We start from the raw sequence: 72,089 nt of genomic DNA on the forward strand, positions 1-72,089 counted from the left end.
ATTTCCTTTTCCTTATGTCTCAACTGTGTCCCTTCGAGCCACCTGTCCTCCACCCTCCAATCCCATCCAAGTTCATCCTTAGCATTCGATTGTCATCTAGGTAGACTGTCTTTTTTTTTTTCTTTCTTTTTTCAGTTGTGGAAACATATATACAGCCAAAATCTTCCCATTCCACCCACTCCCTAGTCTTCCATTAGTGGGATTAATCACATTTAGAATGATGTAATGCTCTTTCCCACCATCCATTACTAGAAATTTCCCTTCACCTCAAACAGCAACCCTACACTCATTTCTTGACTCCCCATTGCCCCTTCCCCCATTTCTCTTAACCCAAACTCTACTTTTCATCTCTATGGTTATATTCTCTGATAATTTCTTTGTGTTTACTATGGGGCTTAAAATTAACCTCTTAAATCCCTATCAATCTTGTTTTTCTTTGATACCACCTTCACTTCAATAGGGCATATAAACTATGTTCCTATACTCCTTCATTCCCCGACCTTTATATAGTTGTCTAAAATTACATATTTTACATTGAGTTCAAGACCACTGATTTGTCCTTAGAGTTTGTGTATTTTTTATCATGTAGGAAGTAAATAGTGGAGTTATAGTTCAAAAATTATTGACTTCTTTTTGTATTCCATTGTGGTTGGAGAATGTTCTTTGAGTATATTCAATTTTTTTTTTTTTAATTTCTTGAGGCTTGTTTTATGTCTCAGCTTATGGTCCCTTCTCAAGAAAGATCTGTGATCACTAGAGAAAAATGAGTGTCCTGGTGATTTGGGATGTAAGGTACTATATATGTCTGTTAAAATTCTCTATATCTCTTTCTCCTTTCTTTGTCTCTCTGTTGGTAGGGCTTCCTTTAGAATCTGAAGTAGGGCAGGTCTTTTATTGGCAAAGTCTCTCAGCATTTGTTTGTCTGTGAAAAATTAAAGTTCTCCCTCAAATTTGAAGGAGAGTTTTGCTGGATAAAGTATTCTTGGCTGGAAATTTTTCTCTCTCAGAATTTTAAATACATCATGCCACTGCCTTCTCATCTCCATGGTGGCTGCTGAGTAGTCACTACTTAGTCTTATGTTGTTTCCTTTGTATGTGGTGAATTGCTTTTCTCTTGCTGCTTTCAGAACTTGCTCCTTCTCTTCAGTATTTGATAGTCTGATCAGAATATGTCTTGGAGTGGGTTTATTTGGATTTATTCTATTTGGAGTTCGCTGGGCATTTATGCTTTGTGTATTTATATTGTATAGAAGGTTTGGGAAGTTTTCCCCAACAATTTCTTTGAATACTCTTTCTAGACCTTTACCCTTCTCTTCCCCTTCTGGGATGCCAATGAGTCTTAAGTTTGGATGTTTTATTTTATCTATCGCATCCCTGAGATCCATTTTGATTTTTTTCTCCATTCTTTCTTTGGTTCTTTCATTTTCTGTTCTGTGGACTTCTAGGACACTGAGATGTTGTTCAGCTTCCTCTAGTCTTGTATTGTGAATATCCAGAGTCTTTTTAATTTGGCCAACAGTTTCTTTTATTTCCATGAGATCTTCTATTTTTTTATTTACTCTTGCAATGTCTTGTTTATGCTCTTCTATTGTCTTCTTTATGTCACTTATATCCTGGGCCATGGTCCTCTTGATGTCCTTTAAATCCTTTTCTATGTTTTCATTCTTCAATTGTGGTCCTTTGATTAATTGTGCGAGGTACAGTGTTTCTTCCGAAATCTTGATTTGTGTGTTTGGAGCTGGATTCTCCATATTGTCTGGTTTTATCATATGCATTAAGATTTTCTGTTGTTTTTGGCCTCTTGGCATTTGTTTTGCTTGATAGGGTTCTTTCAAGTTGTAACAAAAAAAAAAAGGATATCGATTTAATTTTTCAGAGACACAGTTTGGTGATGTACACTTTCTCTAACTAACCAGCAGATGGAGTCTGTGAGTCACCTATATCCCTCAAGTCAGTTCTCAACCTTTTTTGCGTGGTGTGTGGGGAAATGATTTTTGTGGGCTCAGTTGGAGAACTCAGTTTGGATGTGTTGCTGGAGCCGTCCGCCCTGAATGTGGGGTGTGTGTACGGGTGGCCAGGGAGGAAGGACAGTTCTACTGTTCAAATCTCCCAGGTTCCAGGAGATTCAAGGCCGCCACAAGAGTCTAAGCCTTCATTTCAGTTCAGCCCGAGACCCTCTCTCTTGCTGTCCCACAAACCACCGGACTTGGCGTAGCCTTCCTAGGTTCTCCAAGCAGGTCCCCCCTCCCAGCTGCAATCCTCCAGGAGCTCAGCTGAGGGAATGCTGTGCTACGTCACCAGTGTGCGCCATCCCTCAAGGGAAGCCCTGGGCCGCCAGGCTGTGCCGCAGGGCTCTCAGCTTGTTTCAGAATGCAGAATGTCTGAGGCTGTCTTTACTGCAATGCCTTGTGGGCTGAGAGCAGCTGAGGTTTTCTCCACAGACAGAGAGCGAGGGACAGAAAAACTCCCAGGTTCACCTGTCAGCCAGAGATAGCACCCGATTCTCTGGGCTCCCTATCCTGAGACAGATATGTCCCCCAATTCTCCCAAGGTCAGTTGTCACCAAAAGCCTCTGTCTGCTTGTTGAGGATTCGCTGTCTGTATTGAGCAGTTAATATTAAAACCTCACTTGGAGCTGGGCTGAGAGAGTTCATGGCACAGCTTCCGTGAGGGAGGGGCTCTCAGCTCTAGGTTCTTGGCTCTCAGAGCGGGTCTGCAGTTTTACTTACAGATTTTATGCTGTGATCTCGGGCATTCCTTCCAATTCAGGTTGGTGGATGTTGAGTGTACAGTCATGTTCGTCTCCCCGCTGTTATTCCAGGTTATTTACTGTTTTTTTGTTCATTTATGAATTGTTCTGGGGGAGACTAAGTCTTCCACTTCTTTCTATGCCGCCATCTTCCCAGAATCCCCTGATATGGTTTTTAATGCCCAAAGCACAGAGAAAGCTCACATCCTCCTGGTGAGCTCAATAGTCTGAGAGTTGTGAGGCATCATATAGGATGACCTGGTCAATCCTGTCAGGACCAAGGTCACAGCTATCCCAAAGCAGATAGGCATCAGGAAGACAATTTAGTACATTTGGTAATATCATCACTATGAATCCTACAGATGATCAAATCCTGTGAATAACACACTAGGGTCACTGCCAAATAAGAAAACAAATACCATGTTGTTTTCAACCTGGTGTCCAACACCCTTGTTGAAATGCTCCTGCACACCAGGGTTAGACATCAGCACTCAGTATACACATCCCACCATGATGAATGTCCCATTGTTGACTGTTGATGGACAAGATGGACAACAAATAACTCAATGAATTCACATGGGTGTAGAAGAAGAAGACTGAAGCAGCCACCTCCCTTTGCCAGTGGCCTCCACTCCCAGGGAGCCCCTTTCCCTGCGTGGCTGTGACTCTTTGGCTCCCCCTGGGGACTCGACCTCTGGGCCCACCCCAGCACCCACCTTTGCTTGACAGTGCGTGGTCACCTCTGCTGGGTCTCCAGCTCTGGTGTGAGACGGGAGGGTGGCCGGTCAGCTGAGGGGGGCGGCCGGGCCCACGGCCACCCTCCCGCCACCCGCCCCTTCCCTGCCGGGCTGAGCCCTGGCTCTGAGTCCCTAGCCCATATTTAGCTTTTTGAGGAACAACCAATCTGTCTTCCACAGCAGCTGCACCATTTTACATTGCCACTAGCAATGAATGAGTGTTTCAATTTCTATGCATACTCTCCAACACTTGCTATTTTCCATTTTTTAAATAGTACTCATTCTAATGGGTGAGAAATGATATTTCATTGTGGTTTTGATTTGCATTTCCCTGACAGCTAATGATGTTGGCCATCTTTTCATGTGCTTTCTGGCCATTTTTATATCTTCTTTGAAGAGATACCTATTATAGTCTTTCCCCCATTTTCTAATTGTGGTGTTAGTCTTTGTTGTTAAGTTGAAAGATTTACTTACATATTCTGGATATTAAAACTTTATCAGATATGTGGGTTCCAAATATTTTCTCCCATTGTGTAGGTTGTCATTTTACTTTCATGATAAAGTCCTTTGAGGCATAGAATTTTTAAATTTTGATGTGGTCCCATTTATCTATTTTTTTTCTTTTGTTGCTTATGCTTTGGGTGTAAAGTCTAAGAAACTAACACCTAACACTAAGTCCTGAAGATGCTTCCATACATTTTCTTTTCAGAGTTTGATATTTCTAGCTCTTACATTTAGATCTTTAGGTCTTTGATCCACTTTGAGTTGAAATTTGTATATGGTGTGAGGTAGGGTGTGCTGGTTTGAATCTGTTATGCACCACATAAAAGACTATGGTCTTTTAATCCACTCCCATGGGGGCAGGCCTATTGTGGGTGGGATCTTTTGATTAGGCTGTTTCCATGGAAAGGTGACCCTGCCCATTCAAGGTGGGTCTTAATTAGTTCACTGGAGCTCTTAAGAGAGCTCAGGGAGAGAGAGAGAGGTCAGAGCCAACACAGACCAAGACACTTAAAGAGAAAGCCACTGGAATCAGGAGCTGAAAGCAGCGCAACCTGGGAGCAAAGGACCGGCAGATGCCAGCCATGTGCCTTCTCAGCTGACAGTGGTGTTCTGGACACCATCAGCCTTTCTTTTGTGATCTTATTGATGCCTTTGTTTGACACTTTTATGTCCTTAAAACTGTAAAATTGTAACCTAATAAATCCCATGTATAAAAGCCAGCCCATTTCTGGTATATTTCATTCTGGCAACTTTAGCAAACCAAAACATGCAAATGGAGATCCAGTTTTCCCAACACCATTTGTTGAAGGGATTGTTATTTCCCAATTGAGTGTTCTTTGCCATCTTTTCAAAAACCAGTTGGCCATAAATGTGAACACTGATTTCTGAGCTCTCAATATGATACCATTGAGACAAGGACATTGTCCTGGTGCCGGTACCATGCTGTTTTGACTACTGTGCCTTTGTAATAAGTTTTAATTGGGAAAAGTGTGAGTCCTCCAACTTCATTCTTCTTTTTCAAGATGACTGTGGCTATTTGGAGCTCCTTACCATTCCATGTAAATTTGATGACTAGCTTTTCCATTTCTGCAAAGAAGGTTGCTGGAATTTTGTTTGGGATGGGAATGAATCTTTAAATCACTTTGGGTAGAACTGACATCTTAATAATATTTAGTCTTTCAATTCATGAATATGGGATGTCCTTCCATTAATTTAGTTTGCCTTTGATTTCTTTTAGCAATGTTTTGTAGTTTTCTGTGTAGAAGTCATTTACATCCTTGGTTAGATTTACCCCTAGATATTTGATTATTTTAGTTGCTGCTGGGAATGGAATTCTTTTCTTGATTTCTTCTTCTGATTGTTTATTGCTTGTGTATACAAACCTTACTGTTTTTTTGATCTTGTATCCCACCACTTTGGTGAATTCATTTATTATCTCCAGAAGCTTTGTTGTGGATTTTTCAGGATTTTCTTTATATAGGACATTACCTGCAAAAAGAGACAGCTTTACTTCTTCCTTTCCAACTTTAATGTCTTTTATTTCTTTTTCTTGCCTATTTGCTCTGGCAAGAACTTCCAGTACAATGTTGAATAACAATGGTGACAGTGGGCATCTTTGTCTTAGGTAGTGTTCACTTCTCATCAATTTTTTTGGAAGAGTTTGAGCAGAATTGGAGTTAAGTGTTTTCTTAGAACATTTGGTAGAATTCCCCCATGAAGCCATTTGGTCCTGGAATTTTCTTTGTTGGTAAATTTTGGATTAGTGATTCAATCTCTCTACTAATATTGGTTTGCTGAGCTCTTCTATTTTTTCTTGACTAGGTGGTTTGTGTGTTTCTAAAAATTTTTCCATTTCATCTAGTTTATCTAATTGATAGGCATATGGTTGTTCATAGTATCCTCTTATAGTCCTTTTTACTTCAGCATAGTTGGTAGTAATTCTCTTTTTATTTCTGATTTTACTTACTTGTATCCTTTCTCTTTTTTTCTTTGTCTGTCTAGCTAAAAGTTTGTCAATTTTATTGATCTTTTCAAAGAGCCAATCTAGGTGTTGTTGATTGTATGTTTTTCTTTTTGATTTCATTTATCTCCACTCTAATCTTTTTGATTTCCTTCCTTTTGCTTGCTTTGCATTCCTTTTTTCCTTCTTTTTCTAGTTCTTCCAGTTTTGAAGTTAGGTCTATGATTTGAATTCTTTCTTCTTTTTTAATGTAAGCATTTGAAGCTATAAATTTCCTTCTCAGCACTGCCTTCACTTCATCCCATAAATTTCAGTATGTTGTATTTTCATTTTCATTCACTTGAAGACATTTCCTAATTTTGCTTCTGATATCCTTTCTCACCCATTTGTTGTTTAAATGAATGTTTAAGTTTTACATATTTGTGAATTTTCCCTTTCTCCCTCTGTTATTTTTTCTACCTTCATTCCATTGACTATCCATTGTATGATTTTAATATTTTTGAATTTATTGATACTTGTTTTGTGACTCAACATATGGTCTATCCTGGAGAATGATCCATGTACCCTTGAGAAGAATGTGTATTTTGTTTTGAGTGAAGTGTTCTGTTAGGTCTAGTCGGTTTAGAGTATCATTCAAGTCTTGAACTTCCTCATTGATCTTCTTGCTAGATATTCTATCCCTTTTTGATAGTGGTGTATTAAAGTCTCCTACTAGTAATGGAGAACTATCAATTTATCCCTTCAAATCTGTCCGTATTTGCTTTCTATATTTTGGGGCTTTACTGTTAGTTGCATATATGTATATATATCATTACAGTTTATGTATTTTAGCTCCTGTAGGAAGTAAATAGTGGTGTTACAAATCAAAAATACAGTAGTATTGGTATTTATATTTACCATGTGATCTCTACTGGAAATCTTTATTTCTTCATGTGGTTTCAGTCAATTGTTTAGTGTCCCTTCCTTTCAGCCTGCACAATTCCCTTTAGCATTTCTTATAGGACTGATCTACTGGTGATGAAGTCCCTCAGCTTTTGATTATCCAGGAATGTTTTCATCTCCCCCTCATTTTTAACCTCCAGGTGTTTGTGAATTTCCTAAGTCTCTGATGGTTATTGACTTCTATTTGTATTCCATTGTGGTCAGAGAACATGCTTTGAATATTCAATTTTTTTTAAAAAAATTATTGAGGCTTGTTTTATGTCCCAGCATATGGTCTATTCTGGAGAAAGATCTGTGATCACTAGAGAAGAATGTGTGTCCTGGTGATTTGGGATGTAATGTTCTATATATGTCTGTTAAATTTCTCTATATCTCTCTCTCCTTTCTTTGTTTCTCTGTCAGTAGGCCTCCCTTTAGTATCTGAAATAGGTCAGGTCTTCTATCAGCAAAATCTCTCAGCATTTGCTTGTCTGTGAAAAATTTAAGCTTTCCCTCAAATTTGAAGGAGAGTTTTGCTGGATAAAGTATTCTTGGTTGGAAATTTTTCTCTCTCAGAATTTTAAACATGTCATGCCACTGCCTTCTTGCCTCCATGGTGGCCACTGAGTAGTCACTACTTAGTCTTATATTGTTTCCTTTGTATGTGGTGAATTGCTTTTCTCTTGCTGCTTTCAGAACTTGCTCCTTCTCTTCAGTATTTGACAGTCTGATCAGAATATGTCTTGGAGTGGGTTTATTTGGATTTATTCTATTTGGAGTTCACTGGGCATTTATGCTTTGTGATTTTATTTTGTGTAGAAGGTTTGGGAAGTTTTCCCCAACAATTTCTTTGAATACTCTTTCTAGACCTTTACCTTCTCTTCCCCTTCTGGGACACAATGAGTCTTAAATTTGGATGTTTTATTTTATCTATCATATCCCTGAGATCCATTTCAATTTTTTTGATTTTTTTTCCCATTCTTTCTTTTATTCTTTCATTTTCTGTTCTGTGGTCCTTGAGGACACTGAGTCGTTGTTCAGCTTACTCCAGTGTCTTTTCAATTTGGCCAAGTTTCTTTTATTTCCATAAGATCTTCTGTTTTTTTTTTGTTTTTTTGTTTTTATTTTCCCTTGCAGTTTCTTCTTTATGCTCTCCTAGGGTCTTCTTCATGTCCTTTATATCCTGTGCCATGCTCTCATTGTTTGATTTTAGTTCTTTGATTAATTGTGCCAAGTACTGTGTCTCTTTTGATCTTTTGATTTGCATGTTTGGGTTTGAGTTCTCCACAACTAGTTTTATCATATGCTTTAAGGTTTTCTGTTGTTTTTGGCCTCTTGGCATTTGCTTTACTTGATAGGCTTCTTTCATGGTCTATAAAATACCAATCTCTAATTTGTCAAATCTACAGCTTGGTGGTGTACACTTTCTCTAACTAACCAGAAGATGGTGTCCACGAGTCACCTATTCCCCTCAAGTCAGTTCTCCCCAACTTTGTCGTTGTGGTGTGTGGGGATCTGATTCTTGTGGGGTCCAATTGGTGCACCAAGTTTGGGTGTGTTGTTGATACTGTCTGCCCTGAATGTGGGGCATGTGTCTGAGTGGTTAGGGAGGCAGGGCAGCTTTAAAAATCAAACCTCCTAGGTGTTCCTGGAGATTTAAGGCTGTTGCAAGAGTCCAAGCCTTCACCTCAGTCCCACCACAGATTGTCTCTGATGCTGACCCACAAGTCCCTGGCACTGGCATAGGGTCCCTGGGATTTCCAAGCGAGTCCCCCTTCTCAGCTGTGCTCTTCCAGGACCACTGCCAAGGGAAGCCTGCACCACATCACAAGTGCGTGCCGGTCCTCAAGGGAAACCCTGGGCTGCCGGGCTGTGTAGGGACATTCCCAGCCATTGTATCCACAGTCAGTCCCAGGTTTGTTTTTTTTTTTTAAAGAACTAGTCCATCTCCAATCGCCAAACCATGGTTTCCTCACACTGCAGTGCAGCCACCAGACTTTCAGCTGGCTCACTCACTCTTCAGAATGCAGACTCCTGGTTTCACCAAATGCATGGTCCCTGTGGATTTAGCAGACCTTGTCCAGCTGGTGCATCACTGGAACTGGTGTTCTGGGTCACCTTTTGGCTTTTATCAAAAGATGTAACCATGCACATCCAAGAAGCCCAAAGAAAACAAAACAGGATAAACATGAAGAAAAATACACCCCAACATATATTGATCATACTATCAAATGTAAAGGACAAGGACAGAATTCTGAAAGCTGCAAGACCAAAGCAATGTATCATGTACAAGGAAGTCTCAATTAGTTGAGTACTGATATCTCACCAGAAACCAGGGAGGCAAAAAGGCAGTGGGTTGAAACACTTAGAGTGTTCAGGGCAGACAGCATCAACAACACACCCAAACTTGGTGCACCAATTGGACCCCACAAGAATCAGATCCCCACATAATTTTAACAATTATATTTGGTTTTATACTAACTTAACTTCAATAGCAGGCACATATAGTAGTTTTCATGGAGGTGTTTTTTTGCCCTGTCTTACCTAGCCGCCATCTTGGGTTCTTTGCATATATAATTATAATTGTTACATCTTCCTGTTGAATCGTTCCCTTTATTAGTGTATAATGACCATCTTTGTCCCTCATAACTGTTTTTGACTTAAAGTCTATTTTATCTGATATTAGTATAGCCACTATACTTTGTTCCTACTTTTGTGGTATATTCTTTTCCATCCTTTCACCTTTGACCTACTTGTATCTTTGAATTTAAGGTGAGTCTCTTGCAAGTGGCATATAGTGGGCTCATGCTTTTTTATTCATTCTGCCAATCTCTGCCTTTTGACTACAGATTTCAATCCTTTTACATTTAAAATAATGACTGATAATACAGGTTTTCTTCTGCCATTTTGCTATTTAGCCTTTATAAATTTTATACCTTTTTTGTCTCTCACTTCCATTAATGCCTACTTTTATATTTATCTGATTTTTTTTTCTGTTGCACCGTATTGAGTGCCTTTTCATTTCCATCTGGACATATTTTCCATCTATTTTCTTTGTGATTACCATGGGATTAAAATTTAACATCCTAAACATATAACAATTATATTTGGTTTTATACTAACTTAACTTCAGTAGCAGGCACATATACTTTTCCTAACCCCTTGACTCCCCCACCATTATTTTTACTTGTTCCTGCTTATATTTTTGTACACTCTATGTCCAAAAACAAAGATGTAGCATTACTTTTCATGCACTTGCATTTAGCACCTGTGGGAAGTAAGAACTGGATTACATACCAAACAATACACTATAATAATACATTACAAACAATACAATAATAATTACCCAAATGGTACCCTTATCATCATTCTTTATTTCTTTTCACTGCTTTGAACCACTGTCTAGTGTCTTTTCCTTTCAGTCTGAAGAACCCCCTTTAGCATTGCTTGTAGGGCAGGTCTAGTGGTGATGAACTTCCTTGGCTATTGTTAATCTCAGAATGTCTTAATCTCTCCCTCATTTTTGTAGGTAAGTCTCACCAGATATAAAATTCTTGGTTGGCAGTTGTTTTCTTCAACACTCAAGTGTTTCAACCCACTGCCTTTTTGCCTCCCTGGTTTCTGATGAGATATCAGTACTCAACTAATTGAGACTTCCTTGTACATGATACATTGCTTTGGTCTTGCAGCTTTCAGAATTCTGTCCTTGTCCTTTACATTTGATAGTATGATCGATACATGTTGGGGTGTATTTTTCTTCATGTTTATCCTGTTTTGTTTTCTTTGGGCTTCTTGGATGTGCATGGTTACATCTTTTGCTAGGTTTGGGAAGTTCTGTCATTATTTCTTTGAATATTCCTTCTGCCTCTTTCTTTCTTTCTTCTTCTGTTATTTGCAACTCTGTTTTTAAATGGTAACTCTGGGATTTATTTCCTGAGATGTCTGTTTCTTGATTTTGTAACCAGCTGGTGATAAGACAGAGCTTTAGCCTTCCAATCAGGAAGCTCTGCTAAAAGCGAATGTAGCATGCAGGATATTCCCTGTCTTTCTGGGCCTCTGTCTTGTCCTGGGCTTTTGCTTGTTAGTAGTTGTTTTGTAGTTCCCCTGTTTGCATGTGTTTGGTTGCCCCTCTGTTTCCCAGGAGACAGACCTCCCTCTCCCAGGTGTTTGAAGCTGGCAGGCCTTTGTCCCAGACTGTCCGCCTCTATAGTTTCTTATACGCCTTTTGTTACTTCAAGTTGCTTTTGTCTGGAGAGCAAAATTCTGGGAAGAGGGCACACCAGAGAGGACATTCCCAAGTCAGTTTTTCCCAGCCAAAACAGGGCCAGTGGCACCAGGAGTCGTGCCGATCAGCTCTAAAGTGTCCTGGGTTGGGGGGTGGATCAGGAAGGGTGCCAAGTGCTTTTCTGATGGTTCTCAATATGTGGTCTTTCTTGGCCTGCCCAGCAAATGCAGCCCTTCAGAACTGTCCCCCATAGCCCTGAGGAAGCACAGCATCTATATGTCTTCATTGACTGTCCCTGTCTGGGATGGGTTGATACAGTGGCCTCTGTGGTTTTTGTCCAGGTGGGTTAAAACAATGGTTGCCAGGTAGGTAGAAACAATGGCTGCCACCACCTTTGTTCAGGGCTGGCTGAAAATATTGCTGCCCTCAGAGCTGGAGCCCCAGCTATCTGAATTTGTTAATTGAAAGTTGTGACTGGTGACCAGCCTTGCCTATCCCTGTTATTGGGGAAGGGGATTTTTATGTCCCTTTCTGTCACCAGTGAGCTAGCTAGGGCCTGGCTCTCATGGTGTCCTGCCACAGAAGTGGAGGATTGGTGTCAGTAGACACTATGGGGAGGAAGCAATTTATAGTTCTTTACCATAATTTATCAGCCTTTTCCTCCCACTCTTCCCTGGATGCTGTACAGTGTTCTTGCCTCTGGAGTTTCAAAGTAGTTGTTTCAGACAGCTCCTGCCTGTTGATTAGTTTTTTTTGGTTGAAGGACTGAGTCCTGGAGCTTCCTACTCTGCCATCTTCCCATAATCCCTACCTGATCCAGGAGGTTACTTTTCTTTTTCTTTGATTCAGCATTTGTGGAGTCCTTCTCCAGTTTCTATCATCCTCCAGAGTTACAAGCAAGTGGAATTTGTCCTTTTATTAGTTGATTCTTAGGGAAGACTTTTCCAGAGGATGTCTTACATTGATATGTTGATGACACCACTCCTCAGAATGCCATTACTTTTTACCTTTCCTTCCCATCATGTCCAATCTACATCAAGTTCTGTCTACTCTACTTATGCAGTGTCATTTTTATCCATGCTTCTTTCTCTACTTCCTCTGTTATTTCTCTCCAGACCAACAGGATCTGTCTCAAGGGCTATTTCATAGCTTCCTATCCTATCTCCTCACCTCTGGTCTCTATTCTAAACCTTTAGACTGTCACCTTTGCTATCACTTTGGCATTCCCCTGCTGCAGAGTAAAGTCCAACTCCTTAATATAGCACTTAAAGTCCTTAATTGTCTGTCTCTAAACTTTCCAGTCTTACTTTCTATAATACCTGTGCTCCCATCACATTACAGTAAAATAAACTACACCTCTTTCCAAGCATGACCTATTTTCTTTCAATCAGGTCTTTTTTTCATGCCATTCCTTCTACCTGGAAATCTTCCTTCCCTCAATCTTTCATCTATTAAACATTCCTGATTCCACTAAGCTAAATTGCGGAGGGCATCACAACAATTTTTTCTATTTAACATATATATAAAATATAAAAATATGACAAATAAAATGTAATTGATTTGAAAATATTATGTATATGACTACATGCAAAGTATTTAAAAAGTATATAGCAACACACATGTATAATGCTTTCAAGCCAATTACATATTATTTATATTTTATAAAAGAAATACAGGCACGCTGAAGAAAATTTGGTAGTTACAGATAGGAAACATGGAACAATCAACATAATACAGTTGCAGTTAGGATATTAGTAAATTTCCTTTTGTAGATGTTTCTAGTTGAAGTCATCATGTCCAGCATTTTGCCAGACTCTTAGCACAGTGTAGAATACATAAAAAATTACTCCACCAGTCAGGTGCTGGATGCTTTAGAAGACTAATAGAAAGTCTTCTGGTGCTGACACCAACATACTCAACTTTTCCAGAAACTGGGAGTTTTGAATATGCTCCTGAATACCTCCCCTGAGACTGCCAGTTGACATGAATTCATAATACTTTCACATGCATTACTGCAATATATCAACTATTAATTATAACAAGACATTTGGAAACAAAGGAAAAGGAATGTGTTTCAATCAAGGCAAAACAAGATGAGACATTAAATTGAGATGAGAGGATAAAAATGATATTCTATAAACAGGTGTTTTCAATATTGAGGGTAGCCTGTGCCTATCTGGATTTCTCATCTGTTACTGATCTGGAAGGTGATTATAATAGCTCCTGAAAGCAGCTGGCCTCTTTAGGAACTCCATCCGTTCTTTCAGTCTATTAGGTTCTTGATAAGTTCTGTCATTCTGGAGGGATCTGTCTACTCAGGTGCTATGAAAGCTCTTAGAGTTCTTTGATGTAATTAAAAAAACTCCCCCCTGGAGAAAAGGCATAACCATATAGCTGTTTACCACAGTATTTGTGAAAGACAGAATTCATTTCACTAAATTTAGGGGTCTAGCTGTTTATTTACACCTACCTGGCTTAATGGGCCCTTTTGGAATTGAGTAAATAGTCAGTGGAAAAGTTACAGGGAAATGAAGCAAAGAGGGGAAGGCTGAGTATAATGAAGGCATGAGGATCAATTGCAGAATAAATAGAACAAATGTAGGGACATGTAAAATGCTCTGGCTAAAAAAGAGGAAGTAGTAGAGAAACAACAGAACCAAATTCATAAAAATGTTGCTTATTTCCAGATTTGTTGCTTCGTTTTAGTAAAAGAATAATTTAAGTAGAGAAGGGGGGAACAATTCCATTTTCTTTCATATTTTTTTTAAAAGATTATTTCCTAAATACAATATATTTTGCTACTGTGGATGGTTAGCCCCTGGATGTATCAAAATAAATTTGCATAGTATCTCCCATTAGAATGTAGACTTTATAAGGCAGGGTCTTTGCTCTGTCGTGTTCATTGCTCTCTTCCTAGTGCTTGAGGCAATGCCTCACACATAGAAAGCACCCAATAAATATTTAATGAATTGATAAGCAAATATGATTCATTTTTACTGATTATCTCTAATCCATCCTCCACAGTACTGTCAAACTAATATGTCTAGAACCCAAATCAGGTCATATTAGTATCTAATTAAACCTTTCAATGGCTTTTCACCTTGGGTGAAAATCTGAACTCTTTAGATTGGCACATAAAGCCTTTCATGATCTGACTCTTGCTTGACTCTTCAGCCTTCTCACTTTTAATTAATTAATTTAACAAATAAATAAAGTTATAGTGCTTGCTATGCTCCAGTCACTAAACTAGATCCTGAGGACACAAAAGCAAGCATAAGCAGACAGCCTCCTCACTCCTTATGATGCCATTGTTAAAGAAACCAGATTGTGTTTAAAAATGACTCTGACTCATGGGTCAAGAAGAGAGCACAAGGGAAGTTAGTAAATATTTTGCACTAATTGATAATGAAGATACCAATTGTAGGATGCAGTTCCAGTGAGGAGTGGTCTATTTCTGATGCATCATTACTCCCAAGGAGTTGCCTTTCAGGATCATAACCCAAACAGACCTTGAACTCCAATTACTTACCTCCTACGTGTGTGAGTCAGTTAGAAGTTCTGCTCAGCTTCTGGACTTCTCAGAATCCTCTTCCAGAACCAGCAGATACTACCCAGGGAAAAGATGCCCCAAGCAGAGCTCAGTTCTATGGCTTTCTTTCTTTTTCAAGGTTTTAATTCTGTAATTGTTCACTATCTTGTAAGCTCTCCAAAGCCTTCAAGCAGATTTAAAAAAAAAATTTTTTTCTGGTTGTTTATTTGGGAGAGTTTATCTGAATTTCTCAGTTTGCATTTACTGAGTGTTGGAGTTGGACTCATGGCCCCCACAAAAGGCATGTTCAGTTTCCAACCCCTAGTTTGGTGGGTATGAACCCATTTGTAAGTAGCACCTTTGAAGATGTTATCAGTTAAGGTGTGCCCTAATTGAATGAGGGTAGCCTTAATCCAATATGGCTGAAGTCCTTATAAGCAAAGGAAACTGGATACAGAAAGAGATTCCACAAGGCATAGCCAGAAGCTGGAAGCCAAGACAATCTGGAGGAGAAAGGAGAAGACATCACAATGTGTATTGCATGTGACAGAAAAGCCAAGAAACCCCAAAGATTGCTAGCCAGCCAGAAGATACCAACTCCATGAGGAAGCAAGCCTTCTAGAAATTCCTGTTGTTAGGCCAACCCATTGTATGGTATTTGCATTAGCAGCTAGGAAACTAAAACACTAGAGGTGCAGCTTTATCTCATTTAATAGTGTAATAAGTATTATCATTATGTCCTTTTACTGATAAGGAAATTGGTCTCAGTGAGGTCAAGAAATTTTCTCAAAGTTATATTCAGAAACCATCTCTTTCTGTCTCTAAAACTCATGCTATTTAGGTTAGCTAAAGTAATTTTGGCTAATAGCTCCCATATGGGGCATACTATTAGAAGATTTATTAATGACAATCATGCTTATACTTCACATCAATTAAAAACGTTTTAAAGGCCCTTCTATTTTATAGCAGTCTTTAATTAGTTTCACCAAAACATAGTGAATTGAAGTTTCATAAGTATTTTGATGTACAGTTCTTTAATTCCTTACTTGTATTGACTAGCAATCAGTATTTTATAAAATAATGGCACTTTATCATAAAAACCTAATTTAATCCAATAAATATTTATTTTTAAAAATATAAGTAAAAATTGAATCTTGATTTATGGATTTCCTAACTGTTGTTTCCTCATTCCTTATCCAGCATTCAATTTAAAGAAACTCAGTCTTGCTTCAAATCTCATTTATTACCCATTAAAATTCCATGATAAAGCATGAATTCCTTTCTATCAAGCCATATAACTATTAAATTCCACCATATGTTATTTTTCAGGACAGACATGTTTTTGAAATCTATATAGATTTTTCATTAACAAAAATGTTATATGACGTACATTGTTATCCATATGATTAAGCTTTAAAATATTACTTAACACTGAAGAAAAATTCTCCCTTTTCTCACTCACAAGACACATCTGTAATTAGAAAAATAACTTCTCTGCTTATTTTCACTGATTAGAAACTCCAATCTTTTTTAAAAGGTTAAATACCAAAGGCAAAAATGAACACATTTCTTCAACAAACTTCGGCTATGGCCATGTGGCCTGAGAACCAGCATTTCCGAGGTTATTGAAGGGGTTTTGCATCAAGAGTGCCCTAGGGAAATTCTGGCCTCTAAATGGCTTGATGTTTTTGCTCATGCACTGATGCCTCCCAGGAGAAAAGGAAGTAAGAAAGGGTAAGTCTCTTAGGCCAACTTGAATAAGCTTTAAGAGAACAGAGTAAATGGAATCTGATTTAGGATTTCGAGCTTAGACAGTGTATCTTACCAGGTTAAGGAAACAGATGGAGATTTGGGGTAGGATCACAGAGATGACTAAAGAGTGCATTTTTTTTGCTCCTCTGTTATAGCTATTAGAACCAAAACTCTGTGGTTGGTAGTTGGAGAAGAAGGATACGACCTTTGAGGTGACAGAAAAACCTTCACAGTGAAGAAGAGAGTAGAGGAGTACCTGGGGTTTCTTGAACTCTATCTAATCTGCTTTGGATCCATTGAGTGGAGACTGAAGGTCAGTCCAAGTTTTGGAAAGCCAAAATTGCATGATGCAATTTTTATGGTTTTGAATACCAACTGCTCAGGAAGAAGAAAAAGAGGGAGAAGAGTTTCATGGAAAGGACCTTCAATTATACCTAGGGGATTCCTTTGTAGTGGAGCTTTTGTCCCAAAGTTGCAAATTTCTTGCATTCTAGAAGCTTGAGGTGACAGAGAAGAGAAAATGAAAGCTGCACTTGAGTAAACTGCCTTTTTGGGGACTGAACAGTCAGGTTACATGGGAGTTTATCTTGGAGCTGATGGCTCTTTGGGACAGAGTTGGCCTAGAGCCAGCTTAAAAGAGACTTTGCCCTGTAGAGCTGCTAGGTGAGGCACTGGGCCCTATCAAAGTATGCCCCTGTCTGAGGAATGTTGGACTCCCAGGGCCTGAGGGTTGAATCCTTAGCAGCCAGAGAATAAAGCATTGCCAATGTCTTAAGAATTGCCATTTGAAGTTTCTAGTGGGAGAATCTTGAAGTAATCCAGAAAGTTGTCCATGAGAAAAAGAATCAGTACTGGGAATCTGCCATATCTAGAGGGCACCAGTATCAGATTAGATTTCTTCTAGTCATGTAAGAACTTTCCCTTAGCAATTATCACTCCCACCCCAAGCTCTGACTCTGGAAAGTTTGCAGCGGGTGGAGGAAGGGGGAAAGTACAAGGCTGGGAAATAGAGGTAGACCATGCCCAATTTTCCCCACTGTAGGTTTTCAGCTGAAGTAGCATTGAAGCAGAGGAAGGGAGAAGCTTTAGCTTTAAATAAAGTTTGAAATTTTGATTATGATGCTGGACTGGGCATTTAATTTCTTGATTGAGATTGATCAGAGGAACTTTTAATATTCAAAATGGATCAGACACACTATGGACCCCACCTTAGAACTCTTTCCCAGAGTGGGAAAAGACTACTAGCTACTGGCCCACTGAACTAGTATGAAGGGACAGCATTAAGAAAAATAAAGTTGCTTGATGATTGCACTTTTTGGTCTTTGCTTTATCAAGTATTGGTTAAAGCTCATTCAAATGTCACAGCTTTCATTAGCCTGTAAGAAAACTACATATGGAATGACATGAAGATCAACTTCCAAATTGCCCCGGTTCTTAAGCTCACACCTGTTCCTGTAGGCTATTTGCCCACCCACCCCCACTAAGGTTTCCCTTGGTCACAGGTTGAGGTGATTCCCAGGGCCTCTGGACTAGCTGCTCCTCTTCTTTTTATGCCTCCTCTGGAAAGTCCATGGCCTGTGGGCCATAAGGGAGTCTCCCATCATTGCTTCAAAGGATAGGAATCCTGGGAGTGGTTGGCTGACCAAAGACCCCACAAAAGATATCTACATCCTAATCCCTGGAACCTGCTAATGTCACCTCATATGGAAACAGGGTCTTTGCAGGTGCTATTAAGTTTCTTGAGGTGAGGAAATTATCCTGTGTTACTAGGAGAACCCCTGAACATGATCACATGTATCCTTATAAGGGGTAGACAGAGGAGGATTGAAACACACACAGAGAAGAAGTGATGTGACTGTAGAACAAAGAGAGATTTGACGATACGGGTGTTCAAGATTGGAGCAAGGAAGCAGTGAGCTGGCAGCCACTAGCAACTGGAAAAGTCAAGGAATAGATCGTCCCCTAGAGCCTCCAGAAGGAGTGTGGCCCTACTGACGTATTTGATTTCAGACCAGTGATACTGATTTTGGACTTCCGGCTTCCAGAACTGTGAAAGAATAAATTTCTTTTGTTTTAGACTACTAAATTTGTAGTAATTTGTTAAAGCAGCCATGGGAAACAAATACACTGTGAAAGCACAGCTCCGTCCTCCTTTGCAGAGCATAGGTAGACACTATAGGGCATTGTCCCAGTTTTCCGGGGCTGCTACAAGAAATACCACAGATTGGCTGATTTAAACAGCAGGGATTTATTTTCTCACAGTTTTGTAGGCTACAAGTCCAAAAGCAAGGTGTTGACAGAATTGTCTGAATTTTATAATGTTCTGATGGTGGATTGCTGACAAAAGTCAATCTTTACCTCTGTCTTCTTCTGTCTCCTACAGACTCATTCTGTCTCCCACTGCCATGGGCAAATTCCCTTTGCTGTAAGGATTCTAGTCACTGGATTATGACCCACTGTGATTCAGCTTGGCCTCACCTTAACAGGATCTTTGAAAATCCTATTTACAAATGAGTACACACCCACAGGACTGGGGTTTAGACTTGAACATGTATTTGTGGGGAATATGATTCAATCCATTCTGGATTGAATTTGGACATCTGGGAGTCAAATAAGCACTGCTTATGGCCCGAGTGGCATGTGGACTTTCATTATAAAAAAGGTTTTTAAACTACTCATTCTAACTCTTCTTACATAGGAGCTGAAAACAGACCAATCAGCCTCCAGGAGAGGATGGGGATTGATGAATGGTGACAAGAGGTCGTTTCCTCCATTGTTCTAGTTGGCTCTGCTCCCTTAGGCACCTGCCTTCGAGTTCTTCACCTTCCAGCCAAACACAAACAAATTGAAACAAAGATAAACAAAGCAAAACAAAACACAAATCAACACAACCCTCACAACTCTTCTGTCTATATCAACTAAAAGAAATCGATATGTGGGGTGAGGCTGTTGCCATTCACTTCACAGAGAAGCATTAGAGTTTGCTCAGATCCAGCCGAGGCATCTGTACATATTAACAGAAACAGGTGCCTACTCCAGAACATAGCGCATAGTAGGTATTCAGAAAATGGGGGCTCCTGTGGGAGGAACAGCCTCCATGTTGGAGTTGGCAGGACTGGTTTGAACCATCATTTTGCTCCTTGCTGGCACTGGAACTTGTCCTCATCTGTAAGATGGGGATAAAATACCTATCTCAAGAGTGATTTTAAGAATTGAGTAAGCATAGTTTACTATACATACAGTGTAGATGCTCAATAAATGTTAATCCCCACTCACCAATTTCTTCACATCTAGATAATTACCTTACTTCTCCATGGCAATTTACATGTAAAGTTTTTACTATATTATTGCACAACAATAGGATGTTATATAGCAATTTGGATGTTATTATTAATAATAAAGATAGTGATAATCTTCAAATAGTGATTATATAACCATTTCTCTCATTAGACTGTGAGTTCATTAAGGACAGGGACTGTCTTTTTCATCTTCTGTCTTCATGTCTAGCACATAGTAGGCTTCATAAATGCCTGTTGACTAATTAAATAACTAAAAGGATTTCCTTTAATTAATAGTTCTAAGCAGGAACACAAATTCAAGCTAGATTCAGATAAAGGGAACACATTCATCTTCCTATCTGAACAGAAGAGAACTATGTGAACAGTAGCTTGGAACAGACTCAGGAAAAAAAAAACACAAAAACAGATCTTTTGAGCCAATGTGCATATATATATCTAGATAGGGTGGGACACTGTGTTAAAAAAACTGAGATTCCTCAGTGACCCACCTCAGATCTGTTCTCATTTTATGAAGTGACCTTCAAGCAAATCTTTGACTGCTTATTAAATCCTCTACAGGACCATCCTACTTTTGAAATAAAATTCAATTCATTGAAATCAAAACCTACCAATAAATAAGGAAGCAATTTTTCCTATTTCAAAAAGAATTTTCCCTTTATGAGACTATTGGATTCATATAGGCAACTTCCTTTGAGCATTTAAAATATGATTCCATTTCCAGAAATTTTGCAACTTTTGGGGAACACACCCAATGTGTAAAATTAAGTTCACCTTCAATTTATATTCAATATTTTGCTGTTTGGTGGCTTTTTTTCAGTTTATACATTTATTCACTCCCCTAATTATTAAAAAATTAGTAACAGATTTGATGTTTATCTAGCACTGATCATGAGGAAGTCCCAGCAAGGAATACATGATTAGGGCTGTCTAAATAGGCCCAAATAACTAATGTGCCTAATCTCCTCTCAGCCCAAGTGGAGTTATATGCCATACAGGGAAGTTCCTACTTGAGTTTTGAATGAAATATTTCTGAGTTTCAGCCCTAGCATTACTGTTGCAATACTAGTTATGTGACCTTGGATAAATTACCTACCCTGAGTCTCAGTTTTTCCATCTATAAAAAGGGATAATTTATTAGGTTGCCATGAGGATTCTTGAGATAACAAAGCACACAGCACTTGATCTACAGCTGCCATTAAAAAAAAGTTAGTTTCTTCTCTTCATCCAGATATCCTTCCCATTTCTTTTTTTTAAAATTCATTTTATTGAGATACATTCACATACCATGCAGTCATACAAAACAAAGCATACATTCGATTGTTCACAGTACCATTACATAGTTGTGCATTCATCACCAAAATCAATCCCTGACACCTTCATTACCACACACACAAAAATAACAAGAATAATAATTAAAGTGAAAAAGAGCAATTAAAGTAAAAAAGAACACTGGGTGCCTTTGTTTGTTTGTTTTTTTCCTTCCCCCATTTTTCTACTCATCCAGCCATAAACTAGACAAAGGGGAGTATGGTCCATATGGCTTTTCCAGTCACATTGTCACCCCTCATAAGCTACATTTTTATACAATCGTCTTCAAGATTCATGGGTTCTGGGTTGTAGTTTGATAGTTTCAGGTATTTACTTCTAGTACTCCAATTCACTAGGACCTAAAAAGGGTTGTCTATATTGTGCATAAGAGTGTCCACCAGAGTGACCTGTTGGCTCATTTTGGAATCTCTCACCACTGTAGCTTATTTCATTTCCTTTCACATCCCCTTTTTGGTCAAGAAGATGTTCTCCATCCCACGATGCTGGGTCTACATTTCTCCCCGGGAGTCATATTCCAGGTTGCCAGGGAGATTCACTCCCCTGAGCCCTTCCCATTTCTATTCCCTCACCTCCTATAATCCACAGTTCACTCTTCATCTTAGACCACATATTCTGAACTCTTCATTTTATCTGCATTTCATCAGAAAGTTCAAAATGGAGCTTGATGTCCATCTTCATTTAGATTGTAATGGCAGGAAATAACAGCATTGGCAGTAGAAACAATAACTGCCAATATTTCACTGAGATGTCAGTAAGTACCTGCACTATCTCATTTAGTGAAGACACAGCACTTTGATCTAGGTATAATTTTTATCCTATTATCATCCTGCAATTGTTTTAGAGAGAGGTTAAAATAACTTGCTCAAGTTCACATGGGTAGGTGAGAGGTGAACCAAGGTAAATACATGTGATTCATACAAGCTAGTGCTATTTTACCACTCCAATCACAAAGATAGAATTCTCATTCATTTTAGGTTTCAAAAAACTCTAATTCTCTAACTTCTTGTTTCTCTACTTAGAAACACTGACCTGGTCACAAATTGGAGAAGCAGAGGATGGTCCTACTATGGAGACCAGTTATTGTGATAGCTCATAAGTGGAACACGAAGGTAACATTTGTCTTAGTGGCCTTCTCTCTCCTTCTCTGAACCCTATTTTCCCATTCAGCTCACCCAAGTCCTTCAGAACCTGGAATTTTCATGCTGCCCAGAGACACTTGAGGTAGAAGAATATCAGTGTAATCCATCCATTCACATACACATGTTACTTAATTACTACCTAGAGGAATTTTACATTATAGTAAGGATTACTGGAAAAAAAATGCCTCTGATTTATGTAGGAAAATGAATTTTTAGTAGTAGGATGTCAATGACCAGTGAAGGATGTTTTTGTGGGGGTAAGGTTTGCTCTCAAATCACACTTCACAGAGCTCCTGTTACATATAAGAATGGTCATGCATGGTAAAAGAAAATCTCTCTTCTCTCAGATAAGTAGCAAAGGCCTCCTGATCCTCCTCATGGATTCTCCTCTCCAGTAAAGCAGATCCACTAGTCCACACAGGGAGTTGTCTCATTAATTCAACTCAAAAGCCTGTACTGAATCCCTCCTAACACTGTACTGCTTGAGAAATGCAAAGGTAATTAGAACAAAATCCTAGTACTCTGAGAACTTACAGTGGAGTGAGTGAGTTTTGGGGGTAGGGGCAGGGCTCATCAAGTAGGATAAGACAGTCAATATATATCTAAAATGCGAGGAAGAGTATTTTTTTCTATGGAACACTACTTACAAAGTGCCTTCTTTTTTTTTTTATTAAATTCAGTTTTATTGAAATACATTCACACACCATACAATCATCCATGATATACAATCCACTGTCCACAGTATGATAACATAGTTACGTGTTCATCACCACAGTCTATCTCTGAACATTTTCCTTACATCAGAAAGAACCAGAACAAGAATAAAAAATAAAAGTGAAAAAAAACACCCAAATCATCCCCCCATCCCACCCCATTTGTCCTTTAGTTTTTATCCCCATTCCTCCACTCATCCATACACTAGGTAAAGGGTGTGTGATCCACAAGGTCTTCACAATCACACTGTCACCCCTTGTAATCTACATTATTATATAATTGTCTTCAGGAGTCCAGACTGCTGGGTTGAAGTTTGGTAGTTTCAGATATTTACTTCTAGCTATTCCAATACATTAAAGCCTAAGAGGTGTTATCTATATAGTGCATAAGAATATCCACCAGAGTGACCTCTCGACTCCATTTGGAATCTCTCAGAAAAGTGCCTTCTTTTTAAAACTTTCTTCTTGGTTACTCTTTAAAGCAACCTAAGGGGTAACTGATATTTTTATTTCCAATCAGACCGGGGTACTGCCATAAATTTGCTGAGCAAATTCTCATGAATCCAGTCCCTTTAGAAAGGTTTAAGGATATATTGAACATATTCCTTGCTATGAGGTCTGTGTGAAATGAATTGGTCCTACCAGAGAGGTAGAAGACATTTAGGTCTAGGGAAGAGGGAGAGAATGGGGTCTTGGAGGCCAGGGAGAAAAAGTAATCTGAAGAACCCAACTTTTAAAATTGAAAAAAAAAAAAAAAAAAAAAAAGACCCAGTGAGGCTAAGGAAGCATTCATATTCTTATAATCACTTGTTCTCTAAATCACTTTTAAAATTAATTAACCAGAGTCCTAGAGGTCAGTGCTGACTAAGGAAGATTATTACTTTTAGAAAATCCTTTTGTTTTGTTTTGTTGAGCAAAGAACTGAGAGACCCTCACATCCTGGAAAATGTCAGGGGGGAATAACTTCCAGTGAGGAAAAAATGCAAAAAGAAAATATTGGAATAGAGTCCTTCCACAAATTGAACATGTTTGCCTTTGTTGAATTTCATGAGATTTTGCAGAGTGACAGAAAATTTAGAACTATTTGTCCTCAAGAGGAAAGGAGGCAGCAAGATGTCCTCAAAATAATTCCATATGTTATCATGTGAGTCCTTGGAAAATTCAGAGTACGTTCTTTCCTCAAAAGGAAACCCACAGGGCAATGGTTTACCAGAGGAAAAAAGGCAGAGGTGAAATTTTTATTTTTAAAGATGGAGGCCATAAAGATTAATAAAAAACAAACCAGGCATTTGAATATTTTCTTCTTAACAAGGACAAGAAGTATATAGGTTGGGGATGGGCATATATGTAAAATCAATCTACACTCCTTAGGAGAAAAATATATCCAAACCATATTGTAAAGGAAAGATAACTAGAAGTGGAGGTGAGAGCCAAGAGAACTAGATCTAGTCCTGATTCTGTCAAGTATAGTCTATATAGTATATACCTTTTCCCCCTTGACTTAATTTCTAAATCTATGGAAGAGGTGTGGTAGGAATGGCTCTTCCCACTCCCCTTCCTCCCTGCCAACCCCTACATACCCCAGCATCTTCCTGGGGACTGATATATGCTCATCTCCCTACAGGGTACAATATGATGTTTGCTTACTAATGAACCACAGATAAATCATAGATAGCAGAAGCTGGAGAGAATAGCAGAGGCATTTAGGAGAAAAGAAGGTATAAAGAAGGATTTTTCTTTCTTTTTTCTTAAAAATCTCCTAATGATTATGAAAGGGGCAGAAACATGGAAAAGGTAGTTAGTCTTTGAGAATAGAGACTAAATGAGCAAAACCTGTTGAGCAGTTGTTGGTGCTGCTTTCTGTGTTTCTCTGGACCTTTCATGGGTTGAAATTGTGAAGCAAAGGTCTGTTTTTGTATATACAAGTTTTTGGACTCCACATCAGCATAAGTCTTGCTAATGATAAGGATATTAATACTGTTTTAACTGTACTAGTTCTTCCTTCCACTAATGAGGAAGGAAACAATAGTATGGAGATAATGAACAACAAAGTGTCATCCAAATGCAAGATATTAATACCAATGAATAAGTTAGTCTAATGTATTAGGTTGCAAATATATGCACAGGGAGTCAATCTAGATTGCAGTATTGTCCTCATGTCTATATTCACTCAGATTGTGTCAATTTTATCTCCTATCTCCTAAAAGTGAGTCAAATTCAGTGGAGCAGAACTTTGTTTTCCCTCAAAGTTCAACTAATGGGAACTAGTCTTACCCTCTCTGATGAGACAAATGAAAAATGGACAAATATATGAAACAACAGTTTCCAGACATTGTATAATCAGGTGCCAGTTTGGATGTATTATGTCCCCCAAAATGCCACGATCTTTGATGCAATTTTGTGGGGACAGATGTATTACCGTTGATTAGGTTGGAATCTTTGATTGAGAGTTTCCATGGAGATGTGACTCAATCAGCTGTGAGTGAAATCTTTGATTGGATAATTTCCATGGAGGTGTTACCCCCCCATTCAGGGTGGGTGTTAATTGGATCACTTGAGTCATATAAAGGAGTTCACAGAGCGACTCAGAGCAACTGAGAGTGACATTTTGAAGAGGAGCTGCAGCTGAGACAGACATTTTGAAGACAGCTGTTGAAAGCTGACACAGACATTTTGGAGAACGCCACTTTGAAACACAACCTGAGAGCAAGCAGATGCCAGCCACCTGCCTTCCCAGCTAACAGAGGTTTTCTGGATGCCAATAGCCTTCCTCCAGTGAAGGTACCCTATGATTGATGCCTTATCTTGGACACTTTATGGCCTTCAGACTGTAACTTTGTAACCAAATAAACCCCCTTTATCAAAGCCAATCCATTTCTGGTGTTTTGCAAAACAGCAGCATTAGCAAACTGGAACAAATTTTGGTACCAGAAGTGGGGTGTTGCTGAGTTTGCAAATACCAAACATGCTGGAATGGCTTCCAAAATGGATAAGGGGAAAATTGTAGAGGAATTGTGAGGCACTTGATAGAAAAGGCCTATACTGCTTTGATGAGACTGTTGGTAGAAATATGGACTCTAAAGATACTTCTGATGAGGACCTGAGCAGAAATGTTGAATGTGTCATTGCAAACTGGAAGGAAGGTAATCCTTGTTTTAAAGTGGCAGAGAGTTTGGCAAAATTGAGTCCTGTTGTTGGATGGAAGGCAGAATTTGAAAATGATGAACTGGGATACTTAGCTGAAGAGATTTCTACACTAAATATCGAAAGTGTGGCCTGGCTTCTCCTTGCAGCTTATAGTGAAATGTGAGAGGAGAGAGATAAACTTAGAACTGAACTCTTGGGTTCAAAGAAACCAGAAAACTTATGGTTTGGAAAATTCTGGGTTTCCAAAAAGTGAGACCCCAGAAGCTACAGCCCCACAAGAGAATTTAACCAAACATGGAATCAGACTGCCATTTCAGTATAAACCAGGATTGGAGATGGAGTTATACAGAAAGGATTTGTGGAAAGTCCTATTGTCTGATGGTTTTGACCCCTGTGTGCTTCATGCCAAGCCAATGAGATTTTTGAGAGAACTGTATAGCTGGAGCCATGGCCAGTCTGGACTAGAGGGGACAAAGGAACATGTTGAAGGAAAAATTTCTTCAAAGACAGAGCCATGGAGATTGAGGTCTGGAGTCAAGAGGTCTTGGGCTGAGAGAGTGGAGCAGCCCATGCACATGGAAAGGGTAAGTTTGCCCTGGAGGCAGAGCACAGGCCTTCTGCCTAGATGCTCAGGAAGAGTGCTGCCACCCAGGCCCCAGAGAGGGTGGAGCACATTCCCTGTGGACTGGGGAGACCCTGGCTGCCACCACCGTTCAGAGAGGGGAGAGCCTTTGCCCCAGAGAGGCAGAGTCTGGGTGGCACCCTGATGTTTGAAGAGGGAGGGGCCAAGAAGATGGTTTCCCCAATGTGTGGATACGTTGGAGCACTCACCCCAGCATTTGGAGAGAAACAGGCTGCCGCATAAGCTTTTGGAAAGTATGGGACTGCCACTCTCTCAAGACCCAAGTATAAAACATCATTGTATAAATGACTCCCAGACTTTGAAGTTTACTGAAGTTTGCCCTGCAGGTTTTAGGAACTGATTTGGTCCCTTAAACCCTGTTTTCCTTATGGTTTCTTCTTATGGCAATGGGAATGTTTATCCTATGAATGTCCCTCCTTTGTATATTGGAAGTGGATAACTTGTTCTAAGTTTCACAGGTCCACCACCAGAGGGTAAATTTGCCTTAGGACAAACCATGTCTGTAATGGATCTTGATGAGGTCTTGTACTTTCCTATTGTTACTGAAATGATTTAAGTTTCTGTGATATTGTGATGGGATGAATGTATTTTGTATATGGAAAGATCATGTCATTTTAGAGTCCAGGGGGTGGAATGTGCCAGTTTGGATTTATTATGTCCCCCCAAAGGTCATTATCTTTGATGCAATTTTGTGGGGGCAGATGTATTAGTGTCGATTAGGTTGGAATCTTTGAGGATTTCCATGGAGATGTGACTCAATCAACTGTGAGTGATATCTTTGATTGGGTAATTTCTATGGAGGTGTTACCTTCTTACCTTGGACACCTTATGGCCTTAAGATGGTAACTTTGTAACCAAATAAACCCCTTTATCAAAGCCAATCCATTTCTGGTGTCTAGCAAAACAGCAGCATTAGCAAACTGGGTCATCAGGCAACACAAAACTGTGATCCCTGAGATAGGGAAAATAAATTAGGTTAGCCCTACCATTGTCCCAGATGACTGCCTGGAGAGATTTTCCAGACCACATAGCAGGAAAGGAGACCCTGGGAAGAGCCCAACAGTCACCTGAGTTGAGGAGACAGAGCTAGGAATCCAGAGCAGCCAAGGTAAATATAGTTCATTGGGAAACTGTACAGGGAGAGAGGGAGCTCTGGAGATCTGGAGAAGGTCCCACTTAAGTCTTCAGCAGAATATCAATCAACATATGCATGTGAGGAAACTAACCAATTCTGAGAAAGGAATACCCAAAGAAAGCAGAGGGAGCAATCCCCAGAGTTCACACTGGAAATAGTTCATGTTCCAACTAGGCAGAGTGCGACAATTCATAATTCATGGAGCAATGGGTAAAGTACTCAGAAGATTATTGAATCAGTAATGAGGCAGAATTATCTTTAGAATGAAGGTTCTTATGGTCCCACATAATAAAAGCTAAAAGCAAGCCTTGAAAGGATAAAACTATTTCCAAATAACTTAATTATAACCTAGAATAAAGCTTCAAGAATATTTATAGAAATAAAAATAATTAAGCAAAAGAAAGGTATAAAATTCACAAGATCTGGAATCAAATATGTAATTACCAGTTGTTCCAGTTTGCTAATGCTGCAGTTATGCAAAGTACCAGAAACGTATTGGCTTTTATAAAGGGGATTTATTAAGTTAAAAGTTTACATTCTAAATGTCCAAAATAAGGCATCAACAAGAGGATACCTTCACTGAAGAACAGCCTAACAGCTTTGTTGGCTGGGAAGGCATGTGGCTGGCATCTGCTGGTCCTTTGCTCCCAGATTGCATTGCTTTCAACTTCTGATTCCAGTGGCTTTCTCTTTAAGCATCTGGTAGGCCTCTCTTAGCTTCTCTGGGGCAAACTCTGGTTTCATCTCTTAGCTTAGCATCTCCAAATGTCCTTCTGTCCATATCTCCAAGCATCTCTAAGCATTGGCAGCATCTGGGTCAGTGTCAGTTCTTAGCTACTCCATCAAATACTCCAGTGAACTAAACAAGACCCCACCCTGAATGAGTGAGGCCACACCTCCATGGAAATAATCTAGTCAAAAGTATCACCCACTGTTGGGTGAGTCACATCTCCATGGAAACAATCAAAACTTTCCACCCTAATCAAAAGACTAATAAATATGCCCCTGCAATATTGCATTAAAGAACATGGCTTTTTGTGGGGGACTTAATATATCCAAACTGGCACACCAGTCATGCAACGAAGCAGGAAGAATACCCTCTATAATTAGAAAAAAAATCAATTAATAGACACAAACTCAGAAATGAGAGAGATGATAGAATTAGTAGACAAGGACATTAAAATAGCCATCATAACTACAATCTCATTTGTTCAAGAAGGTAGAGAAAAGATTTGAGCATGTTAAGAAGAGAAATGAAAGAAACTAAAGGACTGAATTGAATTTATAAAAATGTAAAATACACCACCTGAGATGAAAATAGGATTGATTTGTTGATTAGATAGTATGCTGGTTTGAATGTATTAAGTCCCCCAAAACACCATTATCTTTGATGTAATCTTGTGTGGGCAGACATATTAGTTTTGATTAGATTTTGGAATCCTTTGGGTGTTTCCATGGAGATGTGATTCAATCAACTGTGGACAAGACCTTTGGTTGGATAATTTCCATGGAGGTGCTGCCCCATCCATTCAGGGTGGGTCTGAATTAAATTACTGGAGCACTATATAAGCCCAGACAGAAGAAGCAAGCTTGCTACAGCCAAGAGGGACACTTTGAAGAATGCACAGAATCTAAGAGAGTAGCTGCAGATGAGAGACAGTTTGGAGATGGCCATCGAAAGCAGACTCTTGCTCCGGAGAAGCTAAGAGACGACAAACACCCCAAGAGCAACTAAGAGTGACATTTTTGGGGAGCTGCAGCCTAGAGAGGAATGTCCTGGGAGAAAGCCATTTTGAAACCAGTACTTTGGAGCAGATGCCAGCCACGTGCCTTCCCAGCTAACAGAGGTCTCCCGGACACCACTGACCATCCTCCAGTGAAGGTACTTGATTGCTGATGTGTTACCTTGGACACTTTATGGCCTTAAACCCCCTTTTATAAAAGCCAGTCCATCTCTGGTGTTTTGCATTCTGGCAGCATTAGCAAACTAGAACAGATAGTGTAGAAGAAAAGGTTAGTGAACTCAGATATATAAAAATAAAAACAGAAAAAATTAGAAAAATCTGAACAGAGAATTGTGAGCCATTGGACAATTTCAAAGAGCCTATATGCATATAATTAGATGGGGAGAGGAGACAGAAAAATTATTTGAAAAGATGTCCAAAAATTTTACAAATGTAATAAAAACTTCCAGAAATTTAACAAATCCCAAGCACAGGAAACACAAGAAAATACACCAAGACATATTATAAACAAATTGGTTAAAAGCAATTAAGAATGGAAAAATCTTTAAAGTACCCAGGGAAAGCAGACAGTAGGTACAGGAAAAAATGATAAGAATGACAGAACATTTATTAGAAGCAAGGCAAGCCAGAGAGAATTGAACAGCATCTTAAAGTAGTAGAAAAAACCCACAAACTGTCAAACTAGAATTTTTCATACAGTGAAAATACTTTTTAAAAAGAAGGCAAAATTAAGATGATCATTTTAATATTTCTTTCCCTTTTTATATTATTGTGGTAAAATTATAATGTTCAATTTTGAATATCTTTTCTATTTTGAATTTAATTTGTCAAGATTTTGTGATTGTTTGCCTTGCTTATAAAGATAACCATTTCACTCAAAAAAAAAAAAAGAAGGCAAAAAGTAAGATTTTAAAAATATATATAAAAGCTGAATTAATCACCAGCATACCTGCACTACAGGAAGTGTTAAAAGAAGTCCTTCAGGCAGAAGGAAAATGACACCAGAGATGTCAAAGAAATGAAAAGCACCAGAAAAGGTAAATATATGAGTACATTACATTTTTTCTTATTTTTGAAATGTCTTTAAAATACATTTGACCTGTTAAAGCAAAAATAATAATGTGTGGTGGGGTTAATAATATGTAGAAGTAAAATAAATGACAACAACAGCACAAAGTCTAGGAGAGAAGAAACAGAATTATACTCTTGCAAAGCTCTTATACTACACATGAAGTGGTATAAAATTACATGGATAGACTGTGACAACTATACTACAGATAATAAATTAACCACTAAAAAATAAAACAAAGGTTATAGTCAATAAGTAAAAAAAGGAGATAAAATGGAAGCATAAAATATGCAGTCAATTCAAAAGAAAGCAGACAAAGAGGAAAAGAGAACAAAGAACAGATGGGAAAATTAGAGAATAATAAGATTCTGGCATTTTAAACCTGATTATCAATAATCAGCTTAAATGTATATGGTCTAAACACCCATTTAAAAGGCGGAGATAGTCACATTGGATAAAAAAGCAAGACACAACATAAATTTACATTTAAGCTTCCTTAAATATAGAGCAACAAATAGTTAAAAGTAAAAGGATAGAGAAAGATATACCATGCTTACACTAATAAAAGGAAACCTGAAGTGAGAATGGGACTTCTGGGATAGTGGATTAGGTCTTCTGAACATATCCTCTATAAAAGCAATGAGAAAACTGGCAATATATTGTCAAAATCAATCTTTTCAGAATTCTGGAAATTAATGAAAGACTCACAACACTTCAAGGAATGTTTATTCAAGAAACACAGATGAATGTCAGTAAGAACAGCAAACTCTGTGGCATTTTAACTTGCTAATTTCCATCTCTCTCTCCCCAGCTCTTTAGTAGCCTTGAAAACCAGCAGCCTAGAGCCACTTAAAGGAGAAGACTTGTTTGGAGTTCCTCAAAAAGTCACATCCCCAGAGAACTGTTACTATTTGACCTGTCTTGGAGCTCCCTGGAAAAGACACTAACATGGCATGTCCTTATTTGACCTGATTCAGAACTCTCTCAGTGGGGTAAGCGCCATCCATTGGTTGAATACATTCAGTTGTTCACAGTACCATTACACAGTTGTGCATTTACCCCCAAAATCAATCCCTGACACGTTCATTACCACACACACACAAATAACAAGAATAATAATTAAAGTGAAAAAGGACAATTAAAGTAAAAAAGAACACTGGGTGCCTTTGTTTGTTTGTTTGTTTTTTTCCTTTCCTCGTTTTTCTACTCATCCATCCATAAACTAGACAAAGGGGAGTGTGGTCCATATGGTTTTCCTAATCACATTGTCACCCCTCATAAGCTACATTTTTATACAATCATTTTCAAGATTCATGGGTTCTGGGTTGTAGTTTGATAGTTTCAGGTATCTATCACCAGCTACCTCAATTCATTAGAACCTAAAATGGGTTGTCTATATTGTGCGTAAGAGTGCCCACCAGAGTGACCTCTCGGCTCCTTTTGGAATCTCTCTGCCACTGAAGCTTATTTCATTTCCTTTCACTTCCCCCTTTTGCTCAAGTAGATGTTCTCCATCCCATGATGCCGGGTCTACCTCCCTCCTTGGGAGTCATAGTCCACATTGCCAGGGAGATTCACTCCCCTGGGTGTCTGATTCCATGTAGAGGGGAGGGCAGTGATTTCACCTACCAAGTTGGCTTAGCTGGAGAGAGAGGGCCACATCTGAGCAACAAAGAGGCATTTGGGAGGAGGCTCTTAGGTACAATTAAGGGCAGGCCTAGCCTCTCCTTTGCAAGTTGCTAGGGTTTTAGAGTAGCTAGAAGGAAGAATTGAAACAGTAGAACTGCAACACATAACATCCTTTGAAATTTGTTCTACAGCTACTTGTTAAATTGTAATTTGAAAGCTATACTTTTTTGTATATATGTCATATTTAACAATAAGGAAGTAACTGAAACTATGGTACTTCAAGTCATAACAACTTTGGAAATTTCCTATATATCTACTTGTTAAATCATACTTTGAAAGATTTGCCTTTTTGTATATATGTTATTTCATAATAAGGAAATAACTGAAATTGTGAAACTGTAACCTATAGTATTCTTTGAAATTTGCTCTCTACTTGTTAAATTGCACTTGGAAAGTTATCACTTCTAGGTATATATGATATATTCAACAATAAAAAAATGATTAAATAAAGAAGAGACTTCAGTGTCTGCATATGACAAGGAATATGGTCTGCGTATGACAAGGAATATGGTCTTCAGAGACTTATCTCAGAAAAGTCATTAAATAAACAAATTGCAAAAATAACAATGACAACATGAAAAACAGAAACAACAAAGTACCCAGGGGGCCTGGATCTTATTTCCAGAATTGCCATGTTATATTATTAAAATGTTTCAACAAAAAATCACGACACAGTCCAACTTCAATCAGAGTGGGTCTTAAGCCATTTTCTAGAAGACTTATAAAGAAAGGAATTTTGGATGCAGTTGGTCAGTAGAAAACAGAAACTAAAAAAACCAGAAGATATAGAAACCAGAATTCAGAGAAAAGCCACAGGAGGAGACCCAGGACATTATCATGTGATGGAGGTAGAGATGCAAGCCAAGTAACCTTGAGGATTGTGGCAAGCAGCACCAGAACATGATAGACTCTGGGAGAAAGCATGGCCTATCTAGACCTTGTTTTAGGCTCCTAGCCTTCAAAACTGAGAGACAATAAATGTTTGTCATTTAAGTCAACCTATTGTGTTATATTTGTCATAGCAACTCTGGAAAACTAACATCGCATATGGGCCATACTTTCCTATTTCTTCAGATTGTGATTTTTTTTTTGTTTAAAAAAATAATATGTGGCAATTATGAAGTGTCCTTTCATTTCAGACAAGGATAAATTCAATGAGGTTCACATCTAGATACATTATGGTTAAACTTTCAAAAGACAAAGACAAGGAGAGAACCTTAAAGCATCAAGAGAAAAACAACTCATTATGCTCAAAAGGTCTTCAGTAGTAATAAAACTGATTTCTTATCAGAAACCATGGCAGTGGTATGACATGAGAGCAATGAAGAAGACAAAGACTATTAACCAAGAATTCTACATCCAGTAAAACTGTTCTTCAAAAATGAAGGAGAAATTAAGACATGCTCAGATAATCAAAAACTGAGTGAATTTGTTACTAGCAGACATGCCTTACAACTAGAAAAACCAGAGAGACCTTTAGTCTGAAATGAAAGGACACTAATGAGTGAATCAAGTCCACATAATGAAATAAAGAGCGCCAGGAAAGGTAACTACATAGGTAAATCTAAAAGACAGTATAAATGTATTTTTGTTTGTAACTCTTTTCCAACTTTATTTTTAAAAGAACTGCACAAAGCAATAGTAATAAAACTGTGTTGATGGACTTATATACATATTTAATTTTATTGAAAATAATATAACAGAGGAAAGGGGAAGCTACTTTTATTTTTTTAGCAATGCTTTTGCTTATTATTGAAATTAAGTTCATATTAATCTGAACCAAGTTGTTTCAAACTAAGGTGTAAATTTTAGTCCTCAAGCAGCTATTAATGGAGTAACTCAAAAGATACAGTAAAAGGAACAACAAAGGAATTAAAATGTAACACTAGAAAATATCATTTTACATGAAAGAAGGAAGTAATGGAAGAGTAAAGGTTAAAAAAGACATATGACATATAGAAAACAAACAGCAAAATGGCAGCCCTAAATGCTACTTTATCAGCAATTACATTAAATCTGAATGAGCTAAACACTCCAATTAAAAGGCAGAACTTGGCAGAATGGATAAAATCACATGCTCCAACAATATGCTGTCTAAAAGAGAAACATATTAGATTCAAAGCCACAAATAAGTTGCAAGTAAAAAAAGATGGATAAAAATAAACCATGCAGACAGTAATCAAAAGACAACTGGAGTGGCTGTAATAATATCAGCAAAATAAACTTTAAGGAAACAAAACATATTGTTACTAGAGACAAAGAAAGGCTTATAATAATGATAAAAGAGTCAAATCATCACAAATATATAACAATTACAAACATAGATTCATGTAACAACAGAACCCCAAATTCCATAAAGCAAAAATTTACAATCCAACAAAAATAGTTGGAGACTTTAATATGCCAATTTCAATAATGGATATGACAACTAGGCAGAATTTAAATAAGGAAACAGAAGATTGGGAAATACTATAATCCAATTGTATCTATAGACATCTGTAGAACACTCTACCCCACAACAGAATATACATTTTCCTCAAGTACACATAGAATGTTCTCTTGGTTAGAACATATGTTAGAACATAAAACAAGCCCCAGTGAATTTAAAAGGATCTGGTCACATGGAATTTAAGATAGAAATGAATAGCAGAAGGAAATTTGGGAAACCAAAATATATGTGGAATTTAAACTGCATACTCCTAAACAGTCAATGGGTTGAAGAAATTAGAAAATACTTTGAAATAGATGAAAAGGAAAACACAACATACCAAAACTTACAGGATGAGGTTAAAACAGTGCTTAGAGGGAAATTTATAGCTGTACATAATATATAAATATACACACATCTAGATATATTTATAATATAAGAATTGTGTTTAAGAAAAAAGACCTCAAATCAGTAACCCTCTACCTTAAGAAACTAGAAAAATAAGAAAGACTAAAGCATTAGCAAGCTGAAGGAAGGAGATAATGATTAGCACAAAATTAAATGGAATATGGAATAGAAAAGCAATATAGAAAAGTCAATGCAACAGAATGTTGGCTCTTTGAAAAGATCAAAAAATTGACAAATCCCTAGCTATTTGGGATGAGAATAAAAGAGAGGAGACTCAAATTAATAAAATCAGGAAAGAAAGAGGGGACATTATTAGCAACCTTACAGAAATAAAAAGAATTAAAAGAAACTTTTATGAATAACAGTCTGCCAAAAATTAGATAACATAGATGAAATGGACAAATTCCTAGAAAGACCAAAAATAAGATACTGTCTCAAGAAGGAACAGAAATTCCGAATAGACCTATAACAAGTAAAGTGTCAAATGAGCAATTAAAAATCTGCATACAAAGAAAAGCCCATGCTTAGATGGCTTCACTGGTGAAGTCGACCAAACATTTAAAGAAGATCCAATACGAATATTTCACAAACTTTCTCAACAAATAGAAGAGGAGAAAACATATCCTAACTCATTCCATGAGGCCAGCATTACTCAAATCCAGACAAGGACATCACAAGAAAAGAAAATTGCAGACCAATGTCCCTTATGAATATAGATGCAAAAATTCTCAAGGAAACATTAGCAAGCCAGATCCAACAACATATAAAAAGAATTATAAACCATGACCAAGTGGGATTGGGCCCAAGAATGTAAGGTTGGTCTAGCATCTGAAAATCAATGAATATAAGACACCACATCAACAGGATAAAATGCAAACCCCCCATGTTTATCACAATAGTTTCAGAAAAAGCATTAGACAAAATCCAACACCCTTTAGTTATACAAACACTCAAAAACAAGGAATAGGAGGGAACTTTTCAGCCTGATAAGAAGCATGTAGAAGAAGCCACAGATAACCTCATACTTAATGGTGAAAGGCTGAATGGATTTCCCCTTAAGTCAGAAATAAGGCAAAAATGTCTGCGTTTGCCACTTCTCTTCAATATTTCACTGGAATTCTATCTAGGGCAATTAGACCAGAAAAGAAATAAAGGGCACCCAGATTAGAACAGAAGATATAGAACTACCTCTATGTGCAGATGACATAATCTTATTTATAGAAAATCCAAGGAATCCACAAAAACATTAAAACTAATAAGTGAGTTTAAGAAGTTTACAGAATATAAGATAAAAAACAATAACCAATTGCATTCTATACACTAGCAATGAGCAATATGAAAATAAAATTAAGAAACCGTTCCATTTACTACAGTATAAAAAATACTTCTAAATAAATTTAACAAAAGAAGTGCCAGAGATGGACCCTGAAAACTACAGAATATTGCTAAAAGAAAATAAAGAAGATCTAAATAAATGGAAAGACACACCATATTTCATGGATTGGATGATTTAATTTTGTTAAGCTGGCAATGTAACCCAAATTGCTCTACAGAGTCTATGCAACCCCTATCAATATCTGAACTTCCTTTTTTGTAGAAATTGGCAAATTGACCCTAAAATTTAGATGGAAATTCTGGGTCCTAGAAAAGTCAAAACAATCTCTAAAAAGAAAAAGTTGGAGGACTAATTTTTCCTAATTTTAAAACTTACTACAAAGCTAAAGTAATCAAGACTGTGAAGTAATGGCATAAGGATAGACATGCAGATAAATAGAATGGAATTGAGAGTCCAGAAATAAACTCTTACATTTATGGTCAATTGAATTTCAACAAGAGCTGCTAAGCCCAGGAAATGGAGAAAAAATTGTCATTCAAGAAATATTGTTGGGACACCTGGATATCCACATGCAAAAGAATGATGTTGGACCCCTAACAAATACCATATTCAAAAATTAACTGAAATGGATAAGAAAACTAAATGCAAGAGCTAAACCATATAACTCTTAGAAGTCATAGGAGTAAATATTCATGACCTTGGATTAGGCGATAGTTTTTCTTAAATATGACACCAAAAGCAGGTGTGACAAAAGAAAAAATATAGATAAATTGGATTTTCCAAAATTATAAACTTTCATACTTCAAAAGACACCATCGAGGAGATAAAAAGACAATCCACAGATTGAGAGAAAATATTTGCATATTTTCTGCAAATATCTGTTAAGGAACTCATGTCCACAATGTATAAACACTCTTATGACTTAGTAGTAAAAAGGCAAATAACCCAATTAAAAAATGGGCAAAGGATTTGAATAGACATTCTCCTGAAAAGATGGAGAAGTAGCCAATATACACAAGAAAAGATGTTCAACATCATTAGTCATCAGAAGAATACAAATCCAAACCACATGAGATACTTCTTCATACCCACTGGGATGGCTAACATTAAGAGAGACAACAAGTGTGGGTGAGGATGTGTAGAAAGTGGAACCCCAAGACATTGTTGTGCAGTTGTAAAATGGTGTGGCCACTTTGGAAAACTGTTTGCAAGTTCCTCAAAATGTTAAATAAACAGTTACCATGTTACTCAGCAATTTCACTTCTAGGAATATATATACAAGAGAAATGAAAACATATGTCCACGGAAAAAAACTTGTATACAGATGTTCATAGCAGCATTATTTGTAATAGGCAAAAAAGAGGAGACAATCCAAATGTCCTTCAGTTGATGGTTGAATTAACAAAATGTGGTCTGTCCATATGATTGAATATTATTTGGCAATATAAAGAAATGAAGTTCTGATACATACTACAATATGAATGAACATTGAAAGCACTAGGCTAAGTGAAAGAAACTAGTCACAAAACATCACATACTATATGATTTCATTTATATGTAATGTCAAAAATCCAAAATAGGCAAATCCATAGAGACAGAAAGCAGATTCATGGTTGCCAGGGGCTGGGGGACAGAGGAGTGGGAATGACTGCTAATTGGGATGGGGTTTCTTTTTGGAGTGATGGAAATGTTCCAAATTTAAATAAGAGGGATGGTTGCACAACTCCGTGGATATACTAAAAATCTCTCAACTGTACACTGTAGTAGGGTGAATTTTATGGCATGTGAATTACATCTCAATAAAACTGTTAAAATTAGTTAGCATATCAAGAGGACATAGTAGTTTCAAATGTTTATACACCTAATAACAGAGCTTCAAAATACATAAAGTAAAACCTGATAGAACTCAAGGAGAAATAGATAAATCGATAACTATAGTCAAGATTTCAGTTCATTCTGAAATAGATGGATATTTGTAAGGATATAGAAGACTTAATAATATCAAGCCTTTTGATCTAATTGGCATTTGTACAACATTCCATCCAACAACAAAAGAATTCACATTCTTTTCACATTAACCCAGAACATTAAAAAACAGACTATATTCTGGAACATAAAATAAGTTTCAAAAATTTTCAGAGAATTCAAGTCATAGCAGGTATGTTCTCTAATCACAATGGAATTAAATTAGATATCAATAATAGAAAGATATCTGAAAAATTCCCTAATAATTGGAAACTAAATAACAGCCTTCCAAATAACCCATGAGTCAAATTAAGAAATCAAAATTGAAATTAGAAAATATTTTGAACTGAATAAAAATGAAAACACAGCATATCAAAATTTGTGGGATGCAGTTAAGTGAGTATTGAAAGGAAAGTATATAGCACCAAATGCCTGTATTAGAAAAGAAGAAAGTTCTCAAATCAATATCAGATTTCACCTTAGGAAACTGGAAACAATGAGCAAATTATATTCCAAGTAAGTTGAAAAAAGGAATTAATAAAGCTAAGCACAGAAATCAATGATATTGAAAACAGAAACACAATAGCAAAAATAAATGAAACCCACAAGCTGTTTTTTTTTTTTGTGAGGATAAATAACAATGCTAGATCTCTATTTAGACTGATCAGGATTAAAAGGAGAGAAGACACAAATTACCTGTATTAAGAATAAGAGAAATGGCATCACTACAGATTCTACATATGTTAAAAGATAATGAGAAATTATTATGGATATGCCAATATTATGATAACTTAGATGAAATGAAAAAGTTCCTAGAAAGATACAAACTACTGAAGTTCAATTAAGAAGAAGTAGACAGCCTGGATAACCCTGTCTATTAAATAAGTTGAATTTGTAGTTAAAAACCTCCCCATAAAGAAAACTCCAGATCCAGGTGACTTTACCGGAAAATTTTACCAAACATTTAATATATATGAGATACCAATTCTACATATACTCTTCCAGAAAATTGAAGAGGAGGGAACAAACTCATTCTATGAAGCTGTCATTACCCTGATAGCAAAACCAGGCATTTCAAGAAAAGAAAACCTCAGACCAATATCCCAAATGAACATAGATACAAAAATTCTTAAACTATAGCAAATCACATCCGGCAATCTATTAAAAGGATAATACATCATGACCAAGTGGGGTTTATCCTAGGAATGCGAGTTTGGTTAATATTTGAAAATGTCTATGTAATTAATTTAGACATATTAACAGACTAAAAGAAAAACCATAAGATCATCTTAATAGATGCAGAAAAGGCATTTGATAACACCCAACTTGACAAAAGGCACAGCATTCCTGCTGGAATAAAAGGAAACTTCCTCAACCTGATGAAGGGAATCTATGAACAATTTATAGCTATCATCATATTTAATGATGGAAGTCTGAATGCCCACTCTCACTACTTCTATTAAACATCAAACTGGAGTTCTAGCCATTCATTAAAGCAAGAAATAGAAATAAAAGGCATTCAGATTGGAGAGGAAGAAGTAAAAACTACAGTTAACATGGTCATCTATGTAGAAAATCCTATGCATTTCCTACAAAACTAGTTTTTGCACTAATAAGTTAGGTTGCAAGATGCCAGGTCAATACCCCCAAATCAATTTTATTTCCATATACTAGCAATAGACAGAAAGTGAAATAAAAATACCATTTCCAATATGATAAAATATGAAGTGTTAGGAGAGAAATTTGACAAAAGATGTCCAAGACTTGTATTTTGAAAGCTGTAATACATTCCTATGTGATGGAGAGATGTGTCTATGGATTGAAAGACTTTATATTATTAAGATGTCAATTTTCTCTAAAGTGATATATAGATTCAGAGCAATCTTGATTAATCTCCAGTAGTTTTATTTGTAGAAATTGAAACCTGATTTCAAAACTTATATGGAAGTGCAAAGGGCTTAGAATAGCCAAACAACTTTGAAAAGAACAAAGTTAGTAATTCTGCTAGAAATATTCAAGACAGTGTGGTATTGTCATAAAGATAGACACATAGATCAATGGAATAGAATAGATCCAGAGATAGATTCACACCTATATGGTCAATTGATTTTGGGCAAAATTGTGAAGACAATTAAGGGGAAATAATCTTTTCAACAAATGGGGCTGGAACCACTGGATAGCCATGTGTAAAAACAAATAAGCCAAAAAAGAAAACATAAAAACCTTAGCCTTTCCCTCACACCACATAGAAAAATTAAGTCAAAATGGGTCATCATGACATAGAGAAGATCACTATTTTCTTGGGATGGTCAGAGGGGTAGGAGGGAGTGATTGTAAGAGAAAAAAGGAAACTTTTAATGGTGATGGATATATTTATTATCTAGATTGCAGTGATGGTTTCACAGGTATATATATACACAACTTGTCAAAAAGTACACTTACAATATGTGCATGCTAAATATCAATTTTATCTCAGTATAACTATTAAAACACTTTCAGTGGAATATTTCTGTTAAATGACACAGTTTTTCCTCTTGCTCTTGGGCTATGGAAATAGACTCCCAAGTGCTCCCTGGTTCTCCAATCTGTGCACTGCTCACCCCTCTTCAATTCTCCCATCTCCCCACAAGGCTTAGCATGTTCACATGAGAAAGTCCTCCAGACTTGAGACTTATGCCAAGAGGTGGCCTGCCTCATTGCTGCCCGCCCCCCCCACTCTCCCAGCTACACCTTCTGGCAGGTGGGGCTCAGAAACGTAAGCCAAACCTGGTGGAGACAGATTCTGGGCCCCTACATTTCTAAGGGAAAGGACAAGCCTCTGTTTTTGTATGTGTTCCATATACAATGGTAGGTGTGAAATGGATGTTTAATAGGGTTACACAAGATACACTTTGGCATCCACGGTTTCTAATGTGGGGTCAATTTTCAATTTCCACAGAATCAGGACATTATTGTTTCAGAAAAAAAAATGATAGGTTAAGGGGCAGAATCCAGAATACAGATATAAAAGGCAGAAAGAATCCAGTGAGAGAAAAAGGGTTGCAGGATCATCCTTAATAGGAACAAGCCTGTCAGCAGGTATTTTAGGTGTATTCCAAGAAATAAACCTTCTTCATCTGCCATCACTCTAACAAAGCACTGCCCACTTACTTTATGCCAGATGCTCTGAGGCTCTGAGCTTATAAAGATGTATAAGGCACAACTCTTTGTATCTTAAAGGGGAAAGGAACACAAACCAATTCCTTTGGAAAAATTATATTTAAATAATCTAAACCTACAGTAAATTTTAGCACCTGTTTACTATGGTTAAATGTATAATTACAAACAACAAATTACAGACATTATAATTTGACATATTTATGTTTAATTTCCACTTAGTGTCTTTTTCAACACTCCAAGTTAAAAAAAAAAATCCAAAGTACCGCTATAAATGCCTGGACCTGGTGGATTCCCAGCTAAGTACAAATTCAAGTGTTCAGAATAGGCAAAGTCATTTATGATGTACCTCTCACAGAGAGGTTTATTAGCCAGGTTTTCCGTGTGGGTGGATGATGATTTAAGACCTACTGCTTTGTAAGTGTTTTCTATTCACTGGAAAGTGTTTTCTTTCATTGATGAAAGAAAGAATGTCTTTCATCTCTGAACTTACAGTGTCCTGGCCTAGATATCCAGTAGGCAGACTAAACATATGTGTAGAGAACAAGAAAAATACAAGCTCCAAAAAATGTAAAGAAAAAAAAGTTTCTGAAAGTGTTTGATCTAGGATATTTCTGAAAATTGTCAGAATTTATCATGGGGTCCAGGGAGGAGGAATTCTGATAATTTCCTTACATATTTTACATTTTAGTATTGTTTTATTTTAAATTATCTTTGGAGTGCTCATGGGAAGTGGGGGCACATAAAATTTTTCAGTGCTTATGGCCTCTAAACGTCTTAATTCAGTTCTAACAATGCCTTCTGCAGTGCCTATCAAATAGAAAATGTTCAATAAAAATGTGTTGAGTGAATAAATGTGTTTGCATGTGTCTATGTGATCAGCCTTATGATGAATAGTGGCTCAATAGACGCATTTTATTTGGTAATGCATTATTGGAATGTATACTGTGTTTTACATTGAAAAGTCAGATAATAAATATTTTAATTTAATCCAAGTTTTTAATTCTTTGTTGGTCACCTCAGCTAGAGGCAACCTGAGTTCCAGCTATGAAACAAGGCCATCAAATGAACTCATATTAATTGAATATAACTTACTTTTGAAGACTAGACAAAGAATTGGTGATTTATCCCAGTGATTGAGGATTTCACTTTAAAAATATTAGCCATAAAAATAACAAATTTAAAATTAATTTCCACCTTATTTTTTGCATTTAAAAATGATTTTTAAATGATTTTACATTTTACTAATTCCAGAGCAGATGGGAGACACGGTTTTATGGGCTGATCATTTTGACAGATTTGAACAGTCCATTCAGGCAGAAGTCAGTCCTCTACTTTGAAAGTAATTGAGCTGGCTTTAACTGAATAGATTTAAAAGATCTTTGTTTTTGGCATTGTTTATAAGCTGACTTTGTTTTTCCATTTTGTAGTCGAGAATAACTGCTTGCAAAAAAAGTTTTTGCAGAATGACTTATGGAAAATCAGAACTAAAACAAAAATCCTATCCCAGATATCTAATTCATAACATTGTGTTTCTAATGGTAGGCCATGACACACTAGTTGGTTAAGAAACCAACTGTACAGACCAAGACCAGCATTAAAATATAGAAAATATCAAATTATGCCTTATATAGTAAAGGTATTATTTTCTGAAATCTTTGATTTGTGTGTGTGTGTGTGTTTGTGTGTGAATAAGTATATACTGGGTCAAAATGGAAAATGTATTTCTTATATGGGATGCGGTCAAAAAAGTTTGAGAAGTACTGTACTAGTGCTTCTTTTCCCCAAGATTATCAATGCAAAATGCATATCTTAGTTCAGACCAAGTGCAACAGACTAATCCTTAATGCATACCAACTGGATACTGCCCAATAAAAGATAACTTCTTACGTGGTACTCTGGAAGATCGAATTTAAAAGACTTGAGGAATATTTTATGATCTCACTGCAGAGCTATGAATCTTCCATGATATTCAACAAATTGATGAAAACTGAAAAATTCATCCATAAATTCCCAAATGTACAATAAGAAATATAGGTGATATAGATTATAGTGTGACTAAAATTCTGAATGACTGATTCAGTTTTTCCATCTTCATATAAACATTGACTTTTTGAAGCAAAGATACCGTCTCAGATAAACTGACACCCCAGAATGAATTGCTCTTTCATTCCAAACAATGCCAGCATTTCATTATTTTTTTCTTAGATTTGCAAGAGGCACCCATTCCAGTTCTCCTGGATTCATTGTATAAAACAGAATGTGCTACTCATAAGTGATAGGTTAAAAATGAATTCTATATTTGGAATTAATTTATCTTCCTTTTCCTGCCAACTCACCTTGACTTGCGGGAAAATACTAAGGAGATAGAGAGAGACATGCAGCATGACCTGCCTTCCAGGGGATAATTAATTCCTGATCTTTGATCCATAAGCTCCTACCCATAATCAAAGACACAGAAAACACTCCTGGGTGCTCTGGGAACACCACACCTGATCCATGTGTGAGCTCATGCTTCTAACAAACATTTTTTTTTTTAATGCAATTTTATTGAGGTATATTCACATAACATAAAATCATCCAAAGTGTACAATCAGTTGTTCACAGTATCATCATATAGTTGTGCATCCATCACCACAATCAATCTTTGAACATTTTCATTACTTAAAAAAATAAAATTAAAATTATCTAACTAACTTTTAAGGAGGCCTTAACATATCCCTTTGCTGGAGTAGACGCCATGCAAAATTTCTCTTCTGAACCTTTCTCTTCCTTGGAATGCCCTTCTCAATCACTCCAGCAATCCCCTCTCTAACATCCTATACCTTTACAAGGCCCACCTTGGCTATCTCAGACACTCTTTTTAGGTCCTTCAGTGTTTGTTCTTCTTTATCATAGACATTCTTTCTTCCATTGAAACTGAGCTGTCTTGTGGGTCATTATCTTTAGATTCCAGTTTTCTGCTAGGTGATAATAGTTTTCCAGATAAATGGAGCTTTAATGAGTATGCTAACTAATGAGACCAGGCCTGCTCAGTTTTGGAGTTAAACAGCTCAAATAATTATTATTTGCTACTGTTATTATCTACTAGTTCTTGGACAAGGAGAGCTAAACATGCCTCTGTTGTCTAAAGGACATTTCACAGGAGGGTGGGAGATGTGGGACACTGATGCTGGGAGGGGAAAGTGACTGACCCCTGACATTAATTCCTTTGGGGCCTTATCCACTCAGCTAACAGTTGAGCCCCAGAAACTATCCAAGAGACATTTTGATTAGGTGAGTCAGGAGGTCTAGATTTCATCCCCACTTTGTGAAGAGCCTGTGGTGTCTTTCTAATCCCTCTTTAGCTTCCTCATATGGTTGAACCAGATGATTGCATGGTTCTTTCCTGCCCTAAGTTTCTATGTTCAAAGTAGTCCCAGCTGGAAAACTTCCTCTTTCAGACCCTTCACTGATTTGGCCCTGTACCTGCCATCATGACCTGCCTGCAGACACCACAGAGCTTTAGTTTCTTTTCTTGAAAAGGAAATTTTGCTGATGATTAGGCTGATCATTCATATTAGCTTGCCTGGTTCAGTCCTGGTTTATGCCTGCTGTCCCAATGTAATTATTAATAGCATCCACTCTTGCTAAGTGTCTAGTTTGGATGATAAATTGCACGATCGCCTAATGAGATGAGCAGAATCTAGGCTGAGTAGACATACTAAGAATTATAGTTGGTAACCAGGTTGTCATCACTTCATAGTTTAGAGGCCTTAGGATTTACGGATAAAGATGACAAAATGCACATAACTTTCCCGTGACCAAAGCAGTGCTCTCAGCACATTTTTTTTTTTTAAAGGGTATTTCCTGCTTGTGTATGTATAAAGCTCCTAATTTGAAATTTAGTTCAAGCCAAACCAATCCCTATGCTCTGATAAAAAAATCCATTCCATGTCGAAGCCCCTTGATGCTGGGGTCCTTCCTCCTGGGTGAAGCATAAACACACTTACTGTAGTTCCAATTACAATCTCTGCTTTGGGACTCAAGGTATAGAGTCTACAATGACTAAACAATAGGCCTTATCCCTGGAAAGAAAGAAAAATCTCAAAAAAGTAAATAAAGCATTTCACTTGATTTTTTCTTGTGTTCTGAAATTAAAATGCAAATTCCTGGGCCTGGCAAGGAGGAGGTAGAAATATCATTTGCTTTCAAGGCTAGACCTCTAAGACCACAAGCAGGGAGGCAAAGATTAAAATAAAATCTGTATAGTCTTTTATCTGTCTGTATATTTCTATCTTACAGAGGCCAACAGAGTCTGCCTGAGCATTTTGAAAACCAGATTATTATTATACCTTGTATGTGGTAGAAGCTCACTATTCACCGAAACACATCAGGCCTTTGCTCACAGTACATTTTCGTTTAATGGAAGCTCAGTCTTATATTTGTCATATTCCCCTACCCCAAGCCCTGACACTTCTAAACAAGGACCCCAAAGTTGTTATTCTAGTGGATGTCTTACCTTTTTTTTTTAAGAAGCCACTTTGAGAGTCATCAGTCTCTCACATACCACTAAGAAAAACAGACACTTACTCTGAGGTCTTAGGAATTAGAATCTAATGCTAGTCTGGGAATCAGAACTAGCTTGATTCAAATCTTGGCTTGTCAGTGTTTAGCTGGGTAAGTTTGGCTAAACTAAAGCAGCAGGATGCACAGTGGATAAGAGAATGAACACTGGATGTTGGACTCTTGGCTCTGCCATTTAATGTTACTTAGACCCTCTAAATTGGGGGTGACAGTAGTACCTACCTCATAGTATTGTGTTTGGAATGAATGAGTTCATAGACTAAGGCACTTTGGATAGTAAGAGCAAACACCCAGTATCAAATCCCAGAATCTCTCTGGGCCTCCTTTTGTGGTCTGTTCTCCCTGATCTCCCTGAGCAGACAGAGACCCTTCTTCTGGACTTCTCTTGCACTTGAATCATGCTGTACAATACTTATTTATTTCCTTTTCCTGAAAGACTGTTACCTTTTCAGTAACTCCCAATGCCCGTCACATAATAGGTGCTGAATATATATTTCTGAAACAACTGAACAAATTTATATGTAACATAAAAGAGTTGAACTTGAGAATTCTATAATATATTTAGCTCTAAAATCCCATGACTTGGTGACTCAGAGAATTAGCGTGGTGATTTTAATGGAATCCAGAAACTTTCTGAATCAAAAAGAAAATAAACTTTTAAAAACTGAGATGGAAATTGTTCCCATAGTAACTAAAAGACTAACTGAAGAGAAAGTATAACCTCACCTGCATCACTCCCTCTGCTTCAGGCCCCAGGGGAGAGGAGGGTGGAGAAGGGTGTAACTGTGTACTGTTAGCAACAGTACACACACACACATACCCTCACACGTGCATGCATGCATGCATGCATTTTGAGATTCTTATGAAACTATCCAAAGAATATGGAATTTGATTTCGCTTTATTCCCTTAGATATTCCAGGGATCAATTCCACCTTTAAGATATCTAATCTCTAGTGAAAAACAGGGAATGAGTTCCACCAAAATACAACAAAAGGACCTTAGACTCTTGAATGATGAAATCTCAGCACTGGGTCTTTCTGCTAGTGATAAGAAGTTTTAGAGATATGGAGAAGGAGGGGAGGGGGGAGAGGAAAGAGAGTGCCAGAGGTGGGTGCTGAGGATGGGTGTCAATTTTCTTCCCACCGAATCATCGCTAATGGAAATACTTTAGTGTGTCTAAGAATCTAAGAAAGAAGGAAACCTGGTCCCACTATGAAAGTCAGAGCAGGGCTTAAAGCCATTATTATTATTATTATTATTATTATTATTATTATTTTTAACTAACTGTATAAAAAATAAAAAAAAATTAAAAAAAACATACAATAAAAGAACATTTCAAAGAGACCATAACAAGGGAGTAAGAAAAATACAGCTAACCTGAGATAACTACTTTACTTCCAACATGTTCCTACTCTACCCCAAGAAAGTAACCTAACATAACAACATTTCTGTGAACTTGTTCCTACTATACCCATCAGAAGTTAACAGACCATAGGGGGCATTCCCAGAACATTAAATTTACTCACAATAGCTTATCTGTTCTTATTGGATTATCGTTCCCCCTTCCTTAATTGCTCTCTATCACTAGTTCCCTTACATTCTACATTATAAACCATTTGTTCTACATTTTTCAAAGTTCACATTAGTGGTAGCATATAATATTTCTCTTTTTGTGCCTGGCTTATTTCACTCAGCATTATGTCTTCAAGGTTCATGCTTGTTGTCATATGCTTCACGACATTGTTCTTTCTTACTGCTGTGTAGTATTCCATAGTGTGTATATACCACATTTTATTTATCCACTCATCTGTTGAAGGACATTTGGGTTGTTTCCGTCTCTTGGCAATTGTGAATAATGCTGCTATGAACATTGTTAAAGCCATTATTAAGGCTAATGCCTGGGCTGTTTAATCTGCAAGCCATGTTAAATAAAAATTCAATTTATTGAACATGGTCACATACCGGCACCAAGCAAAGACAAATAAGAGTGGATCTCTGTCTTATAAGAGAGTCCCTCTTTTCTTTCTCCCCTTTCCTCCCCTCCCCTCTGTTTCCCTGCTCTCTCTTCTTCTCTCTTTTCTTCTCTCCCTCCCTTCTTTCCTTCTCTCTCCCCTCCCTCTTTCTCTCTCCCTTTCTCTCTTTCTCTCTCTATCTCTCTCCCTTTCTCTCTTTCTCTATCTCTCCCTTTCTCTTTATCTCTTTCTTTTCCTTCCTTCCTTCCTTCCTTCCTTCCCCCCTCCCTTCCTTCCTTTCTTTCTTGAGAGAGACAGTAAAAGAAAGAAAACCTAAAGAAACCCAATCTAGAAGAACCAAAATGACAGACTACAATGTATGGTCAAGAAAGATCCAAAACAAGATTCAAACAGATTGATTCCCTTGACCCATACTGCTTCTCATGAACTCTTTTGCGATCTTTTGTCCTAGCCAAATTATACTCTAAAGCAAAGATTCCTTAAGTTGGACTGGGTGGTGGTAAAATTTTGAAAACTAAGAAAGACAAAAAAAAAAACCAAACAAAAACAACAACCCCCAAAAAGGATAAATAATGAGTATTTCACAAAACTCAATTTATTAAAATCAGTGTTCTTTATTCTTAGATTATATCCTTCCTTACCTTTGTTTGGCATTAAAATGTCCTCTTGTTTTTAATTTAACAAAAGTGATAGTAGTGGAGAGTGTTATATTTAATGCTTGTAATCTGGCAAATTTAAAAGTTGGCAGCTCTGCAGAGGTTCCATCCCAGTTTTATTGCTTAGGTCAAAAAGATAAGGACTCACAGCACTATGATAATGGTAAGTCATAAAGCACAGTTCAAATGGAAAAGGTTTTTTTTTTTTTTTAATAGTTATTATTTTTTTCTTTCTCAGAAACAAGAGGAAGGTATTCAATATTAAATATTCACATTCATTGCAGCTTGACATTGGCCAGGGATCCCAGAGCCCCCAGAAGTGTGGTGAGGGTGGAGAGGTTGTCTTAGTCAGTCCATCCCAAAGCCTTCTTGTCCCAAGATCACGTACTCCTGCACAGCCTTCTGGCTCTTTCCCTGCAGCCAGTTTTTGCTTGCTGCCACTTGACTCTTGCCATTCTCACTCCAAAAGGAGAACCGGTGAATATGGATAAAAATATTCTCATGGAAACTGACTAATTCAGTCCCTTCATTTTTACAGATAGGAACCCTGATTCTTCTTTTAGGGGGAGAGAAAAAGCTTATTCTCCTTGTTTTGGGGGCTGAAATTATCCAGACAGTGACCTCATTTTTCTATTTCACTTTGCAAGTATGGCTATAGACTCTGAAACCAAGAGAGAGGAGCCGTTGCAGAAGGAAACTTTGGCCACGGCATAGAACTTGTCAAGTAGAGTTTGATTTTACTAATGCAAGCATTCTTTTACTAAGACTCCAGCACTAGATCACAGAAAAGTAAAATATGTACTCAGGGATATTATCTTTACATTTCAAGACAAAGGCAGCTAAACAGCAAGTTTTTGTAAGTACACTGATACACAGCAAGCCCAGGCATATTTCTGCTTGAGGAGAAAAAAAATCACTCTCTGCTCTTTATAAATCCACCTGTCTGTATTTTAACATGAATAAGTAATTAGTTGGAAGTAGCTAGTCAAATTCAAAGAGATTCAAGTAGACCAGCTCCCAAGAATTCATTTAGCCTATTTCAGATTTTATGATATTAAATTGCTTATGCAAAGTTTCTCACAATAAGACAAAATAAAGGATGGCTTGAGGACATCTTGTAAGACTTTAATCATTGCAGATTAATTATGTTTTTCCAAAACAAAGCACACTGAGATTTTTCCAAACTTGCAAAACCCAGGCTGGTGTGTCAAAAGGAAGGTTGGTTTAGGCAGGTAAATGTTTGCAGATTACTTGTGGTTGAATGATTGCCAGGCTACATTCTTTGTAAATAGATGTTCTGATTTGTGGTGACAACACTTCTCTACTGGGAGGGAGGCACTGACAGATGCTGTCACCAGGTAAGTTTGTGTAAAGATGCAGAAACTCATTAGGGGAATACTTCTAATTGTTTACCTACAAAATTTTACTTGGCACTGCCAAAGTGCTTGTCATCAACCATTTCTGGGCAGGATCTTATGAATTTCTTCGGATAGTATAGCTTGTATACCATTGGATTTCTCTCTCCTGGTAACTTGATTAGAGGGGATGGAGCAGCAAGGAGAAATTTGGAAGGCCACATCTCAGGGGGATATTTAAGCAACAATGACAGACAAGGTGTAAACCAACCACAGATTAATGGTATTTATACAAGTAAGCTCTTTAGAAATATGACTTGGATGTGGCTACTTTTCATTGTTTCTCAGAGAAAATGTTGTGTGGAAAAGTCACGGACAACTTACAGAAATGTATAAAGCACCTGGTTTAACATGTGGAACTTGATAGTTGGAAAGTTAGGACAAGAAGACAAACAAACTAGAGAAAGGTTTAGATTCATGTTGTGAATAATAAATGATGAAAATTCGGATTATTCTCTAAGTTTTTAGGAAGGGTATCAACACATCAGACCAGGAAGGATGAACAAAGGTGAAACTGTGTAGGGTGAAGGAGAGAACACACACATTTTGTCAAAAATTTCTGTGTCAAATCAGAGACGGGTGTCCAAGACTGGGAAGACAACTGATTTCATAGAACCCTCAGTAATTATTATCCTTATACTGGCTGCAAGTGCAAGCACTTCCTTTAACCCAGGAATTCTTAGTCTATGGTAGAATGAGAGGGATGGTAGAAGTGTGGCTTATGAATATGAATGAGAAAAATTCACAACTTTTTTTTCCACAATCTTTAACTGAAATTTAACTTTTCCTTAAACTAAGAATGTAAGCAACAAACCACAGTAGTATTAGCAGCACCAATAGAAGTAAAAAACATTTTCATATCACATTTCAGTTGGTGCAGGTCTCTTGAAACATCATTTACACTCACCAAGCTTCAAAATTACAGTAGGTGACAGACCTGTCACTATATTTTGTAGTTAAGGCATTAATGAAAAGCACACATATTAATACATCAAAAATTTGTGTTTTTTTTTACTATTTCAATAACTATATTTAAATATAATTCATTTTCTGTTTAATCCTAATATTTTGATAACTCTATTTTAATAGAATTGCTTTCCTTCGTAATCCTGTATCTTTTATGCATTTATGGTTCCCTAGATTGTCAAAGGCATTCATGATAAACAGAAAATTTAAAAATTCCTGCCTTTGGGAAAAGCAAGAAGACTTGGGAATCAAGAGGTTTGGATTTACGTCCAGATTAGTAATCAACTCACTTAAAAAAAAAACTTTGCTTTTTAGAATGTTTTTAGATTTGCAGAAAAAGTGCAAAGATAGTACAAAGAGTTCCCATATACCCAGCACCCAGTTTCATCTATAGTTAACATCTTACATGGCACATTTGTTAAAATTAATCAACTAATATTGATACGTTATTATTGTATTATTATAATATAATATAATATTGATAAATTATTATCATTAACTAAACTCCATACTTTATTCAGATTTCCTTAGTTTTCACTTAATGTCATAACCAGAATACACTACATTTAGTCATCATATCTCCTGAGGTTCCTCTTGGAACCCTATGCAAGTTATTTACTGTTTTGGTTCTTATTTTCCAATTCTAACTTTTATATAAGCTATGTCAGCAAACTGACAAACCTCAGGTTTTTTCAAGTTATCTCTGCTATAGTTTTCAGTAGAGAAGCTTTTACTAAGTGGACACTATCTTCCATATCAGGTCCAGGTGAGTGACAGATAGGTTTCAAATATTCTTTCCTCCAATGGCTATACACCTATTATAAATCCCTGCTGTCACTGTCCAAGGTCCATCCTTGAGTTTGGAGTCCTTTCCATGTTCAGTGCCTTGCCGTATATATAACAGTGGCTAATAGGTGAAAATTCTTCACTAAAGAAACTTTTATGATAAGAATCACAGAACTTAATTCCACAATGATTGAAGCTTATATTGGGCAGTCAGCAATTGATACCATCAGCTTGTAAATACCCTTTGAAGTAAATCCTTTTTGATAGATTCAACAGATAGTATGTGCTAAGCATTGTGCCATGTTGTTGTATCCAGAATGGCAGGAGGAATTTTGGGAGCAAGTTGTCACTCATCAGAGCCACCCGTCTCAAAAAAATGGGCTTATTATATACAACATTTTAAATTTATCCTATCTCTGATTCAGGAGGGTTAGGGAAATAATGTTCATGATTGTGAATTGTTGCATGAAGATTACCCAGTAAGAAATAGTTTGCTTATTAAAGGCATCCGTTCATCTCTCTCTCTCATCTATCTTATCCATCTAACATGAGAATATGGTAATTTCAACTTTGTAAACCACTTGAGATGGGCAGAAGACAGGACGTTAGCTAACAACGTTCTGAAGATGAAGCATAAAGGGTGAAATAACAATTGAAGGAAAATTATCTGTAATACTAAGTGGGCCAGTCATTTCATTATTTGCTCTCAGATCCATTCTCCACCCTTCTCTGTTTCTGGCATCACAGAGAACTACATTTTACAGGATACCTTGCAAATTGGCTTCCAGCTGAGTTCAGCCAATGGGAGTTCTGGTGGGAGCTGAGGAAGGGAGGTAAGGAGAAGCCATAGTATATCAACACCCCACCCCCTCACACATACACACTATTCTACCTCAATCACCATCTCTGACAGGGGCTGTATCTCCTCTGAGGCTATAGCGTCTGCTGGCTAGCCCCTCCTTTCATGGTCCCAACTTTGGCAGAGCAGAACTCCAGGTTAAAACTTCTGTCAGGTGTCCCTGGCTACTGGGTTCCAAAAACATTCACTCAACTCTTTGTTCCTCCAGCCCTAGAAGATAGATTTTCTATTGAATAGATATTGCTAATCACCTCTGGATTGCTTGCCTTACCTCTGTTTAGTTCCTAGCTCTTTCATCACTTGCGTAATCCAATCCCCATTTTAAATTCTGTGTTTAAAATGTTTATGTAAGTGTAGACCATTTATCATGGCAGATGGTCCTGGGCATACAAGATAGGGCTCCCAACCTGGGAAAAGGGACCAATAGCTGGGAACTACAGTCCAAGTTTCTGGCTAAAACCATCCTACATCATGACTACCCCAACTTGAGTGGATAAAAGATTCAAGCCAGCCACTCTGCAATGGACCAGCTCCTCAGAAAACTTTTACCTCTGAGTTTGGAGTCTCATGAAAAGTATTTCAGCTTCCTGATTCTTGCTTGCCAAGGAGCCCAGAGCCCAGAGCCCAGAGCCCAGGTCCTATTCTGCTGTTTGAGGTGACGTGTTTATCCAAGTGCAAGTAAGCCAGCACCAATCTAATGGCATATGCCCTTTCTCCTTCCCTCTCCATCTTCCTTCTCTTCTCCAAACCTAGAGTAGTAGAAGGACGAAGTAATAAATCAGCTTAGATATGCTTAAAGCTTTTTAGATATGCAAAAGCTTAGATATGCTTTTGTATCATCTGATTTTAAGACAAAGAGAACCTTGATTAGTGGATGAAAATTCTACTCAAACCTAAGATAACTATGTATCCATTCCATTTGCTATCCAGGAAAAGCATTGTTTGTTGAAAGTAGCTCTAAAATGTGTTTATTTGAAAGGCCAAAGAAGAAGGAAGAGCCCTATAAATCACAGAGGCCTGGGTTTACATTAGCTGCATGCTGAGGTTGGGCAGGTGGTGCCACAATGTTTACCAAGAAGCTTCAGGGGGGAATCAAATAGCAAAAGTTATACTCTTTATACCAATTGATTTCCCTATATGTATTGCAATTTAATCCCTTTCTCCCTGTACACCCCCATTCTTCAGCCCCCACTGCCTGGTTTGAGGGCTGAGAAACAGGGCAGCAGTGGACAGGGAGGGAGCAGATGGTAGGAAAGAGGAAAGGAATGTAACTAAAGAAAAACATCTGGCTTACAAGATATAATAGAAAATATTCCCTCCTAGATCTGTGTCCTTGTCTTTGCTTCCCTGTTCTATTACATTCTATTCCTCTCCTCCCCTGCTCCCTTGCAACCCAGTCCTTGATATTTCTATTAACCCAGAAGTACTGAAGGATCTTCCCAGGCCTCTCTGGCCCCAGTAAACTTTTGAACCACAGAGTTTGATCCTAGGTTGTGCAGTAATTGCCCAAGATGAGGCATCTTGTGGTCACAGCATTTTCAAAGTGAGTTGAGAACTTGAAGCAATTTCATCTTCTCCTGTGAAAAAGACCATTCACCTCACAGGGAGGAGGTTTGGAAGTATGCCTACTTATCCACTGATGTGATCAGGGTGATCCACCTAGAGAAGACTTCTCATACTGAGTCCTTCTTGAAAGCTTTATTGGATGCTTGGTGAGGGATGAAAAAGAAGACTTGAGAAGGCCCTCTCCTCTGCTTTCCATCTACTTCCTACTCATCCCTTCCCTGCAATTCTACACTGGACTTTTCCATCTCTGAACTCATGAAGGCTCCTCCTTAGGCTTTAACTTTGTATGTCAGTTTTATCCACTCTACCAGTTCTTCCCTAAGCAAGCAAGGGTCACTGCATATGTAATGCTTAGTTGATTGGTGGCCTCATCTTTAAAGAATGTAGTTTAGGACAGGGTTCACATCTGGCATTGATTTGTTTTGTTTAGCAGTCAACGGATTTTATTTTAACATTTTCATTTTGTTTTAGTTTGATTTCTTTTTAAATTTTTTTTATTAAATTCAGTTTTTTTGAAATACATTCACATACCATACAATCATCCATGGTATACAATCCACTGTCCACAGTATGATAACATAGTTATGCATTCATCACCACAATCTATCTCTGAACACTTTCCTTACATCAGAAAGAACCAGAACAAGAATAAAAAATCAAAGTGAAAAAAGAACACCCAAATCATCCCCCCATCCCACCCCATTTGTCCTTTAGTTTTTATCCCCATTTTTCTACTCATCCATACACTAGATAAAGGGGGTGTGATCCACAAGGTCTTCACAATCACACTGTCACCCCTTGTAATCTACATTATTATATAATTGTCTTCAGGAGTCCAGACTGCTGGGTTGGAGTTTGGTAGTTTCAGGTATTTACTTCTAGCTATTCCAATACATTAAAACCTAAGAGGGGTTATCTATAGAGTGCATAAGAATGCCCACCAGAGTCACCGCTCGACTCCATTTGAAATCTCTCAGCCACTGAAACTATTTTGTCTCATTTTGCATCCCCCTTTTGGTCAAGAAGATACTCTCAGTCCCATGATGCTGGGTCCACATTCATCCCCGGGAGTCATATTCTGCATTGCCAGGGAGATTTACACCCCTGGGAGTCGGGTCCCACGTAGCGGGGAGGGCAGCGAGTTCACCTGTCGAGATGGCTCAGTTAGAGAGAGAGAGGGCCACATCTGAGCAACAAAGAGGTACTCAGGGGGAGACTCTTAGGCATCATTACATGCAAGTTTAGACTCTCCTTTGTGGTAATGAGCTTCGTAAGGGCAAGTCCCATGCTCGAGGGCTCAGCACATCAAACCGCCAGTCCCAATGTTTGTGACAACATCAACACCAGTCCAGGTGAGGATGTCCAACACATCCGTACCTTCCCCCAGATCCTCGGTGCTGGGGAGGGGGAGGCTGTAAATATATTTTTTATTATCTGCCCAAATTTCTCTGGGATGTGTCACTATTTCACTCCAGCTTATACTAACCTACCATATCTCACTTCCTATTCAAAGTTCCATGCAATTGTGGTGTTTGAACAAATCGATTGTAGAGTTGTACCGTTTAGAAAATTTAGATCCTGTACCAAATAGATATCTATTCCCTTGGTCTCATATGGAAGTTGAAGTTTTAAAACACATTGATTTGGTTTTAATACGAATTTGAATTATTTTAGGCAGAGTGTGCAGGCTCCAGTTTGGTCACAATTATCCAACTCCTGAAGCCTCCACTATATTAGACTTGTCTCCTTTATTCTGACCTGATCCCTGCAGTCTTTTGTTTTCAATCCTTTGCGAAAGGTCTTGGTTGCATTCTCCTCCTTAGTAATTTTGTGTTTTAGAGATTACTGAATGCAATTCTACGTTGCAAATAAATGCCACATATTCAGAGAAGGTCTTGGTGGGAATATGGGGGTAGGAGGGTGGAAGGATGTGGCTGGCCTACCTGGTTTATTTTTACTGTGTCTCGTCTTCTCAACTAGATGTGAATGTGTTAGCAACCATCGAGGTGGGGTAGGCCAATACCCCTGCATTCTCCACAGGCTCCTCAAGGGAGCTCTACATATTTTTTTCCTTGTTTTTTTTTTAACTTTTTTTTTTTAAAATCAACTGTTTGAAAAATAAAAAAAATAAAAAAATAATTAAAAAAAAATACAATAAAAGAACATTTCAAAGAGACCATAACAAGGGAGTAAGAAAAAGACAACTAACCTAAGATAACTACTTTACTTCCAACATGTTCCTACTCTACCCCAAGAAAATAACCTAATATAGCAACATTTCTGTGAACTTGTTCCTACTATACCCATCAGAAATTAACAGACCATAGTCATTCCTGGGTATTGTATGTTTTTTAAATTTTTTGCATCTGGTTTCTTTTACTTAGCATACTGGTTTAAAAAATTGTGAATAAAGCCACAGTGAACATCAGTATGCAAACGTCTCTTCAGGTCCCTGTTTTCAGTTCTTCTGGGAATATACCTAATAGCAAGATTGCCAGATCATATTGCAATTCTATACTTAGCTTCCTGAGGAACTGCCAAACTGTCTTCCACAGAGGCTGCACCATGTTACATTCCCACCGGCAGTGAATGAGTGTTCCTGGTTACCCATATCCTCTCCAACACTTGTAGTTTCCCATTTTTTAAAAAATAGTGGCCATCCTAGTAGATGTGAAATGGTATCTCATTAAGGTTTTGATTTGCATTTCCTATGCTTTTTTAGCTGTTTGTATATCCTCTTTGGAAAAATGCCTATTACAAGTCTTCTGTCCACTTTTAAATTGGGTTGTCTTTTTATTGTTGAGCTGTAGGATTTTTAATATATTTTGGATATGAAATGCTTATAAGATATGTGGTTTCCAAAAATATTCTCCTATTGTGTGGGCTGCCTTTTCACTTTCTTGACAAAGTCCTTGGAGTACAGAAGTTTTAAATTTTGATGAAGTTCCATTTATCTATTTTTTCTTTTGTAGCTTCTGCTTTGGGTGTACAGTCTAAGAAACCATTGCCTACCACAAGATCCTGAAGATGCATACTTACATTTTCTTCTAGTAGTTTTATGGTCCTGGGCTCATATATTTAGGTCTTTGATCCATTTTGAGTTAAGTTTTGTGTAAGGTGTGAAATAGGGGTCCTTTTTCATTCTTTTGCATATGGATACCCAGTTCTCTCAGCACCATTTGTTGAAGAGACTGTTCTGTCCCAGTAGAGTTTACTTGGCCACCTTGTCAAATATCAATTGACCATAGATGTGAGAGTCTATTTCTGAACTCTCAAATCAATTCCATTGGTTGATATATCTATTTTTATGCCAGTACCATGCTGTTTTATCCATTGTAGCTTTGTGATGTGCTTCAAAGCCTGGAAGTGTGAGTCCTCCAACCTCATTCTCTTTTTTCAAGATGATTTTGGCTATTCAGTGTTCCTTACTCATCCAAAAAATTTTAATTGGCTTTTCCATTTCTGCGGTGGTGGGAATTTTGATTGGGATTGCATTGAATCTTTAAAGCAATTTGGATAGAATTGACATCTTAATGATATTTAGTCTTCCAATCCACGAACAAAGAATGTCCTTCCATTATTTAGGTCTTCTCAGTTTCTTTTGGCAACATTTTGTCATTTTCTGGGTACAAGTCCTTTACATTTGATTCTTTTAGTTGCTGTTTTAAATGGATTTTTTTCTTGAGTTCCTCCTCAGATTGCTTACTACTAGTGTATAGAAACATGACTGATTTCTGTGTTTATCTAGTGTCCTGCCACTTTGCTATACTTGTTTGTTGTATAATTCTTGGAAATTTCTCTATATGGGAACACGTCATCTGCAAATAGTGAAAGTTTTACTCTCCTTTCCAATTTGGATGCCTTTTATCTCTTTTTCTTGCCTAACAGCTCTAGCTAGAACCATTATACAATGCTGGATAATAGTAGTGACAGTGTGTTATCTTTGTCTTGTTTCAGATCTTAGCAGGAAAGCTTTCAGTCTTTCATCATTGAGTATGATGCTAGCTTGGGTTTTTAATATATGCCTTTTATCATGGTGAAGGAGTTTCCTTCTATTCCTATCTTTTGAAGTGTTTTTATCAAGAAACCGATGCTGGGTTTTGTCAAATGCCTTTTCTCCATCTATCGAGATGATAATGTGGGTTTTCTCCTTTAATTTGCTAATGTGGTGTACTACATTAATTGATTTTCTTGAGTTGAAACACTCTTGCATACCTGGGATAAAACCCACTTGATCACAGTATATATAATTATTTTAATATGCTGTTGGATTTGATTTGCAAGTATTTTCTTGAGGATTTTTGCATCTATATTCATTAGAGAAACTAGGCTGTGTTTTTTTTTTTATATTATCTTTATCTGGCTTTGGTATTAGAGTGATGTTGGCTTCATTGAATGAGTTATGCAGTGTTCCCTCCTCTTTAATTTTGTGGAAGAGTTTGAGGAGTTCTGGTATTAAATCTTCATGGAATGATTGGTAGACTTCACCCATGAAGTCATCTGGTTTTGGGTTTTCTTTTTTGGGAGGTTTTTGATGACTGACTCAATCTCTTTACTTTTAATTGGTCTTGATGTCTTCCAATTCTTTTAGAGACAGTGTAGGTTTTTCATGTGTTTCTAGGAATTTGCTCATTTCATCTGTGCTATCTAATTTGTTGTCATACAGTTGTTCACAATATACTCTTATGATCCATTTTATTTCTGTGGGGTCAGTGGTAATGTCTCTCCTCTCATTTCTGATTTTATTTATTTCTATTTTCTCTCTTTGTTTCTTTGTCAATCTAGCCAAGGGTTTGTCAATTTTATTGACCCTCTCAAAGAACTAACTTTTGGTTTTGTTAATTTCTCTCTATTGATTTTTATTCTTAATTTCATTTATTTTTGTTCTAAACTTTTTTTTTCTTCCCTAGCTTTGCGATTAGTTTGCTGTTCTTTTTCTAGTTCTAGATGTACAGTTAAGTCTTTGATTTCAGCTCTTTCTTCTTTTTGAATGTAGGTATTAGGGCTATAAATTTCCCTTTCCACAGTGCCTTTATTGCATCCCCAAAGGGGCTTTTGTTCTACGGATATAGAACTGATATCAGCTACTTCATTTCAATTTTACCAGTTGTTCTAATTTTCTAAAACTGCCAGAATCCAAAATACCAGAAATGGATTAGCTTTTACAATGTGGGTTTATTAGTTCACAAATTTATCGTGCTAAGGCATGAAAATGTCCCAATTAAGGCATCAGTAGGACAATACCTTCTCTGAAGAAAGGCTGATGGCATCTGGGCTTCCTCTGTCACATGGGAAAGCACATGGTTGGAGTCTGCTGGACCTCTCCTGGGGTTAACTTCTCATTTCTGTTGCTTTCTCCAAAATGTCCCTGGAATTCTGTCTTAGCTTCTCCCTCAGCTCCTGTGCATCTTTGCTTGTTTCTCTCAGGGCATTTCTCTCTAAGTGTCTCAGGGGTCCTTTCTTAGCTTCTCCAGGGTAAACTCTGGATTTCATCTCTTAGCTTCTCTCCTGGTTCTGGTTTCAATGGCTGTCTCCAAAGTGTCTCTGGGCATTTTATCTCAAGCATCTCTCTTAGCTTAGCATCTCCAAACACCTTTCTGTCTGCGTCTCCAAGCTTCTGGATCTGTGTCAGCTCTGAAATCTCTCTCTGAGCTCTGAGTTCTCTTAAGGACTCCAGTAAACTAATTAAGACCCACCTCAAATGGGCAGGATCACATCCTCATGAAGATAATCTAATCAAAAGTTCCCACCCATGATTGGGTGGGTCAAATCTCCATGGAAACAACTTAATAAAAAAATCCTATCCACAATAAGTCTGCACCCACAAGATTGGATTAAAAGAACATGGCTTTTCTAAACCAGCATACCAGTTGAACTATCAGTTGTTAATATTTATTCCTTTACTTGCAAGTTCTCAAAGAATATCTGTGTCAGTTATCTACTGCTGCATAACAAACTACCCCAAGACTTAATAGATTAAAACAACAGCCTTTTATTTGGGCTGTTTCAGCTGGGTTGTCTTTGACTATCTCACCTGGGTCCCTCATGAGATTGCGGTCATATAACAGATTGACTATTCCTCTATAGCCCAAAATGGCTCCTCTCAGCCGTGTCTTGGCAAGAGTTCTTCAGTTCCTCTTCACATGGTCTCTCCATCAGAATAGGTTTTTAATGGCAGAGTCAGCGTTCCAAAGAGAAAGTTGCAATATGCCATGCTTATGAAGCCTTTGCTTGTGTTACATTTTCTGATGTCCCATTGGCCAAATAAGTCACATGCCTGATCCAGAGTCAATAGAAGGGCCAATACAAGGATGTGGATACCAGGAGGTGTGATTCATTGGGGGGCCATTAATTAACAATCTTCCAAAGTACCATAATATGACCTCCATTTAGCAGTTACAGGGAGGTTTGACTAGTTTTGCTTTTCAGATAAAGGAATTAAGATTTAGAAATATTTACTTTCTAAGGATCATTCCAATAGTTAATAATAATGTTATAGCTAGGTTCATGTGTCAGGCTTGGCCAGGTAATGGTGTCTAGTTGTTTGGTCAAGAAAGCACTGACCTGGCTGTTACTGCAAGGACAATTTGTGGACTTAAATCATCAATAAGTTGATTGCATCCGTGGCTAATTACACCTACAATCAGCTAAGGGGAGTGTCTTCTGCAGTGAGAGAAATTTAATCCAATCAGTTGGAGGCTTTAAAGGGAGAAGTGATGACTTCAGCGGTAAGAAGAGAGAATTTTCATCTCTACTTCAGTCAGCCAACCTCTCTTGGGGAAGTCATTGAACTTCATTGGAATTGCCAGCTTGCAGACTGTGCTATGGAATTTGGACTCATGCATTCCCATAGTTGTGTGAGATACATTTATAACATCTCACATTTACAGATATCTCCTGTTGGTTTTGTTTCCCTAGAACACCTTGACTAATACAGCTTTGGTACTGAAAGTGGGGTGGTTCAAGAAATAGAAGCTTAAAAATGGATTTTTGCAATTGGTACTCTGATTAGATTCAAAGGCATTAATGACTCTATTTCTGATAATCAAGATGGCATTGACAGTCCATGGTGTGAGTTGGCAATAGAGATATGCAAAATATCACCATTTGATTCTGCTGATCATACACTTAATGAGGCAAGGCTCTGGGTGATAGTGTTTTTGACACCTTAACAGAGTTTTGTGAAGTTAAAAGGTATAATGATGTTGGCTGGTTGTTCCTAGATATGCTGGATATAGTTATAAAAAAGAAAGGGATGAGTTGAAGGCTTCAGATTTGCAGCTTAAGTGCCATGTGAAAGATGTAAATGTTTCTATGTGTGCCCTGAAAGAAAATCTTATTTCCTGTGGCGACAGACTTGAGATCTCTGAAAACCAGACCCAGAGTCTCATTGTGCAAGTAGCAGATTTACAATGTAAGCTAAATTCTCAACTGGAAGGGTGTCTGCTGTTAAAGTGAGGGCATTGATTGGAAAAGAATGTGATCCTGAAAAATTGGGATGGGGACATATGGGTTGATAATGATGGCAGTGGAGACATTGAAACCCTGGATTCTACTGAGTCTGCTAGATAAACCTGTAATGTTCTGCCCTGAGGAAATAGCTGCCCAACTTCTAACCTGCCCTGAGGAAACATCCACCCAATCTACAGCATGCCCTGAGGAGACAGCTACCCAACTTCCAGACCGTCTGGAAGAAACAGCTTCCTGGCCTAAGGTCTGCCCTGAGGAGTCTGCTATCCAACCTCCACCTGAAGAGATGGAGTGCCTGCTAAACCTGTAACCACCTCCCCTGTGGAAATAGCTATCACTTCTCTGTCTACAGAGATTAATCCTGTTTCACCAGATGAAACTGCAATGGAATGTCCTGATGTAATTGGCATGAAAGACACTTCTAATTATTTTCATGACCCTCCCCCACTACCCCTCTTTTCTTCCAGACCTATAAGTAGACTAAAGTCCCAACAAACCCTGAGAGGTGAGGTACAAAGTGTGACCCATGAGGACGTATGCTATACTGCAAAATAACTGCATGAGTTTTCCAATTTTTATAGACAGAATATGTGTGGGAATGGATATTAAGGGTGTGGGATAATGGTGGAAGGCATATAAAGTTGGATTAGGCTGATATATTGATATGGGCCCACTAAGCAGAGATTCTGGATTCAATGTGGTAGCTTGAGGTGTTAGAAAGGTTGTTAACAGTTTGGGTGGCCAACATTACCTGAGGTCAAAATGCCAGCACTGCCCTGGTATAATGTAGATGAGGGGATCCAAAGGCTTAGAATGATTGGAATGTTAAGAGTGAATTTATCATGGAAGACCTGCACACCCATCCCAAGAATGTCCAGAAAATACACCTTTCACCAGGACTGTGAGGAATAAATTTGTGAGACTAAATCCATTATCCCTGAAGAGCTCTGTAGTCATCTGGGCTGGTTTGGAATGTATTATGTCCCCCAAAAATGCCATTATCTTTGATGCAGTCTTGTGTGGGCAGGAAATGTATTGGCGTTGATTGGGTTGGAGACTTTTGATTGGATGTTTCCGTGGAGATGTGATCACTCAACCATGGGTGAGATCTTTCATTGGATAATTTCTATGGAGATGTGGCCCTGCCCATTCATCATGGGCCTTGATTAGTTTACTGGAGGATTATATAAGCTCAGACAGAAGGCGTGAGCTTACTACAGTCAAGAGGGACATTTTGAAGACTGCTGTTGGAAGCTGATGCAGACATTTTGGAGAATGCCATTTTGAAATGCAACCTGGGAGCAAGCAGATGCCAGCCACATGCCTTCCCAGCTAACAGAGGTTTTCCAGACATCATTGGCCATCCTCCAGTGAAGGTACCCGACTGTCGATGCATTACCATGGACACTTTATGGCCTTAAGACTGTAACTGTGTAACCAAATAAACCCCCTTTTTATAGCCAGTCCATTTCTGGTGTTTTGCATTCTGGCAGCATTAGCAAACTGAAACATCACCCTTTTCTGTAGGTCAGTCATTACTGTGGGAACTATTGTCACTGAGCTGGAATCCTGAAACGCAATGGGGATGATCAGATCCCAAGTTGGCAGAAGTCATGTGGCAGCACTAATCATGAAAGACAAGGTAGGTGTGGCTACCATAATGGACAGCAGACTCAAAACAGCAGTCAAAATAATCTGGTTCACAAAGACCTATGTTGTTGGCTACTATATCTTGGGGTACCTGGAAGTAATATAGATGGCCAGTGTACTAAATTCCTACTTGATCTTTACAAGAAGAAGTGTTCCAGGTCAAGTGAACAAAAGTCCAAGTTGTATTACAAAAATAGGGAATCACAACCCCTTAATCAGTTCCAAGACTTGAGACAGTTTACAGAACCAGAGACCCCTGAATGAGGAAAGGCCAGGTCCTCTTGGGGAAGTACCCAATTACACTGCCAGAAATTTATATTGTTAATCTTCCTCTCAGCTTTCTCCAAGGAGACCTATGGCCTTTTACGAGGATAACTGTGCAGTGGGGAAAAGGAAATGATCAGATACTTGGGGAATTATTGGACATTGGTTCAGAAGTGACATTAATTCCAAGAGACCCAAAATGCCACTCTGGTCCATCATTTAGAGTAGGGTCTAATGGAGGCCAGGTGATTGATGGAGTTTTAGCTCAGATCCATCTAACAGTGCATCCAGTGGGTCCCTGGACCCATTCTTTTGTCACTTCCCCAGTTTCAGAATGCATAATTGGAATGGACATTCTTGGCAACTGGCAGAATCCCCACATTGTTCCCCTGACTATGGAGCAAGGGCTATTATGGTAGGAAAGGCCAAGTGGAAGCAACCAGAATTGTCCCTACCTGGCAAAATAGTAAATCAGAAACAATTTGGGATTCCTGGAGAAATTTCAGAGATTAATGCCACCATCAAGGACTTGTGGGATGTAGGAGTGGTGATTCCCACCACATCCCCATTCCTATTTAGCCTCTTCAGAAAACAGATGGGTCTTGATGGATGATAGTGGATTATTGTAAACTAACAAGGTGGTGACTAATTGCAGCTGCTGTTCCAGATGTGGTGTCATTGCTTGAGCAAATCCATGCATCCCCTGTTACCTGGTACGCAGCTGTTGATCTGGGAAATGCTTTTTTTCTAAATTGCTGTTAGTAAGGACCACCAGAAACAGTTTGCTTTCAACTGGCAAGGTCAGCAGTATACCTTCACTGTCCTACCTCAGGGGTATATCAACTCTCTAGTCCTATGTCATAATCTTGTCCACAGGGAACTTGATCACTTTCCCCACCTACAAGACATCATACTGGTCCATTATATTGATGATATCATGTTGATTGGATCTAGTGAGCAAGAAGTAGCAACTATTCTAGACTTATTGGTAAGGCATTTGTGTGTCAGAGAATGGGAGATAAATTCAACAAAAATACAGGGTCCTTTCACCTCAGTGAAATTTCTAGGTGTCCAGTAGTCTGGAGCATGTCAAGATATCCCTTCTAAAGTGAAGGATATGCTGTTGCATCTGGCCCCTCCTATGAACAACAACAAAAAAAGAGGCACAATGTCTAGTTGACCCCTTTGGATTTTTGGGTGTACTACTCTGGCCCATTTACTGTGTGACCAGAAAAGTTGCTAGTTTTGAGTGGGGACCAGAATAAGAGGAGGTTTGTGACATGTCCAGTCTGTTGTACAAGCTGCTCTGCCAACTGGATCATCTGATCCAACAGATCTAATGATGCTGGAAGTGTCAGTGGCAAATAGAGATGCTGTCTGGAGCCTTTGGTAGGTCCCTAAAGAAGAATCAGAATGCATGCCCTTGGGATTTTGGAGTAAAGCCTTGCCATTCTCTGCAGATAACTACTCTCCTTTTGAGAAAAATCTTTTGGCCTGTGTTCCGGTTTGCTAATGCTGCCATTATGCAAAATACCAGAAATGGATTGGCTTTTACATAGGGGGTTTATTTGGTTACAAAGTTACAGTCTGAAGGCCATGAAAATGTCCAAATGAAGGCATCAACACAAGTATACCTTCACTGAAGGAAGGCCATAGCATCTGGAAAACCTCTGTTAGCTGGGAAGGCATGTGGCTGGTGTCTGCTGATCCAGGTTGTGTTCCAGCTCCACTCTCAGCTCCTGTGCATTTTTCAAAGTGTCTCTCTTGGCTGCAGCACCTCCTTCTGTCTATGAACTCTTCTATAGAACCCCAGTGATTCAATTAAGACCTACCCTGAATGGGTAGGATAACACCTCCGTGGAAATTATCTAATCAAAATCTCACCCACAGTTGATTGAATCACATCTCCATGGAAACACTCAATGAAAGGATTCCAACCTAATCAGCACTAATACATCAGCCCCTACAAGATTGCATCAAATAACATGGTGGTTTGGGGGATGTAATACAGCCAAGCTGGCACAGCCTGTTACTGGGCCTTAGTAGAGACTGAACACTTAACCATGGACTACCTAGTTACAATAAGACCTGAGTTGCCTATCATGAGCTGGGTGATGTCTGACCCACCAAGTCATAAAGTTGGGCCTGCACAGCAGCACTCCATCAATGGTATATATGAGATAGGGATTGAGTGGGTCCTGAAGGCACCAAGTAAGTTACATGAGGAAGTGGCCCAAATGCCCATGGCTGCCACTTCTGCCATTTTACCTTCTCATTGCAAGCCCAGAGCTATGGCCTCTTGGGGAGTTCATTATAATCAATTGACAGAGGAAGAGAAAACTTGGGCCTGTTTTACAGATGGTTCTGCAGGATAGGCACGTGCCACCCAAAAGTGGACAGCTGCAGCACTGCAGCCCTTTTCTGGGATGTCCCTGAAGAACACTGGTGAGGGGAAACCCTCCCAGTGGGTGCAACTTTGAGCAGTGCACCTGGTTGTTCATTTTGCTTGGAAGGAGAACTGGCCAGAAGTCCATTTGTATACTGACTCATGGGCTGTTGCTAATGGTTTGGCTGGATGTTCAGGAACAGCATGATTGGAAAATTGGTGACAAAGAAGTTTGGGGAAGAGGTATGTGGATAGACCTTTCTGAGTGGGCAAAAAACATGAAGATATTTGTGTCCCATGTGAATGCTCACCAGAGGGTGACTTCAATAGAGGAAACCTTTAATAAAGTGGATAAGATGACCCATTCTGTGGATACCAGTCAGCTGCTTTCCCCAGCTACTCTTCTCATTGCCCAATGGGCTCATGAACAAAGTGGTCATGGCGGTGGGGATGAAGGTTATGCATGGGCTCAGCAACATGGACTTCCACTCACCAAGTCTGACCTGGCTCCAGCCACTGCTTAGTTCCTAATCTGCCAGCAGCAGAGACCTACACTCAGTCCCCAATATGGCACCATTCTCTGAGGTGACCAGCCTGCTACCTGGTGGAAGTTTGATTACATTGGACCACTTCCATTATGAAATGGGCAGTGATTCATTTTAACTGGAATAGACACATACTCCAGATATGACTTTGTCTTTCCTGCATGCAATGCTTCTTCCAACACCACCATCCATGAACTTACAGAATGCCTTATCCACCTTCATGGATTCCACACAGCATTACTTCTGTTCAAGGAACACACTTCAAAGCAAATGAAGTGAGAGAATGGGAACCCACTCATTGGAATTCTCTGGTCTTACCAAGTTCCCCATCATCCTGAAGCAGCTGGATTGATGGAGCAGTGGAATGGCCTTTCGAAGACTCAATTATGGCACCAACTAGGTGGCAATACCTTGCAGGACTGAGGCAGTGTTCTCCCGGAGGCTGTGAATGCCCTGAATCATCATCCACTCTATGGTGCTATTTCTCCCATAGCTACAATTTATGGGTCCAGGAATCAAGGGGTGGAAATGGGAGTGGCAATTCTCACCATTACCCCTAGTGATCCACTAGAAAAAAATTTGCTTCCTGTTCCTCAACCTTAAGCTCTGCTGGTCTACAGGTCTTAGTTCCAAAAGTAGAAGTGCTTCCACCAGGAGATACAAAAATGACCCCATTGAACTGGAAGTTAAGACTGCCACCTGGCCTCATGGACTTCTCATGCCTCTGAATCAGCAGGCAAAGAAGGGGATTACTGTACTGGCTGGGGTGATTGATCATTACTATCAAGGGGAAATAGGACTGGAGCTACACAGTGAAGGAAAAGAGTTTTCCTGAAATACGAGAGATCCCCTAGAGCATCTCTTAGTACTTCCATGCCCTCTGATTGAAGTCAATGGAAAACTGCCACAATCCAATTGAGCCAGGACTACCAATGGCCCAGAAACTGTAGGAAAGAAGGAACTTCAGGTCCACCAGGCAAAGAACCATGGCTAGCTGAGGTGCTTGCTGAGGGTAAAGGGAACATGAAATGGGTAGTGGAAGAAGGTAGTGATAAATGTGGACTATGAAAATGGGATCAGTTACAGAAATGAGGACTTTAATGGTATGAATATTTCTTCCTTGTTTTGTTATGAGTATGTTTGTATTTGAACATAAAGCAAATAACTTTGTTTTTTTTTCTCTACCTTATCACCTTATCATATGCTATAAATTGTATTGTTCATGTCATAGTATTTAGTTATAGGATATCAAATTTAAAAGTGAATATTACCCATGGACTTGCACCCTATTCTGGAGAGATTTAGTGCATTTCTGGTTGTATGCAGAACAGTTGAGTATTGTTGGGTGAAAAATATGCCTGTTATTGTTTTAAATTTAGAGATTAAATATGGTTTAAGGTGATGTGTATAGCAGCTAAGTTGACAGGGTGGATGTAGGGGTTAGGTTCATGTGTCACCTTGGCCAGGTGATGGTTCCCAGTTATCTGATCAAGAAAGCACTGGTCGAACTGCTATTGTGAGGACATTTCATGGACTTAAATCATCAGGCATGAGAAGCTGATTGCATCCATGGCTGATTACATCTACAATCAGCTAAGCGGAGTGTTTTCTGCAGTGACAGAAGTTTAATCCAATCAGTTGGAGGTTTTAAAGGGAGAAGTGATGACTTCAGCAGTAAGAAGAGAGAATTTTCATCTCTACTTCAGCCAGCCAGCCTCTCCTGGGGAATTCATTGAAAACCTTCATTGGAGTTGCCAGCTTGCAGCTTGCCCTATGGAATTTGGACTTGTGCATTCCCACAGTTGTGTAAGACACGTTTATAAAATCTCACATTTACAGATATCTCCTATTGGTTCTGTTTCCCTAGAGAACCCTGACTAATACAAATGGTATCAATGATTACATATTATTTATTATATGCCATAAACTTTTCTAAGCACTTAGCGTATATCATTTCAGTTAATCCTCACAATCCAAGGTTGCTATCATTATTTCCCCCCTTATATAGTTAAGAAAACCAAAGCATGGGGGGGAGTATAAACAACTTGTCTAAGATAACCTGTTTAAAAAGTGGTATGGGAGGCGGGGCAAGATGGCAGACTGGTGAGCTGTATGTTTTAGTTACTCCTCCAGGAAAGTAGGTAAAAAGCCAGGAACTGCGTGGACTGGACACCACAGAGCAATCTGTCTTTGGGCATACTTCATACAACACTCATGAAAACGTGGAACTGCTGAGATCAGCGAAATCTGTAAGTTTTTGCGGCCAGGGGACCCGCGCCCCTCCCTGCCAGGCTCAGTCCCGGGGGAGGAAGGGCTGTCAGCTCCAGGAAGGAGAAGGGAGAATTGCAGTGGCTGCTCTTACCGGAAACTCATTCTACTGATCAAACTCCAACCATAGATAGACTGAGGCCAGACACCAGAGACTCTGAGAGCAGCCAGCCCAGCAGAGAGGAGACAGGCATAGAAAAAAAACAACACGAAAAACTCCAAAATAAAAGCGGAGGATTTTTGGAGTTCTGGTGAACACAGAAAGGGGAAGGGCGGAGATCAGGCCTTGAGGCGCATATGCAAATCCCGAAGCAAGGCTGATCTCTCTGCCCTGGGCACCTTTCCTTAATGGCCCTGGTTGCTTTGTCTATTAGCATTTCAATAACCCATTAGATCTCTGAGGAGGGCCGTTTTTTTTTTTTTTTTTTTTTTTTTTTTTAAATCCTTTTTGCTTTTTCTAAAACAATTACTCTAAGAAGCTCAATACAGAAAGCTTCAAAGAATTGAAATTTGGGCACGTCAAGTCAAGAGCAGAACTAAGAGAGCTCTGAGACAAAAGGCAATAATCCAGTGGCTGAGAAAATTCACTAAACAACACAACTTCCCAAGAAAAGGGGGGTGTCCGCTCACAGCCACCATCCTGGTGGACAGGAAACACTCCTGCCCATCGCCAGCCCCATAGCCCAGAGCTGCCCCAGACAACCCAGTGTGACGGAAGTGCTTCAAATAACAGGCACACACCACAAAACTGGGCGTGGACATTAGCCTTCCCTGCAACCTCAGCTGAATGTCCCAGAGCTGGGAAGGGGGAGCAGTGTGAATTAACAGAGCCCCATTCAGCCATCATTTGAGCAGACTGGGAGCCTCCCAACACAGCCCAGCAGCCCAGAACTGCCCTGGGGGGACGGCACTCACCTGTGACATAGCACAGTCATCCCTCAACAGAGGACCCGGGGTGCACAGCCTGGAAGAGGGGCCCACTTGCAAGTCTCAGGAACCATACGCCAATACCAAAGACTTGTGGGTCAGTGGCAGAGACAAACTGTGGCAGGACTGAACTGAAGGATTAGACTATTGCAGTAGCTTTAAAACTCTAGGATCATCAGGGAGATTTGATTGTTAGGGCCACACCCCCTCCCCGACTGCCCAGAAACACGCCCCACATACAGGGCAGGCAACACCAACTACACACGCAAGCTTGGGACACCAATTGGGCCCCACAAGACTCACTCCCCCACTCACCAAAAAGGCTAAGCAGGGGAGATCTGGCTTGTGGAGAACAGGTGGCTCGTGGACGCCACCTGCTGGTTAGTTAGAGAAAGTGTACTCCACGAAGCTGTAGATCTGATAAATTAGAGATAAGGACTTCAACTGGTCTACAAACCCTAAAAGAACCCTATCAAGGTCAGCAAATGCCACGAGGCCAAAAACAACAGAAAATTATAAAGCATATGAAAAAACCAGACGATATGGATAACCCAAGCCCAAGCACCCAAATCAAAAGACCAGAAGAGACACACCTAGAGCAGCTACTCAAAGAACTAAAGATGAACAATGAGACCCTAGTACGGGATATGAAGGAAATCAAGAAGACCCTAGAAGAGCATAAAGAAGACATTGCAAGACTAAATAAAAAAATGGATGATCTTATGGAAATTAAAGAAACTGTTGACCAAATTAAAAAGATTCTGGACACTCATAGTACAAGACTAGAGGAAGTTGAACAACGAATCAGTGACCTGGAAGATGACAGAATGGAAAATGAAAACATAAAAGAAAGAATGGGGAAAAAAATTGAAAAACTCGAAATGGACCTCAGGGATATGATAGATAATATGAAACGTCCGAATATAAGACTCATTGGTGTCCCAGAAGGGGAAGAAAAGGGTAAAGGTCTAGGAAGAGTATTCAAAGAAATTGTTGGGGAAAACTTCCCAAATCTTCTAAACAACATAAATACACAAATCATAAATGCTCAGCGAACTCCAAATAGAATAAATCCAAAAAAACCCACTCCGAGACATATACTGATCACACTGTCAAACATAGAAGAGAAGGAGCAAGTTCTGAAAGCAGCAAGAGAAAAGCAATTCACCACATACAAAGGAAACAGCATAAGACTAAGTAGTGACTACTCAGCAGCCACCATGGAGGCGAGAAGGCAGTGGCACGATATATTTAAAATTCTGAGTGAGAGGAATTTCCAGCCAAGAATACTTTATCCAGCAAAGCTCTCCTTCAAATTTGAGGGAGAGCTTAAATTTTTCACAGACAAAGAAATGCTGAGAGAATTTGCTAACAAGAGACCTGCCCTACTGGAGATACTAAAGGGAGCCCTACAGACAGAGAAACAAAGACAGGACAGAGAGACTTGGAGAAAGGTTCAGTACTAAAGAGATTCGGTATGGGTACAATAAAGGATATTAATAGAGAGAGGGAAAAATATGGCAAACATAATCCAAAGGATAAGATGGCCGATTCAAGAAATGCCTTCACGGTTTTAACGTTGAATGTAAATGGATTAAACTCCCCAATTAAAAGATATAGATTCGCAGAATGGATCAAAAAAAATGAACCATCAATATGTTGCATACAAGAGACTCATCTTAGACACAGGGACACAAAGAAACTGAAAGTGAAAGGATGGAAAAAAATATTTCATGCAAGCTACAGCCAAAAGAAAGCAGGTGTAGCAATATTAATCTCAGATAAAATAGACTTCAAATGCAGGGATGTTTTGAGAGACAAAGAAGGCCACTACATACTAATAAAAGGGGCAATTCAGCAAGAAGAAATAACAATCGTAAATGTCTATGCACCCAATCAAGGTGCCACAAAATACATGAGAGAAACATTGGCAAAACTAAAGGAAGCAATTGATGTTTCCACAATAATTGTGGGAGACTTCAACACATCACTCTCTCCTATAGATAGATCAACCAGACAGAAGACCAATAAGGAAATTGAAAACCTAAACAATCTGATAAATGAATTAGATTTAACAGACATCTACAGGACATTACATCCCAAATCACCAGGATACACATACTTTTCTAGTGCTCACGGAACTTTCTCCAGAATAGATCATATGCTGGGACATAAAACAAGCCTCAATAAATTTAAAAAGATTGAAATTATTC

This window comes from Choloepus didactylus, chromosome 11 (assembly GCF_015220235.1).
Source record: "Choloepus didactylus isolate mChoDid1 chromosome 11, mChoDid1.pri, whole genome shotgun sequence".
In the NCBI taxonomy this organism is placed as follows: Eukaryota; Metazoa; Chordata; class Mammalia; order Pilosa; family Megalonychidae; genus Choloepus; species Choloepus didactylus.